Here is a 72089-nt window from a genome sequence, read left to right on the forward strand (position 1 = left end):
TACTTTCCCATTAGACTCTAAGCTCTGTTTTTAAAATCTAGAGTTTAGCACAATAACACATTGTAGTTTTCCAATAAGTATTTTTGAACAGATGAATGTTTTTAAATTTAATTTCCTACCACACCACTAACACAGGCCATTTTGTATACATTACTAAAGAGTTGGTGATAAAAGAAATTTTAATGTAGTGGGAAAACTGAAAAATCGATATTAATATGACTTTCTTAAAAAGTCCAAAGGAAAAAGGTAATGGGTAAGGTTAGGACTCCTTTTAGGCTTGCAGATCATAAGTGTTAATGCTAAAAGCTATAAACTGAACAAAAAGTTGTTAAATAAATTATACTCTATAGCTCTATCTTGATAAATATATCTTTATTATGACATGAACGATACATTCCAAATCAGAATTCTTGAAATGCTTATATCCCATGAATGAATATGATAACTCAGAGAGAACAAGCCTTGTACAAACCCAGCCCATAGTTCATCCCTGCCTCTCCCCCACTCCTGGCTCTGCCCCATATCATAAAGGTCCTCGTATGTAACCTTCATCCACACCTCATGCTAAAAGCTACTTTCCAGGCCACCTCTCCAGCCTGGGTTGCACATCCTTGCAATTGTCTCAGTGCTCAAGAGGGTGGACCCAGGGAAAAGGTAATGCAGGGTCTACAAGAAGTGTCTGAGAGCCATTTGGGAAGATGATTGGGACCCCAGGAAATAAGGTTGTGGTCTAGTGGGGAGGGCACACACCGCCAGGCATATCAACAAGGCTCTGTAGACTTCCATTCCTGTCAGAAAGACAGCAGCAGATCAGGGGCAGAGCAGGGCTATATAAAACATGAGGCCTTGGGCTAGAGTTCCTGTTGCCTGGGTCTTAGGGCTGTATAGCATCGGCTTCCTCCCATGGCTATAACACCATTCTTAGTGTCCATAGTCCTTTTGCATTTTGTACTTTAGAGCAATCCTATCCCCTTCCAAAAGATTAACTTTGCCTTAGATTGTACTTGCATCTAGAAAATTCATAGAACACTATAGTTAACCACAGCACATTTACCAAAGTCTGAAATATTGAGTCCATAATAATGTATTGGAAAGGAAGGAAGAATTGACTTCAGCTGACAAGGAAAGGGGGTGACTCTTGGCTTCATGGGTTCCATCACCATTCTTGTCTCTTTCTTCCCAAATCTGACTATTACCTCCTTCAGTAGTAGTCTTCTTCATTTCAGATTTCTACTCCAAATCTCCTGTTCGTGTCCCTTGGACATAACTCAAGCTCTTACTTGCTGTTCTTTACCAACTTGCTACATCACAAGCTATAAGTATCAGCTTGTTTTCTTGTTTTACTATCTCTCAATCTCTACTAGATTATATATCCATAGAGAGCAAGGACCAAGCCTATGGTACACACAGTTATTTTCCTTGCAACTAGTCCAAGTGTGCCAATAATATGAACTAAATTAATATTGTAGGTATGCATTCATAGAAGTAATTCTTTCATAGATCGTATGACTAATCCATGTTGAGAGAGGAGAAGACTTTCCTACAGGCAAGGTGATCTACAAATGTATTCCTGGATCCAAAGCTAGCTCTTTACTTTAATACGTTTACAGAAGCTATGTTTTCCTTTTTTCTTCTCCCTACTTTGCAATATTGTCGAGGAACTTTCCTGTGCACATTAAATGGACCCATTATAATATATTTAAAAAGAAAATATGACACCTATTTAGAATATACACCCTCGTCTATACAAATAACAAGTCAAAACTTAAAATGGTTTTCTTTAGGTGTAGCCACATCAAATGCTTGGCAAAATACTTATTATTTTCCCTACCCTATTCAAACAACATTTATAGAGATTGTGATACTCATTTTATTCCATATCTATCCTCTCCTCATTCTGCTTGAGATTGGAGTAGCTATGGAAACACACCTCTTATATCCATGACTGAGAGTCATAAACTGACCATAACTGATGGATGGTCCCAGCTGCTGAGCTCTGAAATACATCACATGTTTGCATCGAGACCAACTTTCCATGGACTGTTCCAAGTCAATGGCTGAGTGTGGGCAGAGAAGCTAAGGAATGCCTGTCCCTGGGAGATGTGAAGCTCTTCTGACAGTCAATGTTGACTCCCCATAAACCCTGAGAAATTCCCTAAAAGTTGAATTAAAGTTCATAACTCCTACAAAATTATTAAAGATCTCATTGCTGGTGACCTGTGGAAATATTCTAGTAGGTACAACTGCTGTCGCAGATGTAATCATTCAGACATTTGAAAGATATAGAGGAGACAATGTTGTCTTAGTTATCTAGTGCTGCTGTAACAGTGCTGTCCAGCCAAGCTGACACACAACCTTAATTATCACAAATCTCTACAAAGGCAGCAGGTTTGGCCAGTTCCTTGTAAGTTGTATTGTTGCGTATAAGGAGATAATAAGAGACTTGGAGTCATTATAAGCATTTAAAGCTAAATGTTAGAGGACTTTTGTGGTAGCTTACAAAGAGATCTTTATCTCCTTTAGGGGAAAGACAGACATATGAAACCATCAACCAGTTAATGTTAGACTCAGGGATTCTTCTAATATTCTCTTCTGAATTTCCACTTAAGGAGAGAGAACACGGAGGAACTACTTTCTGTGTGGTGAAAGGTGTAGATCGTGGTGGCCATGAAGATATGCCAACCTTGATTAGCATAATTGACTAACAGCCTAAGGTGCTGAGCTCTGAAGTCATATTTTCCATGAACTGCCCCAAGCCAATAATTGAGCATGGCAAGATGCTAAGGCGGGTCTGTTCTTAGAAGGTGTGGGACTTCTGTGATTGGCAATTTGTTTCAAGGACTCCACGCTGACCTTGTTGAACTCTCTTAGGACTTCACTCTAGACTAATACTCTTTCACCCAATCTTCCTTCTTTACCTTTGTCTTTCACAGAGTCATATTAGTGATATGCTCTCACAGCTCTCCCACCTTCTCCTGGCTTCCTTCCCATTTCCTCTCTTGCAGGTCCCATCTCATCTTGGTGTCAGCTTTTCAGAGGCTCCAGACTAACACAGAGACTCACTTTGGACTGGCCCTCCTTTTCACACCTGGAATAAAGAGTGAGTAACTGCTCGATGTGCCAATATATAAGGCATAAAAGTTTCACTGGAGTAAATTAAAAATTATTATTATTTCAGGTATTCAGATACAGCTTCATACATAACTCAAGGAATGTACGGTGGTCTTGCTTCCATTTTGTGCATGTGCCCAGTAGCCATGGAGTCACTGTCTGCTCATGATAACACACGTGCTGCAGAGTAAAACTGTGCTCCACAGAGGTTTCCAGGCCGTGGCTATTTGGAAGCAGATCACCAGACCTTTCCTCCGAAGTGTCTCTTGGTGGATTGAAACTGCCAACCTTTCAATTAGTAGTCAAGCACTTAACTGTTTGTACCACCCAGGACTCCTTTTATACATGTAATAAATCCATATTTTGAATTTGAGAATAAGATGGAAATATTTTCACTATGAATATTTGAATTTGTATACGTAATTTGAATTTTTCTTTCTTTGAATGTGACTCGAGATTCTTTTTTTCTGAGTGCAAGAGATATTTTCATCTTCCCTATACTGCTTTTGACATATTAGACAATTATATCAAATGATGGATGTGTGCATACAAGGTAAAAGATTTAAATGGGCAGAAAAAGACAAAAGAATTGAGAAACCCCAGAGGAGGTGAGATTCAAGAAGAAGTGAGGAGTTCAGAACACTGAGTACTAGAGGGGGAAAAAGAGAACCCAGAAGCTTAATGGCTGGAGACTGAGATCAGTGATTAAAGGGATTGCTTAAAAAGAAAAAAAAAAAAAAATTTGTTAGCAAATTCTCTCTTCCATTTCCCGTATAGAACACTATGTAAGAAAAAAAATTTTTAAACTGCTCCTGTTCTTGTAAAGTGGAGCTTTGTTTGGGGGGAACTAGAAGAGTGTGAGGAGACAGTTTGTGAATAGGTTATAACCAAATAAAGAGGATTTTAACTTTCGTAGAGAGAAAATCAATTGCTCCCAACTCCCATACAGAAATACTCAGAAAATATACACAGTCCATTTGTTTGAAGAAGCTCTAAAATTATTACTTTGCTTGGATGTCCTCTTGTCTTTGTCTAAACCTGTTCCCTCCCCTGGTACCCTGGGGAAAGTGAAAGGTAGAAGAAAAAGGAAAGTGGGAAGAGGCAAGGACAGGGAGAGGAGAGGAAGAGTAAGAAACGGAGAATAGATGAATGAGATCAATGCTCCGACACTACATTGGGAATAAGTTTAAAAGGCAAAAGTTAAAGCCAACAGAACCCATTGTTCACAAAGTCAGTATGAAGCATTTATTTTAAAACTTAGATTAACCTTTTAAGTCAGGCGTCACTCCCAATACATATCCATGGCCAAGCATTCTCATTATTAGGAGGATACAGTCCTGATGATTTGCAAAAGGTGGCTGTGGAGGTTTTGTGCTTGACTGGCCGTTGCAGATTGGATGTCTGCAGTAATACCATCCCTCAGCAAAAGACATCTAGCAGCTGTACCTCCTCATTCCAGCTGTTCCATTAGCGTCACCGGCTTCCCTAGGGTATTGTCTCTTCTTACCTTGTGTGTTTATGGATAAAATTTAAATTCTACTATTACACTTTTAGAACCAACTAGCCACCTTCTTTTTTTTTTTTTTCTTCGTTGCTTTTTCCTAGTCTCTTTCCCTCCCTGAATCCTCTCAGAAAGGTTTGATAATTAATTCTAAGGCATATATATAGTTATATATTACTGAATTTGTTTAACTAAATATTAAAAGCATTTAGAATAGTATCCTAAAAAGACAACAATTCATCTCCATATGGCCTAGTTTTCTTTAAATTTAAAACTAGTTTAGGTACATATTTTTATTGATAATTTGAAGTAACATCTTCATTTCAAATCTCTCGTTTTTTCATCCTTTTATAATTAACAGCAAACAATTCTGTTACCTTTTTAAAAGGATGCAGTGAAATAATTATTGGACATTAAATTATGTACTGTTGGACTAGTATTAATAAAAACATCAGCATGTTTAAATTGCATAAGACACAAAATATTAAATCATCCACTGCATATATTTTAAAGAGAATCCTAGGTTTCCTAAGAAAAACTCTGAATCTTATTTTTATATAAAATTTGCTATAATTCTGAGTTATGTGTAGGGGACACAACATAATATACAGGAAAAAAAAAAAAGCTTGCCTGAATTCTGAAGGCATAAATTGTGGTGCTGCCAACAGTTCACAACTTCAGTCAAGTAACTTTATTCATTTTGGTTTTTGCAGGGTTACTAAGAAACTTGAGTAAGAAAAAACTCTAACACATCACTAAGCACATATTAGGTCCTAAATAAATAATAGTTGAATCTGTTTATCTTGTAGAAATTTAGCAAACAATGTAAGGAAAACCTTAGCATAATGGAATCTGCAATCTTATAAAGCAAATCTGGAGAGAGATTAGCCACTGGAATCTAGAGTTAATAGGATGTATTATGACATTTAGACAAGCTACTTAACCACGCCATGTCTCATTTTCTAACCGGTGCAGTGAGGAAAAAACTAGTGCCTACAAGGTTATTATAAGGGAGAAAGATGGTCACATTCATAAAATATGTGGAATAGGACCTGTCATATAGTAAGCATTGTATAAGGATTTGTTAGACAAACAGATAAATTATAGAGGGTAGAGGTTTACTACTCTTTTAATAAACACATGATATAATGAATTGTTCATCAGAGTAAGCTCTGAATGTTATGGATTTCTAGATTAAGAACTTACTCTGCAAATCATTTGTCTCAATTACATATACTCATGACGTGACAGGTGAAGTAGATCTGGGTTAGGTGACATTTTCTATGCTCTCGACTACAGACTTGTTACTTAAAGTATAATTCTTGGGCCAACAACATCAGCATCACACAAAATATCAGGTGCCACCTCAGCAGGCCTGGATCAGAGTCTGCATTTCAACAGGTTTTCCAGGTTGCAGTATTCTAAAGTATACCGAGTCATTGATATCTTGCTCTTGAAAAAAAGGAATACGGAATTAGAAAAAACTCAATACACAGTGGCATATATTTTTTATTTGTAAGAACATTTCTGCTAAACAACAAACCCATTGCTATCTGGTCGATTGCGACTCATAGAAATATTTAGGACAGAGTAGAACTGCCCTGTAGGGTTTCCAAGGAGCGGTTGGTGGATTGGAACTGCCAAACTTTTGGTTAACAGCCAAGCTCTTAACCACCAGGGCTCCTTAACAACAAAGTATATACAAAAATAAAATCTTATAATACGTAATTCATTCTAACTATAGATGTAACTATTCAATTTTTTCTTTCTCTGGCTTTCTCTGATTTGTGTAACAAAATTAATACCTTTTATTGTCAGTTCAAGCCCACCTAGTGGTGCCTCAGAGGAAAGGCCTGAACATCTACTTCAGAAAGATCACAACCTTGAAAACCCTGGGAAGCACAGTTCTACCCTGCCACACATGGGCTTACCATGAGTCAGAATTGACTTGATGGCAATTGGTTTATTATTAATAGAAATCATCCTTTTTAGTGTTTTATCTGTTTGCTTTTTACCTTTTTTGTTTTGTTTTGTGTTGTACTTTGTTTTCAAAGAAAGCATTGGGGAAATATCTTTGGGACAGATAAACTCGATTTCACATGTTGAGGTACCTCATAATTGTAGGGATTGTAAGATCGAAGACCTCTGGGGGAATAGAGCTGTCCAAAGGTGAATGAGCATTCTGTAAATTGTAGCTTCTTAAAAGGAGGAAAAAAAAAAAAAAGATGGCAATATGTTAATAGTTTGACAACACACTTGCCAATTTTGACCTAGAGGTCACTGGATCTCTGAGTGATGGAGTCTACTTGCTTGAGAGTTGAAAGAGAGAAGCATTTATGTAATTTGTCCATGTGAATCACATTATCCACTGGAATGTTTGGATTCTGAGCCTGTCAAAGCCTAGATACGTAAAGTCAGTCAATGACTCAACTATTCAAACACTTCTGGCATAATATTATGACACAACGTGCATACATGTAACATATATGTTCGTTAGCGAATATTGTTATGTGGTTTACCTGCACACGACATTACATCAGCCCTAGGCAATCCTGTGTTGCCCTTCTGACAATTCAGCGAAGGCACTTGTCTTGCTTTTAGGAAATCAGATTTCAGAAGAAATTCTACTGTAATACACTTTGTCTAAAACCAGATCAGGTATAAAAAAAGATCAATGCTTGATGCTAGAAGCTTATAGCATAGTACAAAAATTTTTAGGCAGAGGCTTTCAGCTATTAACATGAATTTCTGCATATGTAATTAGATTTTGGACAGATTGTCCGAGGGACAGAAATAAAGATTAACAATAAGCCACTGTGTGTCATTCTACAAGTTCTATCCTCTTCCCTCTCCAGGGAAGAGGATAGAACTTGTAGCCCCTATTTCTTGGCACCTTCTCCATATCCCATATCACCTAGCTGCAGATGAGCACACACAGGCAAGGATACACACACACATACACTCAATGAAACACTAAGAAAAATCAGGGGAGAACAAAATAACCAATGATGCCTAAATTTTCAGTAATGTTATAATAATGCTCCGTATCTAGTGTTATATGTATATATGTGATATATATCTTTGTTGTATGTATGTATGATATATTTAATTTTATACATTTTCTAATGCAGAAAAAATAAGCAGAGGCATTGGACTCACAGAGGCTTGACTTAGAATCTTAGCCCTCACATGTAACTGTGAACCTACAGTTCACTTATAGTTTTCTGAGTAGTCGAGTGCAAATCGTTTTCACCATCCAAGGGTCCATCGTTCTCTGTGAATTATCTCATATTGAATGAGTCTGTTGAAAAGATAAAATTGGATAATGCATGTTTTGATCAGATTTGCAGAACAGAAATATTTGTTATGCACACTTAGGTGGTGGTGGTGTTGTTAGGTGGTGTTGAGTTAATTGTTGACTTAAAACGACGCTATAGGACAGAGTAGAACTGCCCATGAGGTTTCTTAGGCTGTAATCTTTACAAACGCAGATTGTCAGGTCTTTCTTCTGTGGAGCTGCTGGGTTGTTTTGTACCACCAACCTGCTGGTTAGCAGCTGAGTGGCTAGGCGATACTCTTTCCTAAAGCGGCACCCTCCTTCTAGCCCAGACCAAGCATTCATTTATTTTTTATGGTTGACATGGGGGCTCGGAATATTTTCATGCTTGTCAGGAAACAAAAATGGTATTCATTCTTGAGGTTGAATAAGATACACATACATATGTTTGATGGATGGGAGTGGGGATAAAAGTTGGTAAAAAAAAAAAAAAAAAAGTTTTGAGATGATATGGAATATCCCCAAGCTTCAGTCACAAGAAATAATTCTCTCGTAACGAGCTAGACTTAGCTAGAAGGTCAGTAGGTCAGAAGGAAGCAGAGTTGCAGTTGCAGCTACAAGGTTTACTCACAGTTGGATGTTGTCTGACCCATCCTGATGTCACTATATGTCATTTGGGTAGACAGGGGCATGTGTAAATCAGAAGTTGCTCCAATAAACCCTTTAGCTCTCAAACCCAAGAAATCTGGCATAAGAGACCTCTTTCTCCTCCTTTGTTGTGAGGATTGAACTCAATATTGGCCCGGGCACTAATGAAGTGAGATTTCCACCTCACTGGCATTGGAAAATCTATGGCTTGAATTGCAGTCATGATTGTAGATTTTCAGGTGTGCAGAGCCTATACTCACCAAAACCTTAGCTCAGGACAGATGGTAATTGCTGTTCCCAAGATAGGCCCATTGCTGATTTATAAGTGTAGCAAAGGTACTCCTTGGAAATTTCTGAAATACTTGGTACCTGAAAGGAAATTTTTAAAATGGATTCTATTTTTTTAGGGCAAGTTTAGGCTTACAGAAAAACTGTGCAGAGAGTACAGAGTTCCTACAAACCCCGCTTCTCCCTGTGTACTGATTCTTCTAATATTAACATTTTCCATTCTTGTCACAATTGATGGACCTGTACTGATGCATTAGTAACTAAAGTTTATCATTTACATTAGGGTTCATTCCTTGTGCTGTTCAGTCCAGTGACAAATGCATAATGTCATGTGTCCACCATCACAAGATCATACAGAATAGTTTCACTGCCCTGAACCCCTAGCAACTATGTCTCTATAGTTTTGCCTTTTCAACAATAATTTACAGTTAGAATAATACAGTATGTAGAATTTTTGGCCTGGCTGCTTTCTCTTAGCAATATGCACTCAAGATTCCTCCAAGTCTTTTCATCGCTTCTTAGCTCATTTCTCTTTATTGCTGAATGATACTCCACTCACCTATTGAGGGACTTATTGGCTGTTTCCAGTTGTTAGCAATTATGAACAAAGATGTTATAAACATTCTTGTGCAGGTTTTTATGTGAAGATACATTTTCATCTCATTTGAGTAAAAAAAAAAAAGGTAACATTTTAATGGGACTTGTCTTAGCCATTTAGAGCTGCTTTTTTTTTTTTTTTTTTTTTTTTAATAACAGAATTACCACAAGTGGATGGTTTTAACAAAGAGAAGTTTATTCTCTCACAGGCCAGTAGGCGAGAAGTCCGAGTTCAGGGTGTCAGCTCCAGGGGAAGGCTTTCTCTCTCTGTTGACTGTGAAGGGAGATCCTTGTGATGCATCAGTCCTCTCTTGGTCTGAGAGTATCTCAGCGCAGGAACCTCAGGTTCAGGGGACACCCTCTGCTCCTGGCACTGCTTTCTTAGTGGTGTGAGGTTCCCAACTCTCTGCTTGCTTCCCCTTTCCTTTTATCTCTTGAGAGACAAAAGGTGGTGCAGGCCACACCCCAGGGAAACTCGCTTTACGTTGGATCAGGGATGTGACCTGGTAAGGGTGTTACAATCCCAGCCTAATCCTCTCTAACATAAAATTACAACCACAAAATTGAGGACAACCACAGAATGCTGGAAATCATGGCCTAACCAAGTTGATACACACATTTTTGGGGGGACATAATTCAATTCATGACAGGACTAAAATCCCTAAGAAGATAGGGGCTTGCAGCTTGTAGCATTAGGCTTAATGATTATGGTGGCCTTAATCATATGGTCATAAGCTAATAAGAATTGTATTAGCTAACATTTCTTGCATAGAAAACATTTAGTAAGTTTATATTTTCTTTCTGACATAATAACAGGAAAACCTTTCTTCAAGTAAAAACAATAGCAATTAGAATTTAACAATGGCTGTGTTGTAAATACTTGATGTAACAATGGGCATAATGTGGTGATCATAAAAATAAAATTGTAGCTTTTCTTCTTGCTTTGTAAATACTTGATGTAACAATGGGCATAATGTGGTGATCATAAAAATAAAATTGTAGCTTTTCTTCTTGCTTTGTAGTTGATATAATGCTCTTATGTAACAATGCTTTTAATACTTTCAACAACTTTGAGTTAATTACTTCCTACATTTTGTATATCAGACTCAGAATTACAGCTAGGGAAATGGAATAACAAATACCTAAAAACAGTTAACAAATAATGTATTTAGCATATTAATTATCATTTACACAACAGCAAATATATGCACTCATGTATTTTCCAAAGAAGGTAAAAAGTATTACACTTGTAATTTTAAAAATATAAATGAATCTGATATTTTCATGTTGTCAATTTTTGTTTCTGAAAGAATTGTCACTGGTGAATTATCATGATTGAACAGTGTTTTAGACTATTTCACTGGTATTATTTCAATTAACAGTACAAAAAAAAAAAAAGAAGCTGCTAAATAGATGGAAATTAGTTGCATAGTAATGATACCCAGTAAAACCCAGTGCCAGGTATCTATAATGCTTATAATTATGTAGCAAATTTTCATTGGCATTAAAGTTGTCTTATCTTTCTTAAGATCTTCATAAGTAAAAAAACTTATATAATCAGTAGTTATTCTTCAGCCAGGAGATGGTACTAAATGTAGACAGGTACTAAAGAAATACAGATGGGTAGGAAAATACAGATGGGTATGAAATTCCACTTATACAAAATACACCTTAGTCTGTTTGAAAAACGAAATGAAGACCAACACATATTCAGTGGTGTAGTCTATGCAAGTTTTCACATGTAAAACGACATAAATATGTGTTTGTAATTCACCGTAGAAACAAATGAGGGGTGGTATAACTATGTTTCAACAAATAAGACCCATTTCGGGCATGCCCACGTTCTTCATGTGAGTCAATAGACACTGACTGATTCTTACTGGCTTATTAAGTTTTTATTATTTTGAGGCTATACCTGAAAACATATCTTATTTGAATCTGCACGGCAGGGAAAAGGGATGTGAATCAAGGAGAAAAAACTACATCATTTACCTAGAGAATTAACTGAGGACATTTGAATTCTTCTTCAATAAGTCAATATGCATTAAGCTAACCACACACTTATTTAGAGCAGGAAATGGTCACAGATGCTTTTGAAAACATTTGTATTAACAGAGAAGGATAATCATGATGCAAAATACTAAATCAAGTGACAGATTTTAATTCTCTTTGTAGCTTGATTTTGATTGATGTCACACTATTTAACTTTTACTTTCTTTTATATATAATTCAAGTATTTTAAGAATGCTATTCCAGTAAAATCTATTCACAGTCAATAATCCAATGCTTTCTTAAACAAAAGTACAATTTACAATCCAGCTGCTTAATGACTTTTCCTAATGAAACCTTTCCCCTCATTATTCACTTAGCTCTCTCTGTTGATCTAAATTGATTAATGTGCATTGGAAAGGAACTTGTACAATCTTTACGTGTATTTTGTACCCTTTTCAGAAAACTTTTTCTGTGAAGGGCCAGATGGTAAATATTTTAGGCTTTGCAAGTTATACAGTTTCTGTCGCAACTATTCAACTCTATCATCATAGTGCAAAAGCAGCCATGGACAAAATGGAAGTGAATGAGTGTGGCTGTGTTCCAATTAAAGGTTTTCATGGTTGAATCTGGCCTACAGGCCACACCTTGCTGACTCCTGACCTAGACTACTAGTAGTTTTTAAACAACAAATGAAAAAAAAATAAAAAACTTAGATCCAAATAGTATTAGACAATAGATATAATATGTATTTAAACCTATAATGTAATGATGAAATAACTGTCAAGATTGTGTATAAAAATTCAGACTATTGTTTTTTACACTGGTTTACATAAGAGACCCAAATAGAAGAGGTAAGTCAAACATCAAAGGAATGTCAATTGAGCACCTATTTATTTAATTTTTACTGAAGTTATGTTTTTGTGTGATGTGGGGAAAAAAAAAAAAAAACAAACCTGGTTTCTGGGTTTTTTTTTGGAGGGTGAAAAGGAAACATAAAACAATTTCCTTGGCCACAAGCAGATTTCAGTCTAGTTTGAAGGCAGAGTTTCAAAATTGAACAAATATGGAGATAATTGCTAAAACTTTTAACCTCAGCAATCTTTTTTTTAAAGATGCACTTAAGAGTTGTATGTGCTTAAAAATGCTACATTATTTTTCTCATTAATTGGCATACTTTTTTATCGATCAAACGACCAAACCAAAGGGTGAATATAAATTTCACCCTTTAATACACTGTTGAATAAATACACAGCAAAATTTGCATTTGTCTCCCAAAAATATAATAAAATTTCAAGACTTGAATAGATTCAGGAATGCAGCAAATAGCTGTGAAGGCAGAGGAAATCAAAGAAAATTCTAAGAGCACTCATTCAATGTATCTAAATCCTGTCCATCTTACAAAGACAGTCAAATTCTATATGTTCAGGAAATTATCTACTAACCATCCTAGATATGATGGGTTGAACTAGAAAATAGCTGATTTAAGAAATAAACAAACCCATCTTTGTATGAAAAAACACTTGTAAAAATACACAAATTGTATTGAAAGGAGAAAAGGACTCAACATTTTTGCTGTTTCTTCCTTTTTTCCCATCTCCTTTAATGAGAGTAGCACTATTAAGGTCTTTAATTAAGGTAAAGGGAAGCACCAGAGAAACCAAAAAAAAGGGAACAGAAACTAGTTGACATGTCTGTTCCCAGTCTAAGATTTAAGCTACCAGGGTAAACACGGTATTGCAATTCGATCTGTTTAAACCTATAAGGACAGCAGAACAAATCACGCATCACCATAGTAAGCCCGAAATCCTCAGCATGATCTTCCGGTCTTCTAGTCTGGAATCCCCCTAAGCCAGACTGCCCAACTCCTCTTCAACACACCCAGTACATACAACAGAGGCAGAAACTGTTGAAGATTCTCCTATTAGACAATTTGGTACTCAGGAATATCTGGTGAAAAGGCACTTTTCTGTGAGGAATAGTCTTCATAATGTAGTGTAAACAATTAAATATGCACCATACATTTGTTTTCTTTTAGGATGAAAATTATACATAAAATCTTTACCAGGATGCCTGTGTTTGTAGAGTACAACCTTCAGCAATATGGCATACGCTGAAGATGCCTATGGGGGAAGCCTCATGTTTTATGCATCCCACAAGGTCAGCTCATGTCTTGGCATGCCTTACCAATGTTGCTGTGAAGCCAAAGAAATCTTTTCTAGTGATTTTAAGAAAATGTGATCAACTTTCATAGAGGAAAGAATGAACTTTTTTTTTTTATTCCGTCTATAGAAACAGACATTACAGAAATCTTTGCCATAGGAAGAAGAAACCAAGGACAATGAAGCCCAAGAATGTAAAAAAAAAAGCACTATTTTCTACATAGAAAGCTGTCTGAGAAAATTAATTATTCAGAAAAAATGCTATTTTTAGAATTTATGTTGGTTGTAATATTTACAATGTTTTACATTTTGTATTTTGTAGTGAAGTTTTTGCATTTTACTTGTATATCTACTTATGAACCTAATGAATAAAAATTTGATTTGAAATCTAAACTGTCTTGAGTTTTCTCATTACATATGGCTACCTGCTTCCTTTTTTTCCTGTTACTCCATTTTTAACAAGAACATTTCAATGTCTTTCTCTCTTTTCTTCAGTTTGATAGTGATATCTTTGACTAAAAATAAATTCAGTGCTTAAGACAAATGCCCCCACTGTCCTTTTTTGTTAATATATAATATTTGGTGAGTTTGCCAAAGGGATCCACGGTTTGTCACTGTTTCCGCTGTAGGAACATTTGACATTCTGTGAGCTTTAACATCTTCTGTAGACTTTTCTGTGACCTCTGCGCAGACAGGCAAACATTTTTGCCACCTCGTCAGATAAAAACAGCCTTGTATGATCACTACAGACTAGGAATTTGACTTGTGAAATTCTGACGTTGCACCCTATCACTTCTTCCCATCAGTAAATTATGACCGACCATCTAACACAGTTACTTGCATTTAATATGCTGACCTTACAATCAGTTCATCCACCTCAGGCAGCACATGGCAGCATCATGAAAAGTACAAGCTTCCTGCAGATCAGAGATGTCCAAAGGGACAGATAAAGAAAAAATATCTGTACACATAGAGCAAGACAAAAACACACCACTTACATAGGAATTGCTTTGGGGAAATTGTACCTGGGATGCAGGCATGGTTCTTCTCTATCCAGCTTGTGTGTGCACAAAAAAAGAAAGAAAAAAAAAGGGTGTGAGTGGGTTGGTGGGGTGGTGGAGGGGAAGTCAAGATAGGGAAAGTTAAATTTCTGTTTTTCCCTTCCCTAACCTGACACAGGCCACTGATCAGGTTAATAGCCTGGAGAAAAAGCTATCTTGTCAAGGTAAACTGAACTTTCATCACAATTAGATCCCACCATCAATGAGTTGTCTAAAAAATGGAAAGAAAAAGAAGAAAAAAATCTCTAATGATCTTTCAATTTAGCTTGTGGAGCACCTGCTGCCCCCACGTGATGCCAAACAGACTGGCAGCAGGTAGTTTTTAAGAAAATACAAGCACTTTTCTCCGCCAGGCTCCTGTGCCTTTCCTGAGCCCTTGGCATGGGATTGTTCAGCGGAAAAAGTCAAGAGCGCCTGCTGTCAGCACAATGTGCCTATGTGCATTTTTAAAGGCTCTGCCTACTTGAAGTTTCCTTGTCAGGACTCTGGCTTTTAAGTGGATTTCAGTGTCAATATGTGCTGCTTCCTACTAATGTTAAGAAATGGCCCCAAAGAGCAGGATCAGATGCTCTGTCAGGATGTTGGCAAGCGCGAATACTTACTGGCTGCCCACCCATCAGGAAACATCTTTAGAAACCGAGAAGCTCGGATAAAAAGGACACCATTTCAGCTTCCTTCTTGAAGTTTTCTCATTATCACCAGGATACACACACACACACACACACACACACACTCAAAGTGTATTCACTGGCCTAGATAGGGAGTGTCTACAGTATTGAACAAATGTGATGGCAGACTAAGGGTCCCACATAATAGCTTCAACATTTTCTGACTCACATGAATTATTACAGAGACAGACACAGCAGGCTGTCAATTTCTGCAGATAGTACGTTTTTTTTTTCCTGTTTAAAGCAGTCACCATTCAGTCTGTAGTCATGCTTGCCCCAAATTCATGTATGGACAGACTTTTTGAGGGAAAGATACAATTTTGCAGGTTTATTTCTTATTCTACACAAGCTAATCAACTTAAATTGGCTTAATGTTTTTGTACAATAGCTTAAATTAATTAAATAGAATTTGAGATGATTTTGGCATCAGCCTCTGTGAGCCTTAGTATTATTAAGGACATTTACTTGAAAGCATTAAATTAGCCTCACTCTTCCTTTTTTTCCTACAACAATATACTTTAAGTACCTTAAACATACAGTGCATTGTTTTGGGTAGCTGGTGACACTGAAAGGTAAATGAAATTAATGTCCTTGCTAACCAATGATTTAAATTCTAGTATCTATTTAGGGAAAAAAGTACCAAAAAAAAAAAAAAAAAGGCCCTATAGTGAGTAACAACTATAATAAAAAGAAAACCCAGTGCCGTCGAGTCGATTCCAACTCATAGCAACCCTACAGGACAGAGTATAACTGCCCCGTAGAGTTTCCAAGGAGTGCCTGGCGGCTTCCAACTGGTGACCGTTTGGTTTGCAGCCACAGAACTTAACCAGTACGCTACCAGGGTTTCCACAACAACTATAATAGGAGTATAAATAAATGGCTGTGGAGTTTAGAGAGGAAAGGATTGCTCAGTTGCGACTGGGAAAATAAGGAGAGCTTGTGAAGAAAAATGTCTCTTAACTTGAACTTTAAAGATGTGTAGGAGGTCTGTGGCGCCCTGGTAGCGTAGTGGTTAAGAGTTACGTCTGTAACCAAAAGTTCAGCAGTTCAAATCCATCATCTGCTCCTTGGAAGCCCTATGGGGCAATTCTACTCTGTCCTACAGGGTCACCATGAGTCAGAATTGACTCAACAGCAACAGATGAGGATGCCTATAGTTGGGCCTGGGGTGGGAAATGGTATGAAAAGTATTCCATATTAGTAAGTTGGTATGAATAATGAGATTATACCTAGTGGGTAAATTAGAAAAATTAGGAGCAATTGATGGTTATATACGGATATGTACAGAGCGAAATGGGCCATGCAGTCGGGTTAGTAACTAAAATAAATCCAGTAAGTTACCCCATGAGTGGTCCTTATTAAACATGGTACATACTATTAGTTCTTCTCAAAACTATTCATTCATTTATCCATTCATTAACGAATGTCTGTTGAAGTCTTATTATTTTCCAGGCTTTGTTTTAGGCCTGGGGATATAGCAGTGAAAAAAGAAAAAGAAAAGGCAAATTGTCTTTTTTCTTTTTTTGGAGGGAGACAGAAATTGAATGAATAAACAAATGGGTACATAAATATCAAGTGGGATAACTTCAAAAAAGACAATACAGCATGGTAATAGGATAGTCAAAATTGAGGAGATGGACAGGGAGTGGTCATGTTTTACACTAATGTCAGAGAAGGTCTGTCTGATAGATCACATCTGAGCCAAGATCTAAAATCACACACAGAGGTGAAGTAGAGAATATTGTGGCCAAGGTCCTGAGACAGGAGAAACCGGTCGCACTTTCAGTTTTCTTACCAGATGAGGAGGCATTGTTACACAATCGCTGACTTTTGTGGTGTGGCGTTTAGTTTCTATAAGTTAGTTTTCATGAGAAGCCACGTGATATAATGAGAACAACTGAGATACCTTGGTTCCAGAAAGAAGGAAGGTTTATTTTGCATGTAATGATCATTTTGTTCTGACAGTTCTCCAAGTGGGGTGGAATTTGTGTTGGAGCACAAGAAACCATACAATTTTTTAATTTCTTAGCTGTACTTGAACATACATTATTTAGGGCTAGAAGATCCAAAATTGTAATTTCATATCCTCAGCCTTCCAAGCTCTATTTCAGTTAACTCTCCAGATGGTGTTGTTATTATATGAGATCATTTAAAAAGAAAAAAAAAAGAATGTAGCTATGATCTCAAGGAGAATAAAAAATGAATAAATCCCAATCATTGGCAAAAATGCTACCTTTTGCCAGTTTTTTTCCTTCCTTTTAAAGAACGGGAAAACTTTATAATCAACCCATCGTTTTGAATGCTTGTCAAAGCATGCCAAATCCTAAGTAGGAGTATTGTGGAACAACGGCACCTTGGAAGGCTCAACAGCTTGCCGACATATGCAAAATGAGAAAACAAGTGGTAATTGTTCGATTAAGATTCCCAGTGCAGCTAGAGCAAAGACAGCTCATGCTTTAATAAAGAGAAATCTCAATATCCACAAATGAAGTCAAATTAACAGTTCTTTCTTTTACAAAATATTAAACTGGAATTTTTTTATATATTCTTTTTAATATGTGACAGATTACAAGTAGATATTCAAAAATGATACAGTTTGCTGTCTTTGAAAGTCTCGTTTGGCCAAAACCTAATGGCTCATGTTTTTGAGTAATTGGGAGTATCTGATGAGACATTTCCAAATTGAGTATATTGTAGTATCTTTCATGAGAGTCACCATCATTAGCTGGCAAATGTCTCCTGTAAGTTAACTAGCAGGAAACTGATGTTCCTAGTAGAATATCAGCAAGTGGCAGGGCTGAATAGCAGAACAAATATTGTATCCTTATACGGTTTGATGTCCTCCAGTTGAGGAAACTTTTACGTGATTTATGTTTTCCTAGTGTAGCCAAAATAAGTGTGGGTATTACATCACTCCAAGTCCGTCCATTAGAAGGGAAGTGGTGTGTTGACGGATACCCATACTTCTCCCCAGTGAATGGAAATTCATTTGATGTTTTGATCAGAATCAGAGAGTGGCTTTTCAACCCAAGGAAGCAGAGTATCTCCACAACATGACAGAGAAGGCAGCACAGCAGAGGGAGAAAAGCACACAGATGCAACTTGGAGGACTCAGGTTAGAGAGGGGAGCCATCTGTGCTTAATAGCAGCAGTCAGGTTGCAGTGTATCAGCAGAAGCAAATTTCAAAAGGAGACATTGTTAAAGCCTTGATACTGGAAGCAAATTTTGAGCAATTAGATTAGCCAAATCTGAGACTAACCTCCAAGGACTAAGAAAGCTTCCTGATTAAGATATTGATCAAGTTGAGCAAAAGTAAGAGGGAAAGATAGCGTGGGACAGAATGCAGAACCTGCCCAAACTGGAAGACGAAGCCAGACTGGACCTTAATAACCAAGTACAGTTCCTAGACCTTTAGGAGGCGTGGTATGACTGATATACCACGTTGTTGTTGTTAGGTGCCGTTGAGTTGATTCCAATGCACAGTGACCTTAGTGTTGACATAATGAAACATTGGCTGTCCTGGGCCATCCTTGCAATCGTTGCTGTGTTAGAGTCCATTGTTGCAGCTGCCTTCTCAATCCACCTTATGGAAAGTTTGATTTCTTGATGACTGCTTCCATGAGTGTTGATTGTTGATCTAAGAAGATATCATATTACATGACATATAATCTGTATCTTTGCCCATGAGTAATGGATTTATCATTAAAATAAGAATGTATAACTTGTATTTATCAAATAATACCTTATGAGTAGTTATTTAGGCCATTATAAATTAATCATTTCACACAATGAAGTTTTCCTTCTTATGATTTCTGTTTGTGGGGTATAAAAAATTTTATAAATCCAAATGTCACAAAGAAATGGTTTTACATTATCCAACTAATTTACTGTGGCGGGTAATGAAGTTTACATTTTAAAAAGTAATTTGAAGGGCAAGGATACAGAATAAGTACTTGATAGTTTGAGCTCTCTAATTAGAATGCATTTCAGGATATAAACAAAATTAACTACCGAATAAGTTCTTTAGCATTTAATAAAAAAGATCAATATAAAATAAAAACAAAAAGAGGTGTGGCTTTTCCCAGAAACATAACCTAAATTTAAGCCCTTCTTTTTTTTTTTTTTTTTGCATAGCTATGTCTATTTACTGTTATAAATGTGGGGACAGAATGAGAATATACTCCTGCAATATCACAAATGCAATATGAAGAGTATACATTAATAATTCACAAAACGATACCTCTCAGATATTTTCGACTACCTCAATAATGGGAATATGCTGAAGAGATTCAGAGGATGAGTGTATTAGAGACTCTGTAACATGAAATTAAGAAGTGGCATAAATCAAAAAAGAGGAAACTGTTTCCCCATAGGAGGATTTGAAAAAATGATGAAACAATGTGCTGCCTATTTTTAACATAACCTTAGCAAAAAATATGGCATTTATGTTGTTGTTCATTAGGTTAAAACCCCCCTGGTGAGATTTCTGATAGGAAGAGCCTTGTTTCAGAAAATCCGTGCTTCAGAGGCCAGAAGCGGATTATCGATCTAGGTCTATTTACATGGAACTTGTGATAAAGACATTTTGAAGTTGCATTTGTTTCATTCACACAATCGAGAACCACAGAAACTACACTCGAGAATGACTAAACAGAGTGCAAATTGTAGTCACTATCTCAAGTAAGTAGAGATAGAGATGATAATAGCAACTTCTGAACATTACTTTTAATGTCAAGAGATGGCTAAAACTCGAATGGGGCCCTGGGGGCACAGTGGTTAAGAAAGAGCTCAGCTGCTAACCGAAAGGAATATGGGCACAGTATAACACAATTTGGATTTGAATTGGTTTTAAAAAAACTGAGATAATTTTGAAAGGAAACTACCTTACATTTAAAATAATGTTTTAATCTCATGAATACTTATATAGTATGAACTGTGTGTATTGAGCCCTTTACATAATTCCTGGAATCCTCATAGCAACTCTGTGGGAGAAGTACTATTTTATCACTATGTTTAAGGGGAGGAGTCTGAGGCATAAAGATATCACTTATCTTGTTCCAAACCACACAGCTGGTGATTGCGGAGTTTTGACACTGGTATTACACTCACTGTGTTTTATAGGTAACTTGCCCAACAAGGTTAATGCTCTACCATCATTATCATAATCAGTAATAGATTACATCTGCCAAGCGCTTTAATGTTACTAAATGCTTTTGCAATCCAACAGCTAGTTATATGTTGGATTTTTATAGAAAATTCTCAGATGGACAGGGTAAGTACAATAGAATCTTTGAAAACCAGAACCTGTGTAAGACAGAAACTCGTCAGAGAAGGAAAATTCAATTTTTTTCCACTAATAGAGAGCGATACAAAAGTGGTAAGATGGCACCCTGTCAAAGTGGAAAACTTGTGAGACCTGGAAAAACAAGGCCGTTCTGTTGAGTTCCAGCTCTCATGGGTTTCACTGTATTATTAGTCCCATATTACAGGTGACAAAACAGTGACTATGGTCAGGTAAGTAACGTGTCACACAAAGGAAACAGCAGAACCAGAAGAGGTAGCAGGGGCATTCTGATTTCCTGGAGCAAGGTGATTTACGGAATACAAATACCTGTACTACAAGATCAAAATTAGTTATTTAAAAGATTCCATTAAATCTTACACAAACACACACACACATACACACACGGACACGCATAGGCGCGCACACACACACCTATACACATGCACATCTTAAGACACTATAAATGAAAATAGGTTAAAATAACTACTTAGTGTGTGTCTTAGTTATCTAGTGCTGTTTAACCAAAATATCACAAGTGGCCGTTAATTTCTTTAACAAACAGAACTTTATTTTCTCATAGTTTAGGAGGCTGGAAGCCCAAAATCAGGGCACTGTCTCTAGGAAAAGACTTTCTCTCTCTCCGTCAGCTCTGGGGAAAGGTCCTAGTCTTTTTTCAGTTTCCGTTCTCCAACTCCGTGGTGATTCTCATGTAGTATGTGTCTTAAGCTTTGTTTGTGCTTCCTTCTCTGTCCCTAATCTGACTTTATGTATCAAAGTGTTTGGGCTGAACACATACTCTACACTGATATGGTTTCACTAACATAACGAAGTCCTATTCCCAAGTGGGAGTACATCCATAGGGAAGGGAGTTTATGATTTACAACACACGTTTTTGTGGGACACAATTTAATTCATATGGTATGGAATATTTACTGAACACGCATTTAAGTAATAATGCAGTGTAGCTCCCTGGATGTTATGACTATGACTAAAATCGAGCTTCTAATCTCTTTTTCAGAAGTAAACAGAGAAAGGTCTGGGCTCTCAAAATAAGGGTAAAATAAAACAAACAAATAAACTAACAAACACTCTAGTTAGGTGTTCTTTCATTTCTTACCCATTGGACACACCTGAGCTCAGTCAGCTTCAGGAAATTATAATATTTTGATTCCAGTTGTTCAAAAGATATTACATTGTTAGATTTGCTTTAAAAATACTGTATAGATAATAATAGGTATTTTTTGTCAGTGTGTATTACCTTTCCAGGGTATTGTCATTTGATTTATATGGTAGAGAGAGATAACTGGCCACTAAATATTTGTTTTCTTCTCACATACAATGGGAAAACCTGGTGGCGTAGTGGTTAAGTACTACAGCTGCTAACCAAAAGGTCGGCAGTTCGAATACACCAGGCGCTCCTTGGAAACTGTATGGGGCAGTTCTACTCTATCCTGTAGGGTCGCTATGAGTTGTAATCGACTCTATGGCAGTGGGTTTGGTTGGTGGGTTACATACAGTGAAGCTGTCATTGGGAGGTTGCTGCCAAGCCAGGAAATGTATTTTCTAGCCCCAGAGGCTAACTTATTGTAACACTAATGATGCTTCAGCTTTAAGATTCCTCACTGACAAAGGTCACTTCTAGAGTCTTATACTTATTTTTTTTTTAATTTCTACTTTTTTAACCTTAAAAAGGGCTTCTAATATTATATAAGCTTCAGAATCCACAATATTTGGAGTTTGTAGCTCCGCTTGAGTATTAAGACACAGCTACCTGACTGTTGTTGTTGTTGTTGTTAGGTGCCTTCAAGCCTGTTCCTACTCATAGTGACCCCATGTACAATAGAATAAGACACCGCCCAGTCCTGCACCATCCTCACAATCCTTGCTATGTTTGAGCCCATTGTTGCAGCCACTGTGTCAATCTATCTCATTGAGGGTCTTCCTCTTTTTCATTTATCCTCTGCCTTACCAAGCATGATGTCCTCCAGGGACTGATCTTTCCCGACAACACGTCCAAAGCACCTGAGACAAAGTCTCGCCACCCTTACTTCCAAGGAGCACTCTGGCTGTAGTTCTTCCAACAGATTTGTTCATTCTTTTCCCAGTCCCTGATATATTCAAAATGCTTTGTCAACACCATAATTCAAAGGCATCAATTATTCTTCTGCCTTTCTTATTCATTGTCCAGCTTTAGCATGCATGTGGGTAAAAAAAAAAAAAAAAATGCACATGAGGCAATTGAAAATTTCATGGCTTAGGTCAGGCACACCTTATTCCGCAAAGTGATATCTTTGCTTTTCAAGACTTTAAAGGGGTCTTTTGCAGCAGATTTGCCCAATCTAATACTTCATTTGATTTCTTAACTGCTGCTTCCATGGGTGTTGATTGTGGATCCAAATAAAATCAAATCCTTGACAACCTCAATCTTTTCTCCATTTATCATGATGTTACTTATTGGTCCAGTTGTGAGGTTTTTTTTTTTTCTTTACTTTGAAGTGTAATCCATTAAAGGTTGTAGTCTTTGATCTTCATCAGTAAGTGCTTCAAGTCTTCCTCACTTTCAGCAAGCAAGGTTGTGTCACCTGCATAACGCAGGTTAACCGTTGAGTCTTCCACTAATCCTGATGCCACATTCTTCTTTATATAGTTCAGATTCTCATATTATTTGCTCAGCATACAGATTGAATAGGTATGGTGAAAGGATACGACCCTGACACATACCTTTTATGACTTTGAACCATGAAGCACTCCCCTGTTCTGTTCGAATGACTGCCTCTTGAGGTATGCACAGGTTCCTCAGGAGTACAGTTAAGTGTTCTGGAATTCCCATTCTTCACAATGTCACCCATAATTTGTTGTGATCCACACAGTCGAATGCCTTTGCATAGTCAATATAACACAGGTAAACATCCTTCTGGTATTCTCTGCTTTCAGCCAGGATCCATCTGACATCACCTATGATATCCCTGGTTCCACGTCCTCTTCTGAATCTGGCTTGAATATCTGACAGTCGATATATTGCCGCAGCCACTTTTGAATGATCTCAGCAAAATTTTACTTGCATGTGATGTTAAGGATATTGCTTGATAACTTTTGCATTTGGTAGGATCACTTTTCCTGGGAATAGGCATAACTTTGGATTTCTTCTAGGTGTTTGGCCAGGCAGCTGTCTTCCGAATTTCTTGGCATAGACGATCGAGCACTTTCAGTGCTGCACCCATTTGTTGAAACATCTCAATGGGCATTCCATCAATTCCTGCAGCCTTGTTTTTTACCAATGCTTTTAGTGCAGTTTGGACTTCTTCCTTCAGTACGATTGGTTCCTGCTCATATGGTACCTCCTGAATAGTTGAACGTTTACCAATTCTTTTTGTATAGTGACTCTTTGTATTCCTTCCATCTTCTTTTGATGCTTCTTGCATTGTTTAATATTTTCCCTGTAGAATCCTTCAATATTGCAGCTCTAGGCTTGAGTTTTTTTCTTCAGTTCTTTCAGCTAGAGAAATGCAGAGCATGTTCTTCCCTTTTGGTTTTCCATGTCCAAGTCTTTGCACATGTCATTATAATTCTCTACATTGTCTTCTCAAGCCTCACTTTGAAATCTTCTGTTCAGCTCTTTCACTTTATCATTTCTTCCTTTCACTTTAGCTACTCTGTGTTCAAGAGCAAGTTTCAGAGTCTCTTTTGACACCCATTTAAGTCTTTTCTTTCTTTCCTGTCTTTTCAATGACCTCTTGCGTTCTTCATGTATGATACCCTTGATGTCATTCCAGTACTTGTCTGATTTTTGGTCATTAGCATTCAACACATCAAATCTATTCTTGAGATGGTCTCTAAATTCAGGTGGGATATACTCAAGGTTGTCCTTTGGCTCTCATGGAGTTGTTCTAATTTTCTTCCATTTCAACTTGAACTTGCATATGAGCAATTGATGGTCTGTTTTACAGTCGGCCCCTGGCCTTGTTCCGGCTGATGATATTGAGCTTTTCCATCATCTTTTCCCACAGATGTAGTGCTTCATCCTTTTGTTGAAATGTCTCAATTGATATTCCATCAATTCTTGGATCCTTGTTTTTTGCCAATGTCTTCAGTACAGTTTGGACTTCTTCTAGTACCACTGGCTCTTGTTTATATGCTACCTCCCAAAATGTTTGCATAAAGACCAATTCTTTTTGGTACAGTGACTCTGTGTGTATTCCTTTGATTGTCTTTTGATGGTTTCTGCATCATTCAATATTTTACTCATAGAACGCTTTAAAATTGTAACTGAAAGATTGAATTTTGGTGGGAATTGACTAGTTCTCATCAATAGATGGTGTGTGAAAATGGTATTTGCAGATCTGATCTGAGGTGTTTCTCCCTGCTTTTCTTTCTCTTTCTTCTGAATAGTTGCTGATGCCTAGGGTGCAGAGGGTCACCTCTCCCCACATACTAGGAAGACTCAAGATATACTGCTGTGTGAACAAGAAATAAATCTATATTCTGTTAAGCACTTGAAATTTGAGGTTTACTTGTTACAGCAGCTAGTGTAACCCAAACTAACAATGAACATAATCATTTGGATTGGGACCAATATTGCCTTCCAAGGGAACACTGTTTTTAGTTGCTGTTGAGTCTATTGCAATTCATGGCAACCTCATGTGTGCAGAGCTGACTGCTGTGTATGCTTTCAAGTCTGTGATCTTGCAGGATCAGATTGCCAGGCCTGTCTTCTGAGACACTTCTGGGTGGATTTGAACCACCAACCTTTGGCTTATCAGTAGAGCACAAACCATTGGGCCTAGGGACCTAACTTAAAAAAAAAAACCTAACTTAGGTAGATTAAAATATATCCTATACAATATTTGAAATAGGACACTTCAAATATTCAGAAATTCCACAAGAAAAAAGATTTGATCATAAGATGATATGTTTCATCACGAAGCTGAAGAACACAAATAGTCTTCCCTCTCCCTTTTTATAATATAGGAAGTATGTGTTATTAATTGAATTGTTTCCCTCAAAAATGTGTGTCAATTTGGCTAGGTTATGAGTCCCAGTATAGCGCGGTTGTCTCCATTTTGTGATCTGATAATCCTATGTGTTGTACATCCTAATCTCTATGATGTTAATGAGGCAGGATTAGATGCAGTTATGTTGATGAGGCAGGACACAATCTACAGGATTAGGTTATATCTTGAGTCAATCTCTTTTGAGACATTAAAGAGGAAACCTAGCAGAGAGGGGAGAGACTTCATTACCACCAAGCAAAAAGAGCCAGGAATGGAGCACACCCTTTGGACCCAGGGTCCCTGTGCTGAGAAGCTCCTAGATCAGGGGAAGATTGATAACAAGGAAATTCCCCTAGAGCTGACAGAGACAGAAAGACTTCCCCTGGAGCTGGCACCCTGAATTTGGACTTCCAGTCTCCTAAATTGTGAAAGAATACATTTTTGTTTGTTAAAGTCATACACTTGTGGTATTTCTGCTATAGCAGCACTAACTAAGACAGTATTGAGGAATCACTGTCTATAGTAATGAAGGTTGGATGTTTTTTAATGTAAGGAAAGTAATATAATAAGATTACCAAATGCATAAAAATACAATACTAATAAAAAATTTTAAGTTATTGTGTGCTATGAGGCAATGGTAAAGGTCTTGGGGAGTGAATTGACAGAGCTGGGTTTGCGCATTGGTTTTATCACTTACAAGCTGTGTATTCTTAGGGGAGTGTCTTAGTTTCTTAGGGCTGCCATAGAAAAATACACCCACAAAGTGGGTGGCTTTAATGAACACAAATTTTATTTTCTCCCAGTTCTGAAGGCTAGAAGTCCAGGCTGGAGGCATTGGCAGGGCAATGCGCTCACTATCTCTCTATCTCTCTGTGGGCTCTAGGGAAAGGTCCTTATCTCCCTCAGTTTCTGCAGTCCTAGGCATTTAGTGGTGTTCCTTGGCTTGTAGACAGATTCTTGCAGGCTGTCTTCCCCCTGCGTGACTCTCTTTTTGTATCTGTCCTTCTCTTGTATAAAATACCACTCAGAAGGGAATAGGATTAGGATCCACCCTAATCCAGTATGACCTTGCTAATTTAACTGATAACCTCTGCAAAGAAAATCCCTATTTCCCCCAAACAAGGTCGCATTCACAGATACTGGGGTCAGAACTTCAGCATATCTTTTTGGGGGACACAAGTCAATACGTAACAGAGATGGTTGTTAATCTGTAAATCTTTTACCTTTTGCCTTAGCCATAGAGTAACGCTCTCATAGAGTTTGTCTTTGTTGTAGTGGTGCTGGTGGTGCTGGGGGGTGGGCGGTGGTGTGTGTATATGTGTATGAAAAAGAGAGAAAAAAAATTGGAGGTGTCATGAAAATCTATTGACAAGTGCCTGGAATATAGTAGTCTTCAGTGAAAATCAGGTAATTTTTTCCTTCTAAACTCATACTGAGTTTAGATAGTATCTAAATCTCTATTACCCCATACTGTTAATAGAAAAAATAAATATCATTGAATTGGCTTTTCTGAGCAGATTCTGCAAAAGTGGGTATTAGTTTTTTTTTTTTTTGTGAGCAAGACAACACATGAAAGGGCAATGGAACATACACTCAAGGCGCTTGAAGGAAATATTCCTAGGAGCTATAAAATGGCAATAGCTATATCAAAAGCATAAACAACTTACATAGAATCACAGAGGTGGAATCAACTAATTCTGCTTTGTGACATCCACCAAAGAAACTGCGTAGAAGTAACTAGATGAAAAACCAGGGCGAGGGCATGCCATTCAGGTGGAATAGCATGCAAAAACCACTGGGACACGCAAAAACCATTGGGACATATGTTCGACCAGTGGGTGGAGGAGAGTTTGAAAAGGTCCATGAGACCAGAGCAGAAAGTAATTAAATTTAATCTCTATAAAAAGCCCTCTGGTAGCAATGTGGTAACTGTAATGGAATCAAGGAGGCTGTTGAAGGAATTGAGATGAATGACAGTTCCTTAGCAAGACAATGGTACTGGATGCAGAGAAAATCTGAGTCCAGCAGCGCATGCTGTTCACCTAGAAAGCCTTTTCTTCCTCCCCCCACCACCTTACTAATACCATACTCTTCCTTTAGTTTCTCAAGGGCCAACTCCTTCAGAAAGCCTTCCTTGACCCTGCAGGCTGAGTTAGTTGACCCTTACTTGGCACCTATTACCCCTGGGCTGCCTCTATTATAGTGCTTCTCACACCATTGTTGTTGCTTGGCCCTTGACTCATGCGACCCCATGTATTACAAAGCAGAACTGCTCCGTGGGGCTTTCTTGGCTGTAATCTTTAGAGAAGCAGTTCACCAGGCCTTTCTTCCATGATGCCACTGGGTGGCTTCAAACTACCAAGCTTGAGGTTAGCAGTCAACAGCAAGCTGCTTGTATACCAAAGTTTCTCATGCTACATGATAAATATTAGATTACTTGAATTCGTTTCCTCACATAAGAACCTTATTCTTTACTTTTGCATCGTCAGTGTCTGTTACCATGGAGATAGAGACTTTATCCAATAGGAATCTGAGGAATAGAGGAAACTGGAGAAAAAACATTAAAAAGGAAAATAATTTGGGTTCTGAGCAATGGGGAGAGGAATCCATGTACATGAAAACAGCACGTGGAAAGCACGGAGGATGGAATGCCCAGAGCGAGCACAGCAAGCTTTTCAGCCTATCTCAGTTATGAAGTGATGGTTACTAACTGCAAAACTCTTTGGGGAAATAGACTTCGGTCCTACAGTTCAGAACCTTTAGTTCTAGGATTAGGAATTCAGATATTTTAAAAGACACTGTCAGCTAAAGAAGTTTTTTTCAGTATATAAGTGACACCGTCAGAACTATGCTTCTGAAAAATGACTCTGGCAGTGGTGGCTAGAATGAATTGCAGAAAGCATGCTTTGCAGGCTGGGGACCTAGTTGGAAAACTTTTGCCTTGGGCAAAATGGAGCAGTAATACTGTTAAGCTAAGACACTAAGAGGCTTTTACTTGTGGGGCGCTGGCACAGAGAATTATGCTTACTGTGAGGTGGGGTGAAGCAGTGTTTACTACAAATAAGTGGTATGGATAGAAGGACAGAGGAAGGATAAACTTTGCTTCTTGGAGATATGGTCTATTAAGTTGATTCAGTCTTGTTTTCAGTCAGTGAAAGGCAAACAAAGTCTGTTTATGCTGACTGTAGTGCTGAGGGTATGTGTTCACAGCCTCTTGTTGATATAGTGGAAAGTGTGTACTCTGGAGTGCAGATAAAATTGTGAAGCTGGACTATGTTAAAAAACAAAGAATGTCAAAAAGTCTAACTTCTTGATTCTCTGCTCCTCTCCCCAAGCACTTCCACTTCCAGTGAATCTTTATAGGAAAGGGTGAATGGATCTCTTCCTCCAAGGTCAATAAAACTTTAACAGATTTTTTTAAAATGCTCACTTAGGTAAAGTCAGAAAGATGACAATGGGTAATGGTAATTGTGATGGCAATTATTCTGATCTGACGTTTTTGGATTATAATTAAGCAATATGGCACAAGCCAAGGGTGTGTTACTTCAAGATAACATACTTCTTGGAAAGTGCTGTGAGGCATAAGAGGGGAACTGGAGGCTCCAATGATCTGGGAAATGTGTTATCTCTGTAGCACAGCTCTCAGCGTGTATTAGTGCCCTATACATAGTGTTAGATGCACTAGTTGCGTATGGATTGATTGCACCATGTAAAACATATGTTTAAAACATGTTTGCCCTTGTGGGCTGGCGGTAGCTGCTGATTCGGAAACATCAGCCTTGCCATTATCAGCTGATAGGCAAGTGGGCTGTGACTTCAGAACTATGAGCCTTTATGAAAGATGTGTGCCCAGGGGGCTGGAGACCAATCCCTCATAACACTTCTGTTCATTTCAGTTGAGCTGTTTTAATGACTTCTTCCCTTTGGCATTTCTATATTTATGTAAATGAATGGGGTAAGGTAGTTTAAAACTGAATTTTTAATGTGGGCCTTTTTTTTTTTTTCTTTCTATATCATTTTGTCTGGTTTTCATAGCTAGGCTGCCAGTTACTGGGTTTGTATTTGATTTCTAGTTCAGCCGACATCAAACACCTCAGTACTTCATCCTGGATGATGTTTCGGTAGTTAAAGAGACCATGTTGGACAAAGAATCCTTTAAAGCTGGCTCTTTCTTTCTCTTAGTGAGCAACACAGTGAGACGCACCAGGCGGAAAGAACGACCATCTTTAATCTGTGCTGCTGAAGGAAATCAAAGGGAGTGAATTAAAACGAAGAGTAGCTTCTTATGCTCATTGGAGAGCCTTTTTTTCTGCTCCATTTGATATAACAAATAAGATCATCAAAGTAAGTCAAGCACGGGTTCGGAACCCTCTGCTCCTTGACCTCGGCTTCCTCCCTGCCTCCACAGCCTCCTCCGGAATTTCTTGTGATGTCAGATCACAAAGCCACATGAAGTGCTCACACCCCAGAAGCAGAGAGGAGATTTTATTTTTAGATTTCTTTTCTGTGACTCTAGTAAAATAATACAAAGTTCTTTTGTTGCTTTATCTAAGAGTTTCAATAAATCTGCTGCATTTCAAAGCATGAAAGAAGTGATAACAAAAAAAGTTCTTCCCTGATTGCTTCGAGCCATAGGGTCTTCTTGGGAATATCTGCGGGGGCCAGTGGTGTTCCCTCTGGAAGCTATAGGCAATTTCACCCCACCCAGTAGACCTGTATCTCCAGATGCAACATTTCACACAACAGGATTTTTTTTTTCCTGATAAATTTATATACCTTATAATTTTGGGTTCCTATTTTTTTTTTTTTTATAGTATCTAAGGGAGCCCTGGTGGTGCAGTGGTTAAGAGCTCAGCTGCTAACCAAAAGATTGGCAGTTCGAATCCACCAACTGCTCCTTGGAAACCCTCTGGGCAGTTCTCTCTGTCCTATAAGGGTGGCTATGAGTTGAAATTGACTCCACAGCAAAGGGGTTTATAGTATCTACCTAGTGCTCTCAAGTCAATGGGATTAAAAACAGAACAAAACAAAACAAAAACCCTTCTCCACATGTTCCTTGAAATTAGCATTCTTTTCTGAACATACTTATATACCTATTCAATTAAGTAATTAAAATTAGGAATGATGATAGTATAATATAATCAAAATCATCATCAATATCATTAGTGATTTTAATTAATCAATGGTCCACATGGTAATGAAAGCACTTTTTCCCTAAACTTCCCAAGCTCCTGTTTTTCCACGCTATCTAGAGTTTATCTGTAAAAAAGCTCACCTATATTCTTAGATTTCCAATCAGACTGGCCAGGATTATATATGTTATATATTTAGAAATAAAAAGTGCAAAATGTAAGATAATAAAAGAGTGTGACATGTTGGAAGCTAAGTGTATTTTAATCATACATTCATTCATCCTTTCATTTAATAAATGTTAGTACAGTACATAATAGATCATTTTTACATAAATTTGGTAAATGATTTTCTTATATTTAGACTATTTAAAACTTTTAAAGTGCATGTAAAAGACTCAAGATATCTCTCCTGAGTGTCTACCACTTACCAAGATCTGTGCTAAAAATTACAGAGAATATTGAGACTTGGGATACGTTTTTGCCTTCTATAAACATAGAATCCAACAGGAAGGATAAAGCAGTTAACCCCAAACATATACTACAATGGAGCATATGCCTTGAAATGAGAGTAAAATTTGAGAGCTAAGAGATTCAAGAGAGGTGTTATCCGGGTCAAGGGCACGAAAAAGCTTTGGACAATGCAAGCAAAAGGAAGAGCACTGGCCAAGGCTCAAAATCAGGAAAACCACGAGCACTTTTGCAGGCACAGTCTGCTTTGTCTGAAGCACAAGATATGTATAGATGATGGTGGAAAAATCCAGTTACAAAGGCTAGAGAGGGTCCCGTTATGAAATGACTCAAAAACCAAGCTAATGAGTTTATCCTATGTTGTTAGTAAATGGTGAGTAATAAAAGGTTTCTGAGCAAGAAAATGTTGATTGAAGTATCATTAAAAAAATAAGCCTAGAAGTGTATTGGGGTAGAAAGAAAATGAAGGTAGAGATGACTATTTGGGAAATTCTTGTAATTATAATTCAAAACCATCATGTCAGAGTAATTGCCAAACCAGATTGTCAGGGGAGGGAAAACAACATATGCCACACACCTGACTTTCTCTGAATAACAAACAGCCACATCACGGATGACTCTATTTGGACAATTATACATTCCTATTTCAGTGAGGAAAAGTAACAAGAACAAAAGAGCAGGGGCTAAATGCAGAGAAAAAAAAATGAGTATCTTCTTGCTGCAAGAAGGATGAGAAAGAAAAAAGGACAAAAGATGAAAATCAGTGAAGATGGTGAGTGAGAAAAGGGCCCTGAATTTGGCAAAACATCACCCATCGACACATTATACCACTCCATTCTGGAAGCATCGTTTTTTTTGAGTTTTGCTCCTTTAGTCATCTATATCTTTTAGTGCCTGCCCCTCTCTGCCTCCTTTAAAAAAACCAAACCAAACCAAACCATTGCTGTTGAGTGGAGTCAATTCGAACTCATAGTGACTCTACAGGACAGAGTAGAACTGTCCCATAGGATGGCTGGTGGATTCGAACTGCCAACATTTTGGTTAGTAACCGAGCTCTTAACCACAGCACCACCAAGGCTCCGCCTCCTTCAATAGCTGTCTTTAATGGGTTGTTGTTAGTTACCATCAGTTGGTTCCAACTTATGGTGACCCCTAGCACAACAGAATGAAACATTACCTTGTCCTGTGTCATCTTCATTATTGTTGGGATGCTTGAGTCCACTGAGGCCACTGTGTATTTGTTTATTGTTTTGGCCACTGTGCCCTCTAACCTACATGAGATAATATTCTGTTGTGATTCATAGGGTTTTCATTGGCTAATTTTTGGAAGTAAATCAACAGGTTTTTCTTCCTAGTCTGCCTTAGTCTGAAAGCTCTACTGAAACCTGTCCACCATGGGTGATCCTATTAGCATTTGAAATACTGGTGGCATAGCTTCCAGCATCATAGCAACACACCAACCACGAGAGTAAGACAAACTGACAGACAGGTGAGGGCTTTAATGGATACTCTCCCTCAATATTTTATTTTATGGCTTCTTTTGCACTCAGAAAACCATCTTTAGTGAAGTAACAATACTGTGTAGTCAAGCTAAATGAAAGTTATGCCACTTTATCCTACAACCTTAAGTAGTTGGCACTGAATTCCATTTTCAAGACCCACTAATCCTCAAAGTAATGAATTAACTTCTTTTTATTTATTAAACAAGAGAGTTAAGGGGACAAATATTTTCAATGTTCTTGAAGTAGCAGGTTTTTTTTTTTTTTTTTTTTTCTGATCATATAATCATGTAGAGTAATATTAACTTCCGCCTTCATGCTATTTCTCTTGAGTGACTCCTGTGAGTCTTTACATTGTCATCTGGGTCACAAAGGAAGAAAAATTCTCTTTTGTCTTAATGCAACTCTACAAAAATAGCCCCAGAGATGTCAATTAAAATAATGACAACGCTAGTGGATCATCAGCACTTTCATACATCTCTGCCTTTTCCTTTTCAAAGAGAAGCCTTAAAATTCTTCTTTTAATCATTATATTCCACTGTACTCAGCCTGGGTCGAGCTGTTTTCTTGACAAAATTTTACAGTTGAGACAAAACGGATTCTCAAAGTGGCATTTCAAGAAGCTGAACTCATCCTATTTAATAGAACAGGTCATTGGGGCTGTAGCTCACATGTTTAGGAATAAAGGCTGCTGGTTCTTTATTTTAATTTGTACTTGAGATGCTTTGTGAAACACAAGGTCATTTAAAATTAGGGATAAGGCATTTTTTTCATCATTTCCATTTCATCATATGTAATTTTCAATCACAATGTAGCGGGCTTAAAGCTGCAAATCCTCCAAATTATGGGGTTTGTTTCCAGCCTGGTGAGAGGGAAATTAGATATAGAACTTCTGTCTCAGTTAATGTTAATGGCCGTTACATGCCTAATTCCCTTAGAAGCCTAGAATAAATGCATGCTTATGAGTCAGCATGACTGAGTTTTCTGGCCTTTATTCTTTAAAAGTGTCATTAGTCTGAATAATAGCCAATCCTTCTGGTTACTGCAAACCAAACTCCAGCTACTGCAGGTGGAAACTCAGATTTCAGCTTTCACGCATAGCCTGAACTCTCCTCTAATTGAAACTTTCCCATACTCTATGGCCTTTGGTCCCTTTGGGATAAAATTCAAACTCCTAAACTGCTTATTTTTGTATTTTTACCTTAAATTTCCTTATTTGGGAGTAATACTCATCAGGCATTGAGAAATTTTTAGGATTCATTAAAAATCAGTACTAATCTTCATTTGAATCCCCAAAATGTACTAATGTATTTTCCCTATGCATTTTCTCTGTGTTTACACTATTGAAACCAAAAAACCAAACCCATTGCTGGCAAACCGATTCCGACCCGTAATGATCCTATAGGACACGGTAGAACTGCCCTATAGGGTTTCCAAGGCTGTAAATCTTTACAAAGCAGACTGCCATATCTTTCTCCCACGGAGCAGCTGGTGAATCCCAAAGCCACATTTTGGTTAACAGCAGAGAACTTAACCACTGTGCCACCAGTGTTTCCATTTATACTGTCCCAAAAGTATTATTCCTTCCAGAAAAACATTGCTTAAAATAATTCTGTGCTCTGTGCTTTCCTTCCGGAAATATTTATAATGATACTCATTTCAGGGAAAATAAATTATATGGCATTAGGACTTTATTTCATAGAGACATCTTTTTGTAGAAGATGATGTTTTTAGTGAGATTTTCAAAATCAAGGATCATTTCAAAGATATCAAACCTGTGGTTTTCTTTTTTTTTTTTTCTTTTAGCCAATAATTTCTTTTTTTTTGAATCATGCCAATGGAAAGAATTGCAAAATATTTTTTTAAAAGAAAGGACGATGTTATGGAAATATTGTTGAGTATTATTTCTATAACCGTGAGTTAGCTGCTCTCTATAAGCTTGTTATTCAAAGTGTGGCCTCACCCAATGACTTGTCAGAAATGCAGAATCTCTGCCCTTTTCCCATTCTTTTAAATCGTCGTTTTGCCAAGCTCCACATGAAGGTTAGGAAGCACTGCTCTACATCCACTGGAAGCTTTGTACCCACTGGAAGCACTCAGAATGAAGCCACTTTTGATGCTAGGATATTTCTATAATATTAAATCTTATAAGATTTCACATAAGCTACAGAAATCTACTGTTCCAGATAAATGAACAGGTTTTCTCATGACAACATAGGAAGAAACCCTATAAAGCAATTAAGGTCTTGAAGAGTAGTATGTTCTGGAAACATCAGCTAGCACAGTTATCCAGCCATGTAATAATTTAGTTATTATATAGTGGTTCTCAAATTAAAGATGTACAAGAATGATTGTGGCATTAATAAAATAGCCTTTGACTCCTATTACCAGTTTTTTTTTAAACCTTAGTTCAGATTAAAATCCAGGGATCTGCATTTTTTTAATTACCCCAGATGATTCAAGTTTTCCCAGGGCAACAACTTGAGGAAAATGATCTAATGACTAGTTTATATGTCAACTTTGTTCCTTTTCTTCTTGAGTTGTGTGGCGTAATTCAAAGGAACCACAATTTTGCAGTTTGTAGTTCAGGCAAAATACGTGGGAACATAGTTAGAAATAGTACCATTGGGTCTTGGAGGTTTTCATTTGCCTCTTGGTAAAAATATCAAAGACCACATTTATGTAATGGAGTTCCTGGGTAGCTCAAATAAATGATTAATGTGCTCATCTGCTAATCAACAGGTTGGCAGGCCGAGTTCATCCATAGGCAACTCAGGAAAGAGGCCTGGTGGCCTGCTTTCGAAAATCCAGCCGCTGAAACACAGTTCTACTCTGACACACGTGGTGTGTCCTTGATTTGGAGTTGGCTCGATGGCAACTGGTTTGGTTTGGTTTTTTAATTGTACGCAACTATTTTGAAAAGTCAGAGCTTAAACTATTCTCATCAACATTTTTGTTGAATGTAGACATTAACCTTGCCAATTTATTTAGGGTTACATATGTTGAAAATTGAAGGAAATTCTGCGTTTTATAAGTGTGACATCAAAGTAAGGATTAAAAATAATGTCATTGTTAAATATCTGAACTTTTGAATAAATAAAAGCTCAGCAACTAAAATGCTAAGTTGTCACTCTGTCTGTGTTTAATCATCTAAATATTGAATGTTTTAAGACTCAGTCATTCGCAAATATTTCTTGGAGCCATTGAAAGGAGTAAGTTGTTCAGGGTAAGTCTACGGACTGACAAGACCATGCCTAGGAGCAAACTTTGCAAAGAGAGAGTGTCCAAAATCAGGAGATGAAGAAGGTATGAATGCACTTGGAAAGAAGTGACCAGAGAAACAGGAAAAAAAAAATTAAGTTAGATGTCAGCCACAAAGATAAAAATAGTCATTCTTGTCATATATTTAAAAAAAAAAAAAAATTAGGGAATATAAAATCATCCTCATAATTAACTCTTGAACTAAACAGAAAATAACACTTTGAAAATAATGAATATTAGTATAAAATGTCAGGAAATATGTTGTTGTTGTTGTTACGTGCCCTCGAGTCAGTTCTGATTCATAGTGACCCTACGTACAATGGAACGAAACATTGCCCAGTGCTGTGGCATTCCCACAATTGTTTTTATGCTTGAGCCTATTGTTGTAGCCACTGTGTCAATACATCCCTTCGAGGGTTTTTCTCTTCTTCATTAACCCTCTACTTTACCAAGCATGACAATGCCCTTCCCTGGGAACTGATCCCTCCTGATAGCATGTCTAAAGTATGTGAGACATAGTCTTGCCATTTTGCTTCTAAGGAGCGTTCTAGTTGTACTTCTTTCAAGACAGATTTGTTCATTGTTTTGACAGTCCATGGTATATTCAGTTTTCTTTGCATCAACTCTTCTTCTGTCTTCTTATTCATTGCCCAGCTTTCGCATGCATATGAGGTGATTGAAAACACCAAGGCTTGGGTCAGGTGTACCGTAGTCCTTAAAAGTGACATTTTTGCTTTTTAATACTTTAAATATATTTCCATTGAAACTTACCATATAACCTGTGTGATGCCTCTGAAGGGGCTCTCTTAGAGAAAACAGAGCCTTAAAGTGCAAAAGAAAAGATTGAAAATACTTGAGTGTTAAACACAAGAAACTAGAATTAAGTACAACAAATTAAATTTAAAAAAAGATAGTTCAGAAAAAATAGATATGAAATAATAATAAACAATAACATAAATAGGTAAATATTTATCAAACAAAATTTTGACTTGATACCCTGTAGTAAATGAGGGAAAATTTTTGCAAAGCTAACTAACTACTAAAAAAACAAGGAAGGCACCCTAGGACAGTAACTTGTCATGGTTCTCAAAGAAAATGACTGTGATCAGAAATAATAGCCAAGTGTTGCTCAGAGAAAAGTAAATTAAGGCCTAAGAAGCCTCCACTTGACTGTGGGACAAGAAAAACAGGTGAATTTGGAGACGACCATTTTTTAGTTTTTAAAATTTTATTTATTTTGCTGTTGTTGACAATATACATAGCAAAACATACAATGATTCAACAGTTCCTACAAGTACAATTCAGTGACATTGATTACATTCTCTGAATTTTCAGTATTGCAGGGAAGAATAAGGTTGCCACGATTTAGGAATAAATATATCAAGAATTGCAGGTAGTACTTTTTTTGCAATCTAGGGTAAGGGAGAGAGAGAGAGTATTATGCTAGTGAGAAATGTGAGATAGAAGGAGACTTTTTCATGTTTTAGTAAAAAGGATCAAAGATACAGGAGAAAAGATAGTTACATGTCTCAATATCATAGAACAGGTAGGAGGGGAAGGAATCCAGAGCCCAGGTGGAAGACAGCCATAGGGATTTAAGTGCAATAGAAACAAGAGAGAAAGGTAGACGCAGATGCAGGTAAGGTTGTAATTTTGTCTGTTCTTGTCTGTTGTGTTTTACTCTGTATTTGAAGAAGAAAGCAAAGTCACATGCTGAAATAAAGAAGTTGATGGAGTTGGTGGTTTGAGCAAAGAGGGGAATTTGGAATATTCACACTGGAAAGAGAGGAAGCGAGCTGATCAGAGAAAGATCACAGAATAGCCAGACAGTGTTGAGTCTGGAGACTATAAATCTATAGTGACCCTAATCTCACAGGTGTAAAGATTTTCTCCATTTCTGCTCAGCAAGCTGGATAAAGTTGATTTTACCCAGGGCTAGGATTTTCCAGACAGGTTTGACAGAAAGACAATGAGTCAAAGAAATTGTGAGCATAGACAAAAGAATGGCTGACATTATGGACTGTGGGATTCAAGTTGAATGAAGAAAGAAGTGGGTCTTAGAAAGGTTAATAGTTAGAGGGTAGTGATAAAAGGCAGTTGAATTGAGATAATTAAAAATGTTAGAAGCTAGAGTGCCAAATCTATCACCCACATGGACATTAAATAATCCATGATGATTGCAGGATTTGGGGTGAGGAAATCTGGGAGCAAAGTGCCACAGAAGCTGTTATCTGAAGGGATCTCACTAGAAGTCATCAGATTTCAGCTACTAAGAGACACTGGGCTTGTATTTGACGGCAGAGGAATTTGGATTTGTCCATTTTAGTACAAATCAAGAAGTGTGTTGATACCACCCAGCGGTGAGGCACTAGAGAGTGACAGTTTGTTTGGGAGGGTGAAATTATGTTCTCTGGGGAGAGCCAGATTTTATTTCAGGCCAGTGTGCAGAGAGAATGCTCTGAGAGGATGGTGAGCTGGGAGCTTGTGCACCACTCTGGGCATGCATGTGTCTGTGAATGAGCCCGTAGTATTGATTTCAGGGTTATCAAAATGCCTTAGGGAGTAGGCAAATTCATAAATATGGAATCCATAAATAGTTAGGATTGACGTTACGTGTTAGAGATTCCTTAGGTGTCATGCTATCCAAATCAAAGCCAAACCAAACCCATTGTCCTTGAGTAGATTCCGACTCATAAAAATCCTGTATCCGGGAGGCAGTAAAAAATATAGCTGTGGAAGATGATCATGGGGCAAGACATTTAGTTTTAGTAGAAATGATCTTACTTCATATCATTTTTCCTGTTGATTCACAAATTTTGACTACATGGTTCTTTCAACTTCTCAATCAAGTCAAATTCTTTCCACACCCAGGGACATTGCTCACATCATCCCATTTGTTGGGAATGTTTTTGCTCCTCATTATTCTGGGGCTCCTACTCATTACCGTAATCTCAGTTTAAATGCCTTTTCCCCTATTACTTATTCTGTTAATACTATGTACCTTTGCCTTATAGAAAATTCAATAAAATCGTATTTTTTGCATTAACCAATCATTCAATGTCCTTCTTACCTCTAAACCTCATGAGGACAGGGGACACGAGGGTTTAATCCCGGCACAAAGTAGGTGCTCAAAAAGTAATTTTGAATGGCTTAAATGAATCGACACAAAAATGCTAAGTGTTTTTAAATGTATAATTATGAAAACTCAACTTCATGTAACAATTGTTCATTGTTTATTATTTTACAAATATTTCAATTGGGCGAAAAGATGTTGTTGTTAGGCGCTGTCAAGTTCATTTCTACTGACAGCTAGCCCACGTGACACAGTAGAACTGCTGCATAGGGTTTTCTTTGCAGTAATCTTTATGGGAGCAGATCACCAAGTCTTTTCTCTCCTGGAGTCACTGGGTGAGTTCAAGCTGCCAAATTTTGGTTAACAGCCAAGTGCTTAACCTTTGAGCCACCAGGGCCACCAGGACACTATATATTAATAAATGAAAAGTTATTTCAAATAATGTTCTCTATGTCAGTAAGCTAGTTTGCTATTTGATATCACCAAGAACACCAGAATTAATATCCTTACTATGTAGAATCAAATAGCTTCTCTAAAATTAAGATTTGAGCCTGCTTGTTATATGGTCGGAGCACTAGTAGCACAGTAGTTAAGAGATTGGCGCTAACCCAAAGGTTGGCAGTTTGAATCCACCAGCAGCTCCTTGGAAACTCTATGGGGGTAGTTCTATTCAGTCCTAAAGCTTTGCTATGAGCCGGAATGGACTCCACGGTAACGGGTTTGGTTTTTTGTGTTCGGTATTATATAAATGAAGGAATGCATGTCAATGTCATGGCTTTCCCCTGGGGAGAAACCTTTGTTCCTTCCAAGGAGAAGGGATGGGGCACCTATGAGCTACAAACTATACCTAGTTCTCAACAGAATAGGTTAGCGTTATTGTTCTAAATGAAATTAAATATGAATCTTAAAGAGCTTCTCCTTGATGGACTGGTCAAGGGAAACAGGTTCCATAGAGATCTAAATATGAGAAAAAAGTTATATAACTAAAATCCCTAAAATAGTATGTTTAAGTCAGAATTATATAAAAAGAACTCATTAACTGATGGAGTCCCTGACTATTTTTCTTGCAGCTGAAAGGCATTAGAAAAAGAAGTCAGTGGGGAAATGGACTGTTTGGCTTACAAAAGAGGTAAACACTGCAGGAGGTTTGTATATTACAGAATTAGTTTCAGCACAGTTAGTGCTGAAATTTTTCCAAATCAGCAATACAAAAAAAAGAGCATAAAACCTGCAGTTTCAGGACAAAAACAAGGAAGAACATGGAATCAAGACATTTAAAGATGGATAGAACCTCAGGCTATTGAATCCATTGATTCTCAACTTTGGTCAATGGGCTACAGAAAAAACTGAGAAGAATCTTCAGATATCAAGCATTTGTCCAGAGACAAAGAGGCAGGAAAAACTCAGAGTTTGCTGTCATTATTGTTTTTTAATGTTTTTTCCGGGGGAAGTCTTAGAGACTAAACAGCTTTAGAACCACACATATCCCAAACTCAGTAGAAGAGAATGCATGCAAACTAAGAATACTCTATCACTGAACATTTCAAAATGATTTTAATATATAGACTGTCATAGATTGAATTGTGTCCCCCCAAAATATGTGTCAACTTGGTTAAGCCATGATTCCCAGTATTGTGTGGTTGTCCTCCATTTCCTGATTGTAATTTTATATTAAAGAGGATTAGGGTGGGATTGTAACACCCTTACTAAGGTCACATCCCTTATCCAATGTAAAGGGAGTCTCCCTGGAGTGTGGCCTGCACTGCCTTTTATCTTATAAGAGATAAAAGGAAAGGGAAACAAGCGGGGGGGGGGGGGGGACCTAATACCACCAAAAAAGGAGCACCAGGAGCAGAACGCATCCTTTAGACTTGGGGTTCCTGCTCAGAGAAGCTCCTAGTCCAGGGGAAGAGTGAAGAGAAGGACCTTCCTCCAGAGTCGACAGACAGAGAAAGTCTTCCCCTGGAGCTGATGCCCTAAATTTGGGCTTGTAGCCTAGTAGACTGTGAGAAAATAAATTTCTCTTTGATAAAGCCATCCACTTGTGGTACTTCTGTTATAACAGCACTAGATGACTAAGACATATACTTAAATGTGTTCTAAAATAATATTGTGTTCTGGTTACAGAGTCATATACAGTTGTAAAAAAGTTAAGAGTCAAGAGATTGAAGAAGGTAGAAAAAAAACCATAAAAAATAAAATGTTTTCTTTTGCTTGATCACCGATTGCTTTAGTATTTTATAACTGCATGTCAATATAATTAGTTTCCTTTGTGATCTTGTATGCTTTGATTCAAAACATTATTCTGAAATAGGTCCAAGAATTTCATCAGACTGCCAAGGGGTCCAAGGTACAAAAAGGTGAGTAGCTCCTGGTTTAGGAAAACCTTGGAAGGACTCAGTCCCCTAGGCTTATCCGTATTGGCTCTACAGAGCTAGATTCTGTCTAGTAGTTTTCCTTCTTTCAACACCTTGCCTGAGCCTTCCTGACACCTTGGCAACCTCTGAATTCTTCCAAAGCAGCAGGCATCATCTGTGGTCCATAGAAACGCACAAGTTCTATTTTTCTAAGTTTAAATCAATCTTTTATTTCTTGACATCGCCTTGACTTCCTCTCCATATGAAAAATTTATGACTACATTATTTAATCCTTCTTTTTTGTTTTAATATTGTCATCTTTTACACATTGACATCTCTGTTTCCCTATTTTCAGTGTTTTAGCTTTGATTTATTTTTGTGACTTCCCTATCTGGGTTGATATCTAGTTGTTCTGTCCTGTGTTCGAGTCTTGGGTTGTTGTTTGATGTTATTGATTTTCTAACTGGAGAACTCTCTTCAGTATTTCTTGTAATTTTACAAATTCCCTAAACTTCTGTGTATCTGGAAAGGCTGTAATTTTGCCATCATATTTGAGAGACAGTTTTGCTGGAGTATGTAATTCTTGGCTGGCAATTTTTTTTTCCTTCAAGGCTTTATATGTGTCATCCAATTGCCTTCTTGCCTGCATGGTTCCTGCTGAGTAGTCTGAGCTTTGTCTTACTGACTTTCCTTTGTAGATGACTTTTCGTTTATCCCTAGCCACTCTTAAAATTCTCTCTTTATCTTTGGTTTTGGCAAGTTTGATTATAATATGTCTCGGTGACTTTCTTTTGGGATCTACTTTGTGTGGGGTTCGACGAGCTTCTTAGATAGATATCTTCTCATCTCACAATATCAGGGAAGTTTCTGCCAAAAAATCTTCAACAATCCTCTCTGTATTTTCTGCTATCTCCCCTCACCCCCCCCATTCTGGTACTCCAATCACTCCTCGGTTATTCCTCTTGATAGAGTCCCACATAGTTCTTAGGGTTTCTTCATTTTTTTTTTTAATTATTTTATCTAATTTTTCCCCAAATAAGTTGGTGTCAAGTGCTTTATCTTTAATCTCACTAATTCTGACTTCCACTGCCTCAATTCTGCTCCTACGATTTTCTATTGAGTTGTCTAATTCTGAAATTTTATTGTTAATCTTTTGGATTTCTGTTTGCTGTCTCTCTATGGATACTTGCAGCCTATTAAATTTGTCATTAAAGTCTCTGATAACCTTCTTAAGTTCCTGTATTGTTTTGTCTGTGTGTTCCTTGGCTTGCTCTGTGTTTTGCCTGATCTTTTTCCTAATCTCTTGAAGAATACTCTATATTAATCTTTTGAATTCTACCTCCAGTAACACCAAGAAATTATCTTCCTCCAGAAGGTTTCTTGAATCTTTATTTTGGTTATTTGCTGAAGCCATCATGGTCTGCCCCTTTATGTGATTTGATATTGACTGTTGTCTCAGAACCATCAATAAGTTATTATATTTATTTTATGTTTGCTTATTGTGTCCAGCTTCTTGCTTTTTTTTTTTTTTTATCTTGATATGGCCAAATAGACTGGTTGTATATGTTAGTTTGATTAATGGGATCTTTGAAGCTCTCATGTCCTGTCACCAGGTGGTTAGAGCTGTTATTAGGTATGCGAGCCAAGGAATCCATTTACTTTTCTTGTGTGGATTCAGCTGAGGTGTCCAGGTCATTGCTCACTGAACGTGTGGTGCAGGCTCTCAACTACAGCCCTAGATAGGCTGGGGTGATTGGAATAGGCACAGGTATCTGGCTGCAGTAGGGTGTCATGCACTGAACAAGGCAGGAGGCTGAGGGCTGCCCCTGAGTGTCTGGGTAGAAGGCATGTCCCTGTTCCCTAGAACACATAGGTGGGTGAGTTTTGCAGCCAGACTATGGGCACCTAATGCTGTTGGCTGTGAGGACTGGGAGGAACCACTTATTCTTGCACCCCTGTCATGGGTGGCTAGTTGGTGTGGGAGGAGCCACCAGTCCTCAGGCCTGTGATGTGGGTAGTTGAGGACCCTGTTTAATGGACAAGGTGGTGTCAAATGTCATGAATCTGCCACTCCCCCTTATAGCTGATAAAGATGAAAATAAGCTTCAGGTATGTACCCTGTTGTACTGTGCTACTGAAGGTCTACACTGTTAAAATGGGCCCACACAGGTCTATGCAGGGGTGAAAGGCATTCAAAGTGTGTGGCCCCCTCATGCCTGTGCCTAGGCATAGGGGCTGTGCCTGCCCTGAGTTCTTGGGTTAGGGGTGCTGGCAGATTATTTTTTCCTGTTTGTTAATTTGTTCCCTCTCCAAAGCAGAGAATGGCTCAGTGCCCTTGATGGGTCCTCTTTCCAGCCCAGAGGCTGCAGCAATCACTGAAGCCAGACTGGGACTGGAGCAGAAAGGGGAGGGGGCAGATAAATGGGAGAGAAGTACTTCCCAAAGGGTGTTTTTTCTTTGATCTGTGTGGTAGGTTAGAGGCATGTACTTATCTTTCACTGATTGAGCACTCTTTCTTGCTGGTTCTGGAGGGTTGAGCAGACTCTCTACTGCTTGGTCTTTCCTGATGTGGAAAACCCATCCTGAGTGCCACAGCTTGCCTCACTTCATGCCAGCTGATCCAGCCTGTAAGGTGCCGGTGCCGGCGGGGGTCAGGTCTGGCAACTCCTTACTGCTTCTGGACCGTCTCTTCCTCCCTCTGCTGCTCAGTCCGATTCCTGAATATCGTCTTTGATGTTCAGGGTTCCTAGACTGTCATATATGATCGATTCATTTGATTTTTCAAGTCTTTGTTGTAAAAGGGACCACAGGAAGCATCTGACTACTCCGTCTTCTTGGCCCCACCTCATAATAAAATAATTTAATTGCACACAAAAATAACTACTCTGCAGCAAATCCAGGATTGGCCATGGCAGTCTCTGTGGCAGTTCAGAATAGAGAGTAAAGCAGAAAGACCACATCTAATTTTGGAATGACACAGAAAGCATGGGGAAAATAATTATATGACGCTGCATGGCAGTAAAAGTCCTTAAATTCTTCCCTAATTCCTGCCACAATTACAGGCAACAACAGGTCTAACTATAAACAAAACCCATAAGATCTCAATAGAAGGATCTGATGACTAATAGGTTAAGAGACCCTGGTATTAGAACAACTAAAAAAAAAAAAGTAACTCAGTCAGAGCTCTGTTCTTAGTGGCTAGCCATAGCATTCAATCCCATGATTAACCAGTTAAAGACCACTTCTCAAGTAAAATGGGAACCGAGAAACTGAGGATGTTCCCAGGCCCTGTGTCACTTTTATTAGGCCTCTCTCTGTTCTACCCTTACATGTGACTGGGAAACCCACCAGCTGTGCATTGCCACCTATTGACCACATCAATGGTAAAATGAAACAGTAATACTTCTCAAATTTTAATTAATTGGAATAAGAATCTCATGAAAACAATAAAATGTATAGTCATTGAAGTGGCTTGCAATTGTTTTGAAAAGATTCTTGGAAAAAAATAACAGATGCAAAAATGAAATAAAACTTGGAACAAAAACTCAGATCATTTTAACAAAATCTGGAAAGTGAGGTGGGTTTTATCTTGGAAGAAATAAAACACACTCAGGGTTTAATATTGTCAGGTAAGGAGAATGGATGTCAGAAAAGACTCTGACTCTTACTTTTGATCATAGAGTAGCTAAAGTGAATGGAAGAATGATGAAGTAAAAGAGCTTAATAGAAGATTTTGAGGGATGGCTTGAGAACAAAAAGTAAAGTGTTATAATGAAATATGCAAAGATATGAAGTCAGAAAACCAAAAGAATAGTGTACACTCGGCATTCCTTAAGACAAAAGAACTGAAGAAAAAAATTCAAGCCTCAAGTTGCAATATTGAAGGGTTCTATGGGAAAAATATTGAACAACAGAGGAAGTATCAAAAGAAGATGGAAGGAATACAAAGAGTTACTGTACCAAAAATAATTGGTCAACGTGCAAGCATTTCAGAAGACAGCATACGATCGAGAACCTATGGTGCTAAAGAAAGAAGTTCAAGCTGCATTGAAGGCATTGGTGAAAAACAAGTCTTCAGGAATCGATGGAATACCAATTGAGGTGTTTCAACAAATAGGGTGCAGTGCTGGAAGTGCTCACTCACCTATGCCAGAAATTTGGAAGACAGCAAACCAACTTGAAGACATACATAATAGTGCCCATTCCAAAGAAATGTAATCCAACAGAATGAGGAAATTATTGAACAATATCATACACAAGTAAAATTTTGCTGAAGATAATTCAAAAATGGTTGCAGCAGGACATGGAGAAGGGTGTACCAGGCATTCAAGTCAAATTCAGAAGAGGAAATGGAATGAGGGATATCATTGCTGATGTCAGGTGCATCCTGGCTTAAAGCAGAGCATATCAGAAAGATGTTTACCTGCATTTTACTGATTCTGCAAAGACATTTTACCGTGTGAATCATGACAAATTATGGACAACAATGTGAAGAATGAGAATTCCACAACACTTAATTGTGCTTATTCAGAACCTGTACATAGACCAAGAGGCAGTCATTTGAACAGAACAAGGAGATACTACATGGATTAAAATCAGGAAAAGTTTGTGTCATGGTTGTATCTTTCACTACACTTATTCAGCCTGTATGCTTAGCAAATAATTCAAGGAGCTGGACTATGTGAAGAAGATCACAGCATCAGGATTGGAGAATGACTCATTAACAACCTGCAATATGCAGATTACACAACTTTGCCTGCTGAAAGTAAAGAGCACTTGAAGCACTTACAGATAAACATCAAAGACTACAGCCTTCAGTATGGATTATATCTTATCATAAATAAAGCAAAATTCTTCACGTCTGGACCAATAAACAACTTCATAATAAACGGAGAAGAGAGAGAAGTTGCCAAAGATTTCATTTTACTTGGATCCACAATCAACGCTGGTGGAAGCAGCAGTCAATAAATGAAATGGCATATTTCATTGGGTAAACCTGCTGGAAAAGAACTCTTTAAAGTTTTAAAAACAAAGATGTCACTTTGAGGACTAAGTTGCACTTGACCCAAACCATGGTATTTTCAATCATCTCATATGCATGTGAAAATTGGACAATGAATAAGGAAGACCAAAGAAAAATTGACATCTCTGAACTATGGTGTTGGCGAACCATATGGAATATACTATGGACTGCCAGAAGAATGAACAAGTCTGTCCTGGAAGAAGTAGAGTCAGACTGCTCCTGAGAAGGGAGAATGGTGAGACTGTGTCTTATATACTTTGGACATGTTATGAAGAGGAACCAATCCCTGGAGAAGAACATCTTGCTTGGTAAAGTAGAAAGTTAACCAAAAAGAGGAATACCCTCAACAAGATGGATTCAACAATGGGCTCAAACATAGCAACAATTATGAGGATGGTGCAGGACCATGCAGTGTTTCATTCTGCTGTACATAGGGTTGCTATGAGTCAGAACAGAATGAAAGCCACGTAACAACAAGGAGGAGGTCACAGATTTAAAAAAACAAAATAAACTCTGGATCTAGAAACACTCATATAAATATCTCTTTAAAAAGATTAATTTCTAGTAATATAGAAATGGTATACAGTTCTTTTTAATACCTGATAAAAGAAAAAAATAATTTACTCAGCAGGAGACAGGGAAGGGGGGGACAAGAAATATAATCAATTAGAAACAAAATAACATACCAGAAACAAGACCATACTCATAAAAGCTTGAGTGTTTTAGATATAATGATTAGTTATGGATGTGAGCAATGGTGGTTTGGTGGTAGATTTGTTGTCTTCCAGAAGTGTCTTAGTTATCTAATGCTGTTATAACAGATACATCACAAGTGGATGGCTTTAACACACAGAAACTTATTTTCTCACACTTTAGGAGACTAGAAGTCCGAATTCAGGGTGCTGGCTCTAGGGGAAGGCTTTCTATCTCTGTGGACTGTGAAGGAATGTCTTTATGTCTTCTGAGCTGCTCCTGGGCAATCTTCTAGTGGCTTGGCACTCTCTCCCCCCATGTCTGCTGTGCTGGATTGTTTAATCTCTTTTATATCTTAAAAGAATTTGACCCAAGATACACCGTATACTAGTCCCGCCTCATTAACATAACAAAGACAACTCATTCCCAAATGGGATTATAACCAAGGGCATAGAGGTTAGGATTTACAGCACATATTTTGGGAGGACATAATTCAATTCACAGAAATGAGGGGTACAAGTGTTCTATTCTGAGCCAAAGTGCCTCAGGCACAGCCACCACCTCTATGTCAATGGAAACTTGAGTATTGCAGTGATGCTGAACAGGTTTCGGTGGATCTTCCGGACTAAGATGGACTAGGAAGAAATGCCTGGAGATCTACTTTTGAAAATGAACTAATGACAACTGTTTGCATCACAAAGGTTTGATCTGAAACCAAACATGGAGATGGCGAAGGACGGGACAGTCTTTTGTTCCGTTATGCATGGTTTTGCCAAGAGAAGGGGCTGACTTGAGGGCAGCTAACAACAATAAAAACAACATTAAGATGTAAACTTTTAGACTGGGTGCAAAGAAATCCTGGATTAATTTATTAAAAAAAAAAAAAAGCACTTAAAATGACCATGATGGAAGAGAGGTAGACAACAAAATATAGAGCAAAGTAAAAGAAAACAGAAGTTGCAGATATTAATATGTCGAAGTAGGATTTACATGAAAATTATTAAAGATATTTTACACTGACAAAACTAGAGTCAATCAAGAAGATAGAAGCAACTTGAAATGTCCGACTGAACACAATTATATATTTGTTCAAGTGCTGATGAAACATTTATGAAATAATTCCTCTATTAGACCACCACAGCAAAAATATTAAAAAAAAAAAAAAACAGAAATTAGAATAGCCACATTCTTTCTTCATAGTGATAAAAATCTAGACTTTATCACATCAAAATATAAAACCACTTGGAAACTTAAATAAAATCACTCTTCTAAATAGCTCTCACATGAAAAATAAATAACAAGGAAAATTATAGATTATGTAAAATTATCATTAATCAGAATGCTAACAATTAAAATTCATTGGATACATGTAAACCAGGATCCAGACAAAATACAAATAAAAGATCACTTAAATTATTTTACTAATGTATAATGGTTATAATCAATACATTTATATAAAAATAAAATATGAAAATATAATATGATATAATAAATATAATAAAATACGAAAAAAGAAAATGGAAGAAATTAATAAAACAGAAACTGAGAATATTAAAAATAAAGAAAAGGGGAATAAATCAAGCACGTTAGTCTTGATTTTTTCAAAACTGTTATAAAATATATAGACTTTAATAATTTTGGGCAAGAATAAAAAGAGAAAACTCCAAATACACAATATTGTGATTGAGAAACGAATATAACCATAGACATAAAGGACTTTCAAAACTGTTAGTAAGGTGGAGCAGACATTTGCTTCCTTTTCCCAGTCGTGCATCTATTCCTTCAGTTTTCTTCTGAAGAAATACCTATTGCCCACACTTCATCTTTTTGGTTCGGGTGAGACTAATTCTCTCACCAGCTCCAGGTTTTCATATCTGACCTAAGACAATAAGCCATTTCAACCTATCTGCACCTCTGTCCCTAACCCCAATAATTGCTACAGGAATTAGGAATTTGAACTGATTTAGGTCAGTGGGAGTCAGGCTGGGACTTTATGGAGACCATTGGGAAATAATGCTCTTTTCCTCTGAACTTGAATTCAAAATCATTTGCCATTTAGTTGATTCAGATTCATAGCAACCCTGAGTGTATCAAAGTAGAACTGTGCTGCATAGGGTTTTCAGGGTCTGATATTTCTGAAGTATATCACCACATCTTCCTCCCAATATGCCTCTGGGTTGATTTCAACTACAAATCTTTAGTTAACAGCTGAGCACATTAACCAGTGCACCACCAGGGACTCTGAACTTGAACCAAGTAGACATGTATCTAGCCACAAAAAGAGAGTCTACCTTACTCAAAGTTAAGTCAACATAGATGATAATACAGTGAGTCCTTGGAACTTACCTTTTCTGCATCTAACACTACCCGTGGGCTTTATAATTACGTGAGCCAATACACATTTTTTTCTTTCCTAAGTCAGTTGGACCTGGCTTTTCAGTTACTTTCAACATAAAAGCTCTGATAAACCTTTAACTTAAATCCAAGTTCATGCCAATAAGTTTTTAGCTATATAGACAGAAAGAGTGTGATCTTGAATATATCCCACCTGAATACAAAGACCACCTCCAAAGTAGATTTGACACATTGGATATTAATGACTGAAGACCAGACGAGTTATGGAATGACATCGAAGACATCATACACGAAGAAAGCAAGAGGTCATTAAAAAGACAGGAGAGAAAGAAAAGACCTAAATGGATGTTAGAAGAGACATTGAAACTTGCTACTGAATGTCTAGTAGCTAAAGCAAAAGGAAAAAAATGATGAAGTAAAAGAGCTGAACAGATTTCAAACGACAACTTGAGAAGACAAAGTAAAGTATTATGATGCAATGTGCAAAGACCTGGAGATAGAAAATCAAAAGGGAAGAACGCGCTCAGCATTTCTCAAGCTGAAAGAGCTGAAGAAAAAATTCAAGCCTCGAGTTGTAATACTGAAGGATTCTACAGCGAAAATATTAAAAGAAGATGGAAGGAATACACAGAGTCACTATACCAAAAAGAATTGGTTGATGTTCAACCATTTCAGTACCGATGGTACTGAAGGAAGAAGTTAAAGCTGCACTGAAGGTGTTGGCAGAAAACAAGGCTCTGGGAATTGAAGGAATACCAACTGAGATGTTTCAACAAACTGAGGCAGCACTGGAAGTGCTCACTCATCTGTGCCAAGGAATTTGGAAGACAGCTGCCTGGCCAACCGACTGGAAGAGATCCATATTTAAGCCTATTCTCAAATAAGGTGATCCAACTGAATAAGGAAATTACTGAACAATATCATTAATATCACATGATAGCAAACTTTTGCTGAAGATCATTAAAAAGCAGCTGCAGCAGTATATCCACAGGGAACTTCCAGAAATTCAAGCCAAATTTAGAAGAGGATGTGCAACCACGGATATCATTACTGATGTCAGAGGAATCCTGGCTGAAAGCAGAGAATACCAGAAAGATGTTTACCTGTGTTTTATTGACTATGCTAAGGAATTCGACTCTGTGGATCATAACAAATTATGAATAACATTGTGAAGAATGGAAATTCTAGAACACCTAATTGTGCTCATGAGGAACCTGTACATAGATCAAGAGGCAATCCTTCGAACAGAGCAGGGGAATCCCATGTGGTTTAAAGTGGTGAAAAGTGTGCACCAGGGTTGTATCCTTTCACCATACCTATTCAATCTGTATTCTGAGCAAGTAATACGATAGTCACTGGCCACATGTGACTTTTGAAATGTGGCTAGTCCAAATTGATCTGGAAGGTAAGTATCAAGTAAATACTGGATTTCAAAGCTGTAGAATGAAAATAAGAATGTAACATGTCTTTAGTATTTTTACATTGATTATATGTTGAAATAATAATATTTTGGCATGTGAGGCTTAAAAATGCATTATTAAACTAATTTTATGTATTCCTTTTTACCATTTTAAATATGGCTAGTGAGAAAATTTAAAATCAAATATGTGGCTCACATTTGTTGCTTGCATTATATTTATGCTGGACAGTGTTTACCTAGAGTATATGAAAAAAAGAGAATTTTAAAACTTTAGTAAAACATATAGGGCATTTTTTCTTTATGTAAATGTTTTGATTTTGAAAATGTGGTATCATCTTAATATGTAAATCTGGGTGAGAAGTTTATATAAACAAACATATACACAGCGACTTAGTAAAAAAAAAGATCCTTATCTTGTATATATTGACCCAAGCAGAAATTTGAATATGCTGACAAAAATTGACTTGTCATTGTGAAAACTAATTTATGTCTCACATGGGTGGTACTGGCTTGAGGTGCTGGCTTGAGTCAAGGCTCAAATCACATCACCAAGTCCATATCTTGGCTCTTGGTTGACCCTCAGTCTCTGATTGGAGTCCTCATTGCTATCAGGTTCAGAGCATGACAACACCAAGTCCAGCAGAAATGCAAGTTCTCATCTGGTATATCGCACTCAAATTCTGGGAGTCAGTTCTCTGCCATTGGCTTTAATTGGATGACTTACATCCTTTGTGGAGGAAAGCATAAGACTGATTTATGCTCAAATATAAAACCTATAATTATTATCCTTGTAGCAGTGACTGATGCCTTTGAATTGTGATGTTGGCAAAGAATATAGAACATACCATGGACTGCCAAAAGAACGAACAAATCTGTCTTAGAAGTACAACCAGAGTGCTCCTTAGAGGCAAGGGTGGCAAGACTGCGTCTTACATACTTCGGACATGTTGTCAGGAGGGATCAATCCCTGGAGAAGTACATCACACTTGGCAGATCACAGGGTCAGCGGAAAAGAGGAAGACCCTCAAGGAGGTGGAATGACACGGTGGCTGCAACAATGAGCTCAAGCATAACAACGATCATAAGGATGGCTCAGGACCGGGCACTGTTTCGTTCTGTTGTGCATAGGGTCGCTATGAGTCGGAACCGACTCAACGGCACCTAACAACAACAAGAAGAAGCAGTGACTGCTAGTTGTCCTCCAATATTCACATTCAGTTTCATTCTTAGTCATGAAACCCTGATTTTTATTGACACATGGTTTCCTGAAATAAAAAAAAATGACATTTTCCAGAGCCTGTTGAAGCTATGTGAATACAGATGACTTAACTGTGACTCCTGTCAAGTATCCTTAAGATGAATGAACATCCTTTTTCTTCCTTGTCTCCTTCACTAGTGTGAAATGTATATGCCATGTCCGGAGCACATGTAGCTTCTTTTGATCCAAAGTGTAACCATGTGTATAGGATCACAGAACAATATTATCAAAAGAACCTGAAAACCTGACGATCACGAAACTTTCTGATTAGACTTAGACTGGTTTGTATTCTATGAGAGTTGTAGACTTCTATCTTAAAACACTCTTTTTTTTTTTTTTTAACCACTCAAAAATGGACCTCATCTTTATTGATATGATTCCCAACTATTGATACATGTAATTCGCATCTTGGTTTTGGATAGCTGAAAAAACTCAACAACACTATGAATCAAATTTTACTTACACTTAAGTTTTTTTTTTTTTTTCTCCATTGGTGGTTTGATTATTTCCCACCATTTTAATGTATATATCTTTAGACATCTTTTTCTTCTTCACATTAATGGTTTGGCTGTGGTTATAGTCGAACATTAAAAAAAATCCTAATCTTCAGTTATTAAGATGACTTAAAAACTATTTCGTGGGCTGTAATTATCCAGTTTTTTTTTTTCATAGCTTATCGTTATGTAATTTAGGAAATGTCAACTTGATTTTAAAACTTTACAGACATTTTTATTCTAATATTTATTACTGACATCATTGCCGTTAATAAATAAATGCCAAGATTTCTCTACGGACATAAGAATTCACTGGTTCTGTGAAGATATAGATGGACATAATCCATAATCTTCCTCACCTTAATGCTTTGGACAATATCAGAGTTACCTACAAAAATATTGTGAAATAAAGATGTGTGTGTGAGTGTATGTGTGAGTTTATAAATAAAATTTTAAAAATACAGAAACTTAAATTCATCTGAAGGGAAGAATAGATTCAACTATTTGAAGAGACTGGGCTAAAGAGAAATTCTTTTTTTTTTTTTCTTCCACATAGAAAATAATTCAGAAATAAGGCAGGATTAAAGTAGTTGTTTCAGTAAGCTAGTGTTAAATAGGCTTAGAGAAATAGATTTTTCAGGAAAGAAAGAATAGCGAATCCTGGAGGACTGAATACAACCACATAGATGAATTACTCCCAGTACATGGAGAGGGAGTCACAGTCAAAGTATCTTACAAAGACAATGTTGGCACTGATACAAAAAGCCTCTGGAAGGGGAACGTGAGGCTTAAGAGGAGAGAAAAGCATGTTAAAACAGTTGGGTCAGGGGAGGCTGCAGCAGCCCACATGTAACTGATGGGTGGGAGGGGAGAGCAGATTGGAAAGAGATTAGGAGCTATTTAACAGCAGGATTTGATAACAGTAGAGGTCTGTATTCACAGCCAGTGCAGGGTTAAAAATTCCATCAATGGGATTTACTGAGGTGGAACAGGTCACTGGAATGAGGAATTTAAAAAGAAAAGGAGTAGAATAGAAAGAAGCAGTTTTGTTTTTATCAAATGGGTAACGGGATGGTCACAAATACCCTTAACTAAATCAATAAGGGAAGTTCAGAGGTGGATAAACATTTTGGATTGAATGCATCAATTCAGAGCAGCATTGTTTCATGATATTTAAATGTTTTAGAACTCCAGCAAATACTCCATGTCAAATGCTGTGACTCTTCTAACCTTTGAAGATAATTAAATGATTTCAAATTACTGAATGATTTCACAACCTATTTTGAGTGACAGCATAACTAATAATACCGAATATGGGCATGCTTTGAAACTTTTTTCTTTTCCTCTAGTAAATGTGTCCTAATTTTAATTTGTCTTGCATTGTGGAAAAATATAGTTCCTTTATCAATCTACTAACTGAAAGGCTGGTGATTCAAATCCACATGCACTTTGAAAGAAAGGCCTGGTGATCTGTTTCTGAAAGATCAGAGTCATTAAACACTCTGTGAGCACAATTCTATTCTACTGTGATGCACATGGAATCGCTTGAGTCAGGATAGACTCAGTGGCAATGGGTTTCGTTGTATAAGATACGACAGGAAAAAAGTCTCAAGCTATACATTTGTGGAACGGATGATTTCATATGAAAAGAACGATTTTGAGTTAGACGAAGCCACAGCAGCCATACCAGCCCAGGACAAGGACCAAAACCCACTGCCATCAAATCAATTCCGACTCATAGCGACCCTATAGGACAGAGTAGAACTGCCCCCATAGGGCTTCCAAGGAGCGCCTGGTGGATTCGAGGCACCTACCTTTTGGTTAGCAGCCATATTCCTTAACCACTGCACCACCAGGGTTCCAAAGGGCACACGTTAGCATTTTGTCAGTGTTTGAGGCACAAAAAAGAAGAGTCACTGCCATGTGGCTTACAGTTTCTAACCCAGAAAACACCTTCCAGCTCTGTCAAGGAGGGACCCATGAATGCTCACTTATGAAAATGTTATTTTGTTACTCACCGGAATTCTGTTCGATTCCCTGGTATGTTGAGGTATTAGAGATATGTGCATGTTTTTTCTTTTCCAGATGGTACCATTTTATTTCAACTCTGGCATGGCCCAGGTGTTTCTCTTGCATGCCTGTGCACACACATAAGGGGTCAGTGAACCCAGGCTTATGATGGAGTAGAAATAATTTTTGAATTATTTCTTCAAATGTTTTCTGTTAGGAGGAATGTAAAATATGATTTTTAATACTTTTGTTTTTTTATACCCATGCATTATGGTAAATTTCATAGATTTGGATTAGAATATATATGTATATATACTAGTGTGTATGTATATATACATATGTATTATTATATACATGTTAAGTTTTATAGATTTCTAACATAAATCTATTAAATTTCTCATATATATACACTCATATATTTAATTAGAGCTATTTAGTAGTTGGAAAGCTTTTGGAACATCTTTAAGAAAGTGAAAGAAATAAAAAGCAATGAATGTAGCTCCATTTTCCAAGTAATTCAGATTTATGAAGGCCTGAGTTCTCATTGGATCTGAGCCATCCAGGCTGACAGAAATTAAGTTCATTCATTTTCTTATCTGCTTTGAGGAGTAGCAACCAAAGAAGCCTCCGCAGCCTGTGGATATCGATCCTAGATGGGTTGAGAAGGAGGATGAAATAATGGATTTATTTAAGAAGTCTGAATTATTCGCTATGAGTTGAAATCTACTCTATGGCAATGGGAAATTATTTTATTAAAAACAAAGCAGTAATTCTCTAGTGCTAATAGGAAATGTAAAAAACTTTTTTGCATATTGTCTCATTTGAATTCTCATGAAAATCAATTATAATTGTCCTCAAATTTTGTCCTTGATTTAGCTAGTGTTTATAGCTACTTATGGAGCCCTGGTGGTGCAGTGGTTATGAGCTAAACCTGTTAACCAAAATGTCAGCAGTTCAAATCCACCAGCCACTCATTGGAAACCTTATGGACAGTTCTACTCTATCCTCTAGGGTTGCTATGAGTTAGAATCGACTCGACAGCAATGGGTCTGGTGATTTATTTATTTTATGACAGGCATATTGATTTGATCTTGTTCCTGGTTTACTTGTATGTATTTATTCATATATTCTCCATACTTTTCTCCCTTTCAATTGTGTGTTATCTTCCATAATTTTGTGTTCTTAGAAGTTTCCTTAATAATTTTGAAAATAAATATAGGAAAAAAAGCAGTCATGCTATTTAAAAAGTAAACAAAACAAACAAACAAAAAACCTACCAAGGTTTAAGGAGATTTGGTATACTTATCTAATATCATACAACTAACCCCCTTATGGTACAGTGGTTAAAATCTTGGCTGCCAATCAAAAGGTCGGCAGTTCAAATCTACCAGCAGCTCCTTGGAAATCCTATGGGACAGTCATACTCTGCCCTGTAGGGTTGATATGAGATGAATCTGGCTCAATGGCAATGGGTTTCCCCCACGCATCTTTCAGTTTGTTATATTGTGGGGGCTTGCATGTTGCTGTGATGCTGGAAGGTATGCCACCAGTGTTCAAATACTAGCAGGGTCACCCATGGAGGGCAGGTTTCAGCTGGACTTCCAGACTAAGACAGACTAGGAAGAAGGGCCCAGCAGTGTACTCCTGGAAAGAATTAGCCAGTGAAAACCTTATGAATAGCAATGCAATACTGTCTAATACAGTGCCGGAAGATGGAAGGCACTCAAAATATGACTGGGGAAGAACTGTCTCCTCAAGGTAGAGTCAACATTAATGTCATGGATGAAGTGAAGCTTTCAGGACCTTCATTTGCTGATGTGGCAAAACTCAAAGTGAGAAGGAACAGCTGCAAATATCCATTAGTAATCAGAACGTGGAATGTACAATTATGAATCTAAGAAAATTAGAAGTCATCAGAAATGAAATGGAACGCATAAATATCGATATCCTAGGCATTAGTGAGTTGAAACGGACTGGTATTGGCCATTTTGAAATGCACAATCATATGGTCTACTATGCCAGGAATGACAACTTGAAGAGGAAAGGTGTTGCATTCATCATCAAAAAGAACATTTCCTGATCTATCCTGAAGTGCAATGCTGTCAGTGATAGGATAATATCTGTACACCTACAGGGAAGCTATGAATCAGAATCGACTGGATGGCAACGGGTTTGGTTTTTGTTGGTTTACAGGGAAGACCAGTTAATAGGACTATTATTCAAATATAGGCACCAACCACCTACTGAGGCTAAAGATGAAGACGTGGAAGATTTTTACCAAATCCTGCAGTCTGAAATTGATTGAACATGCAATCAAAATGCATTGATAATTACTGGATCTGTAGTTGACAAATAAGGCCTTGGTGACAGAAACAGTGTCGGAGACTGCAGGATAAAATTTTGCATTACCAATGACTTCCTCACTACAAATACCTTTTTTTCACCAACATAAACGGTGACTATACACGTGGACCTCACCAGAAGGAATACACAGGAATCAAGTCGACTGCATCTTGGAAAGAGATGATGGAAAAACTCAATATCATCAGTCAGAACAAGGCCAGGGGCCGACTGTAGAACAGACCATCAATTGCTCATATGCAAGTTCAAGTTGAAATTGAAGAGAATTAGAATGAGTCCACAGGAGCTGAAGTACGACCTTGAGTATATCCCACCTGAATTTAGAGATCAACTTAAGAATAGATTTGAGGCATTAAACACAGATGACCAATGATCAGACAAGTTGTGGAATGGCATCAAAGACATCATACATGAAGAAAGCAAGAGACTATTAAAAAGAGAGGAAAGAAAGAAAAAAACAAAACGGATGTCAGAAGAGACTCTGAAACTTTCTTGAAAGTCAAGTAGCTAAAGCAAAAGGAAGACATGATGAAGTAAAAAAGCTAAACTGAAGATTTCCAAGGGCAGTTGGAGAAGCAAAGTATTATAAGTGCAAAGACTTTAACACAGAAAACCAAAAGGGAAGAACATGCTCGGCATTTCTCAAACTGAAAGAACTGAAGAAAAAATTCAAGCCTTGAGTTGCAATATTGAAGGATTCTACTGGGACAATACTAAACTACGCAGGAAGCATCGCAAGAAGATGGAAGGAATACACAGAGTCACTATACCAAAAAGAGTTGGTCAATGTTCAAACATTTCAGGAGGTAGCATTTGATCAGGAACCGATGGTACCGAAGGAAGAAGTCCAAGGTGAACTGAAGGCACTGGAGAAAAAACAAGGCTCCGGGAATCAATAGAATACCAATTGATGTGTTTTAACAAATGAATGCAGCACTGGAAGCGCTCATTTGTCTATGCAAAGAAATTTGGAAGACAGCTACCTGGCCAACTGACTGGAACAGATGCATATTTTCCTATTCCCAAGAAAGGTGATCCAACTGAATGCAGAAATTATCAAACAATATCATTAATATCACATGAAGTAAAATTTTTGCTGAAGGTCATTCAAAAGAAGCTGCAGCAGTATATCTACAGGGGGCCACCAGAAATTCAAGCCAGATTCAGAAAAGGACATATCAGGACTATCATGGGTGATTTAAAAAAAAAAAAAAAAAAGATGTGAGATGGATCCTGGCTGAAAGCAGAGAATACCAGAAGGATGTTTACCTGTGTTTTATTGACTATGCAAAGGCATTTAATTGTCTGGGTTGTAACAAATTATGGATAGCACAGCAGAGAATGGGAATTCCAGAACACTTAAATGTGCTCATGGGGAATCTGTACCTGGATCAAGAGGCAGCTGTTCAGACAGAACAAGTGGACACTCCACGGCTCAAAGTCAGGAAAGGTGTGCGTCAGGGTTGTATCATTTCACCACACATAGTCAATCTATATGCTGAGCAAATAATCTGAGAAGCTGAGTTATATGAAGAAGAACGAGGCATCAGGATTGGAAGAAGACTCATTAGCAAGGTTTTGTGATCTGTTTTATGCAGATCACACAACCTTGCTTGCTGTAAGTGAAGAGGACTTGAAGCACTTACTGATGAAGATCAAAGACCACAGCTTTCAGTATGGATGACACCTCAACATAAAGAAAACAAAAATCCTCACAACTGGACCAATAAGCAACATCACGATAAACGGAGAAAAGGTTGAAGTTGTCAAGCTTTTCATTTTACTTGGATTTACAATCAACAGCCATGGAAGCAGGAGTCGAGAAATCAAATGACGCATTGCACTAGGCAAATCTGCTGCAAAAGACCTCTTTAAAGTGTTAAAAAGCAAGAATGTCACCTTGAAGACTAAGGTGTGCCCAACCCAAGCTATGGTGTTTTCTGTTGCCTCATATGCATGTGAAAGCTGGATGATGAATAAGGAAGTCTGAAGAAGAATCAGCGCTGTTGAATTGTGGCGTTGACGAAGGAACAAACCTGTCTTGGAGGAAGTACAACCAGAATGCTCCTTAGAAGCAAAAATGGCAGACTGTGTCTCACATACTTCGGACATGTTATCAGGAGGGATCAGTCCCTGGAGAAGGACATCATGCTTGGTAAAGTAGAGGGTCGGTGAAAACGATGAAGACCTTCAAGAAGATGGTTTGACACAGTGGCTGCAACAACGGGCTTAAGCATAACAATTGTGGAGATGGCACAGGTCCAGGCAGTGTTTCATTCTTTCGTGCCTAGGGTTGCTATGAGTCAGAATTGACTGGATGGCCCCTAACCATAACAATAAACCCTAATATCATATAACTTGTTTTTTACTACCATTTCCCACAGCTCTTTGTTCCCCTTGGTTATCTTTGCTTTGTCATTCTCTGTACAAATTAATGCATTTACAAAGGTAGTTTAGAGAATGAAAATGGCTGCATGAAAGCTTTTAATAATAATATCACTGGGCTTTTAAGAGGCCAATGGCTCATGGGTTCTTACTACTACAGAGCTCCCAGATCCTGGCTATGTGGAAAAAGCCAATCCAAATATAAGGGTAACCACAAAAACAAAAACAAAATCAGACTCCAGCCCCTCTTTGTTCACTTTTCTAACTTAGTGCCACCAGTTCTCCACACTCTCCTGGCTCATTCAGACTGTCTTCTCTCTATATTCTTTTCCTAATGCCTGCTCCAAGAGAAGGCTATGCCATAATTCATATATCTTTTTGTTACACCTTAAGAAAAACTGTGTAATGAAGGCTCTTTTTAAAATTTATTTATTTAAATAATTCTAGGCAGCAGTATGAGCTTACGGTTTTAGGCAAAAGCCCTTTTCTAGTATCTCAGAAGTCATGTTTTTGTTATTGCTTCTTTTGTATGGAAGCAATTAAATTAATTCATTCCCTCCCCCAGGCTTGTAAAATCCCAGTCCTCCACACCATAAAGGATCATCGTGATGGTTAAGATTGTGTGTTAACTTGGCTGGCTCATGATTCTCAGTGTTTTGGCAGTTGTACAATGTTGTGATCATCTCCTTGTTGAAATTTGATATGTGATCACCCCCGTGATGGAATCTGCTGAGTGGTACCTGTAGTGGAGAGAGGGCCCATGGTGGCTAACGACCCCCTCAGCCTCCACTTCTCTGTCCTTCGCTGCCTACTTCCTTCTTGCTCGCCTTGCCAAGGTTCTCCTTGTTCTGGATTCTGCAGCTGTCTCTTGTTCATCTGACCACCAGTTCTTGGAACTTGAGCTAGCAGCTTACATGCCAATCTTGGATTTGCCAACCCTGCAGATACCTGAGTCAGGAAAAGATTTGAGGTCTTGTCTGCTGATCTTGGGATTCGTTGATCTTCACAACCTGTGAGCAAGAGTCCTGCTCTCTGACTTGCTGATCTTGAGTTTACTGGCCCCTGCGGCTATATGAATCAGGAGAAGCCCTATCCTGACCCGTGGACTTGGGACATTCCAGCCTCTAAATTGAGTGAATTGTTTCCCTGATATAAATCCTTCTCTCTCTCTGTATATATATGTAAGCTTTACTGGTTTTGCTTCTCTAGATAACCCAGCCTAAGACAATCATGTGAACAAAAACCCAAAAGACAGACCAGATTTCTGGAATGATGGAGAGCCCAGGGTTATCACTACACCTATTCCTCACTTATCAACTACCTTGTTTTTCAATATTTTGAATTTACAATAATAATAAAAAATCTTCTATCTGACTCTCTTGACATTAATGACAAGGGTGTATGCCTGGCAGTAAAAAATGCCAAGGTGTGACGCGAGAGTAATGCTGGCTGTGATGGTTAAGGTTATGTGTTAACTTGGCTGGGCCATGACTCTCCGTAGTTTGGCAGTTATGTAATGATGTAATTTGGCAGTTGTGTAATGTTGTAATCTTACGGTATGTAATGATTTTATGATCTGATGTGGCCATCCTCCATTTTCACTAATGCCTATTTTTACATAACAACCTGGTCTTCAGAACATAATCATGTCAATAAGTAAGGAGTGGGTGTATTCATTAGTGGAAGTCATTGTTCCTTGAAATGCCCATTTAAGAATCCAAAGTAATATAACCACTGCTAATAGTAGTAGTAGTTGTAGTAGTAGTAGTAGTTGTAGTAGCTAACATTCTTGAATGCTGTCAGACATTGCTTCTATTATATAATTATTACTAAATCCCATGATTTGGAAATATTATTGTCTCCATTTTTAGAGGAGATAGCTGATGTAAACACGTTGTTGTTAGTTGTTGTCGAGTTGATTACAAAACATAGGAACAAGAAAAAGTTATTTTTGAATCATTTTCTTTCAGGATATATAGAAATTTGAATTATCTCTCAAATAGAGATATATGGATGGATGGATGGATGGATGGATGGATGGATGGATGGATGGATGGATGGATGGATGGATGGATGGATGGATGGATGGATGGACAAATATATATATATATATATATATTTCAACTGAAGGGTTTGTATATAGCTTTAGAATTTGATCCCATCACCTGTAGCAGAGTATCTTTGAGAAAAAGAAAATACTTTTCTTGCTGTTTAGTTTTAAAAAGTAGCTCTTTTTGAAACTTCATAAAGAAACTGGCAAACCAAATATTGTAAATCTTTAAATGGTTTTGTGTTCAAATATTTATGAAAATAGCAGAGGATATTCTGAGAAAGCAAGAAACCAAACCTCAAGCAATGACTGGAGATTTTAGATTCTGAGGGATTTGAAAGTTCTGAAAGGCAGCAGCTTGGTCCTCTGTCATTTACAAATACTCAGGAGAGCAGAGAGAGGATTTGAAGGGCCTTAGAACTCAAAGAGAAAACAACCAAAGGGAAAAAAGTAAGAGGATTTTGAAAATAATTCGCATAAGTTTAAGGCGAGTATAAGAACCAGCAAATAGGAATTTGCACTGCATTTTATAAATTTTATTCTTTTGTGATATTCTCCGAAAATGTCATTTGGTTTAATAAAAGGATGATTACTTACAGAAGGGCAGACAGAAATAGAAAAATAAAGATTGGTTCTGAATTTCTCCAGTATTTTACCCATTTTAGAATCTAGTTCAAATTCTTACATGAGTGCAACCAAAATAACTATGTGGGGGAGAAAAGCAAGGAGAAGAAGCTCTACTACACCTCAGAGTTTCAATAGCCAATGTACAGTAGTCATTTATATTTATCTTAAGCATATTGGATTTGTTAAAGAAGCAGTTCTTAAAGTGTGGTACCCAGAGTGGCAACAGCAACCATCTGGGAACTGGTTAGAAATGCAAAGACCTGGGTCCCACTGCGGACCTCCTGAACCAGAAATTCTGGCAGTGTGGCCTTTCAGTGTGGTTTAACAAACTCTCCAAATGACTTTGACATATGCTGAAGTTTGAGAGCCACTGGGCTAAGGTAACAATAAGTGCTGTAGCAGACACACTTCCATATCTCAGGGGCTTCAGTGAGAGGTGATTTCTGCTCAAGAGCTGAAGGCTGATGCTCAGATAAGCTCAAGGCAGATGTTCTTCTTTGAGAGGCTGTCCTCCTAGGATGCAGTGTCACATATTATGCCTCTGCCACCTTTGCCATATGGCTTCACATAACTTGGAGATCATTCCCATCGGAGCAGCCTAGAATGGGAAAATAGCATTACTTCAGCTGATGTTCTTTTGGCCACATCTAGCTGCAAAGGAGGCTGGGAAACATAGTTCAGCCTTGCGCCTAGGAGAACGAGGAGGCTAATGGGATAAGCTAGATGACTGGCCAACATATGCACACATACCAATAGTTCCTCTACTTTCTCCATTGAACTATGTATTTTCTATTCTCCTAGCTCCATTCATTTTCAACAGATGGTAACAGCCCATTTACAATTCCAATACTGTACTTGATCTTGGATATTAAGATATCTCGGTAATAATTTCACAGTTAAGGTCAAAAGCAGACTAGTTTTCTGAATTTTTGTCAGAAACATAAATTTCTGACAAAATTTATGTTTGTTTTAACGTATGTTAAAACAATGTTAGCATAAATTCTCCTGTTCATTCATGTGTCCAGATTAGCTTTTATCACCTTTTATACATCAGGAATATAAAACTATGGGCTAGATACTCTTATATGAACTGCGAGAGATGCAAACATATTTTAATAAACATTGGTCTTATTACAAATGTTAGAAGGAAACATCATCTTTAGAAAACCTACCCATTGGATAGGCAAATCTCCGGTTGTGACTCTTCAAAGCACTCTTCCCTTTTCCTTCATTTTTAGATTTCTTCCAGAAGATGAAGAGCATAAGTTACTCACTTTGATCTTTGGAGAGCTACAACCGAATGAGCAGATAATTTAATAATACTGCTTGACCTCTTCGTCATATTGATTTATTTATTTACTTATTGGAGGAGGGGAATATATACACTGGAATGTTCCATTAAAAGTAGTTAAAGAACCATCCTGGGAGCGTGAGTGTGTGTGTATGTATGTATATATATATATACACACACACATATGAGCCCTGGTGGCACAGTGATTAAGAGCTCTTAACTAAAAGGTCAGCAGTTCAAATCCACCAGCCACTCCCTATGGGGTAGTTCTGCTCTATCCTATAGGATCACTATGAGTCAGAAATGGTTTTTGGAGTAGTAAAAGATTATTGCCCTAATGTTGCCCTTTAGTGATTTGTGTTAGGCATGGTTTGGCTGCTCAAGGGCAAAATTATATGATATAAATTAATATTTAGAATAAATAAATGATTTATGTTTATCATGTTCAGAGTAGATTTGGCACCGCTTGAAGAATGAATCTGTGGTCAGCTAGCACAATACATGTGTGACGTCTACCACCGTCCTATAGGATCTCACTTTCAGGGCTAGCTCTCCAGACACGGTCTGTTACTTTCTGAGTATTTTCCTTCCAATTTAAGTAAGCTGCCACCAGCAGAGCAGTGGGTATTAGCTTAGAATTTTGAGCTATAACAATCAGATTTTTTATGTATTTTGTCAGCTGTACTGAAAAATTCAAACCGAAACTGCATTTGAAGGCAACTCTGATTGTCTTTATGCTTTCTTCCTTCTTTTTCTTCATGTAATTACTTATTGTGCAAAGAAAATCATAGCTTACTATTGTAACCTTGACTTCCTTTAAGTGAGAAATATCTTTTATGTGTTGTATACTTAGGTTATTTTCTCCAGTCATTGCTACTTAATTAATTAAAACTCCAAAGCATGACCTATTGGTCCCATCTAAAATGAAATTTGAAACCAGCAATTTGTATAACTTGCTAATGCTACTTTATGTTTTTCTGCTTGACTTTGTCTGACTCTACATAGATACTAATAACTCCTGCAGGTTTTTTACCTTTCCCTCTTTTGAGGATTTCACAGACTAGGACATTTAAGAACAGAGATATCAAGTAATACGTCCCTGGAAAGTACAGGTGATTGGTGGCAGGAAATCAATACCCCAAATTCTCTAGCTGGAGTTTATTTTAGCTATATAATGTGGCTTCTTTGATAAGGTTATGTCTCATATTTTCACTCCCATTATTTTTTTATATTGTGATAAGGATACACAAAAAAAAATGTTATACATAGATGTTAACAAAACATTTATCATTTCAACATTTTTCATGTGTACAGTTCAGTGACATTGCGTTCATCATGCTGTGTAACGATCGCCATTATCCATTTCCAAATTTTTCCATCACCCTTAACGAACCAAAAACAAACAGACAAACCACTGCCATGGATTCTGGCTCGTAGTGACTGCTCCACAGGGTTTCCAAGGCTGTAATCCTCATAGAAGCAGACTTCCACATCTTTCTCCTGCGAAGCTGCTGATGGTTTCCAACCTCCAATATTTCAGTTAGCGGCCATAGGCTTAACTACGGGGCCACCAGGGCTCCTTCCATCACCCTTAAATTATCCTAACTTTCCACTTTTAAAAATATTCCAAATTTTTATGAGGTTCTGAACATGGAGTTTCAGATAAATGGAAAAATGAGAATAATCCAAACTTTGACAAACAGAAGAGTCTCAGAAAAGACAGTTACATTTGTAAAGCCTGATACTAAAAAGAGAAGAATTAGAAACATCTTCAGCTGTGGAAAATATGAGTGGAAAGTACTGTATTGAATGACCCAACATCTCCTCAATACAGTTTTGAATACTTTGGAACTATTGGACATTTGAAGCAAAATCTTTAAATGTTCCTCAAAATCTATGATATTAAAGGATACTCCAAACTCTGTGGTGAACTTTTCTCCCTAACTTGTTACATTACCAGTGTAAGTAGCTAAAAACTGGGCCACTGGCAATAGGTATATTTTTAGAAACTTAAGAATTCATTCTAACTTTATTTATGACTTTTAAGTACTGAATTGTACACATTTGAAAATTTCATACTGCTTTGCACACGTTGAATGAGCCTCAATTTTACAAGGCAGAAATAAAAACCGTCTTACTTTTCGACTAGTTTCTACAAAACGTTAAATCTGGGGTTACCATGAGTGGGAGTTGGCTCAACAGCAGTTGATTTTTGTTTATATGTTTACGAAAACTAAGTATAGGATTTTAGCAGTTTGAAATACTTGGGGGCACAAAATAGAGGATAAATGTGTTCATTAAAAATACATTTAGGGTGCCATAAGCTGAATATATTTACAAGGGATGTGTCTTCATATTCAAATTTGGAATATCAATGCCACGATAGATGAGAAAGTAAGAGATGTTGGCTATGAAGTAGGCTTGAAAGGGAATTATTTTGTGATTGTATTATCATGTTATGCATGTCACCAGAAAGCGTATACCTCCTGCTACGGCCAATATAGATATCTTTGCATCTTGATTGTGTTACCTGAGTTATTTTGAAAGAAAATTTACCAAATATTAAAAAAAGAAACTTTTAGTAGTGATGATGCTTCATTGATACAAATCATTTGTCTTGATATTTTTGTTTAACGAAAAAACTTAACCGTAAAAAATGCTATTAATTTTGAAGTAGGTAAGAATATCAAGCCTCTTTTCCTTGATAGTCTCTTTAGAAGCATCCATTGGAGTATAGTTGCCTCTCTGTTTTCTGATGGCAATGAGCTACATTATAATTAACCAATAATAATTTTTACTTCAAAAATTCTTTTTGAGATAATCAACCCTAGATAATTTAGACATTCATTACGTGACTTCTATTAGTTTCTATTTTTTCACTTGCTGAAAACTCTAGAAACAGAAGCCTTTTGAGCTCTAACACTTAAAAGCTTCTGAATGACAAGTTATATTATAAGACAGAAAAAAAAAACTCAGAAATGCAGTGAACTTTTTGCCACTTTGAAAATTGATGCTCTCTAGTTCCCAGTATGAACTTACACACTAATAAAATTACACATATTCCTAGCACCTAGACATATGTGCTAGAAACTTTGTAAAGTTGTACACACTTGCCTCACTATTTGTCTGAAGTGTTTGACTTCCTTAGAATCAGTAATATCCATATGCAAATATAAATACAAAAATAATTTCAAAGCCAGATTTTTTCAGGCTGATGTCATAGAAATGGCCCATTTACTTCTTTCCATCTGCAAAGTAATTGATAATTGTTGCCATGAATTGTACTTATGGCAAGACTCCAGTGTTTTATAATTACATATATTTTAGGAGAGAGGATTCTCAGAGTTTAATCATTTTGTTGAATTGTTTCAAGCCTTTGCTTACATCACTCAATTAGTCTATCTGTGCAGTGGGACACATAAGACATGTTGTGGCTCTTTCACCTCAAAATGTTATGAAGTGGGTGATTGAATGATCCACTACTAAGTCAATTATTGTTGGAGTAATGACTGCTAACTTATCGGTTGGTGGTTCAAACCCAGCCAGTGATGCCATAGAAGAAAAGACCTTGCAATCTGCTTCTGTTAAGATTACAGCCTAGAAAACCCTATGGAGCACTTCTACTCTTTAAACATGGGGTTGCCATGAGTAAGAATTGACTTAATGGCAACCAGCAACAACAATGCATATACATTCATGTACACCACTAGGGTTTATGCTAATACATGAAGTCATGGAACAATTACATGAGATGATAATTTAATGATTTGAAGAAACTGATTTCTCCTCAAAGGCAAGTTTTCTCTCTCTGGAGATTAAACTCTCCATAGCATTTCAGAATTTATAAATATTTTTTAAGATCCATATTAAGGAACATAATAGTGTTGGCAGAATACTACGAACCTATTAATGACAGGCACACGGAGATAAAGTAGTGTTTAGTCACTGCCACATGTGTTTTTAAATATATATGTACTCTCTGTCACTAACTGTAAATTTATTAAAAAAGTATTCGCTCCTTTAACAACATAATACAAAGAACTCATCAATCTGAGTTAAGGTATACAAAGGTAGAATGCTTGCAGGCATATATTGAATAGTCAGTGTGGAAAAAAGGATAAGCTGTCAAATAGCTGGTTTTTTGGTGGTCTCTAATTTTTATACTGTATAATTCAAAGATTCTTGTGGTCAGGTATGAAATTCAGTAGGAGAGAGGATAGTTTACCAAGTGAGTTTTTTTCTTTTAAATATTTTACAAAGTAATTTCTCCATTCTTTTAATATTACAAATTTGTGGGCATTAGATGATATTGACAGCTCTAATATAAATTAACTTCTAGAATAAAAAAAGAATTTGATGACATTTGAGTGGGTTTCCCTGTTGCTAAAGCAATAAACTTAACTGACACAAATCTGAGTGTAACATATGGTCTCAGCCCTAGGCCAGGGTGTTCCATTTGAATTATTCCAGACTTTTCCTTATAGCGCTGTGCTTCCAACATGAATCCAATTACCAACTGCAGTCAGGCAATTGAAAGGCTGCAGGAGAAATACTCTAATAGATGGGGAGGGGGTAAAGAACTATGATTTGTATGGTACTCAGCAAAAGAAGGTCAATTGTAATAGAATAGACTGGTTTCCAAGACAGAGCTAATGTTGGATGCTTTCCACTCCATTGAGAGATGCTATCAATAGATTTGTTGTTTTCATTATGGAGAATGTCACTTACTGACAAGATGAATAACACAAAGAAGGCCTGTTGATGGATCAAGTGATTAAAACCTAGGTTGTGGTGAGCAATTAGTAAACCGATGACCTGTTTGAGGACTGGGAATGGGAGGTTAAAAGAAAGGTGCAAATGTCTGTCTGAAGAAAATAGTTTTGTGCTCATTAAGATTTATGTTAAAACTGTAAGGATTCATATCAGCAAAGCTGAATAAATACGCATTTCCTCAAGATAGAACACTTCTTTTTTTAATGCTCTAAATTATTGAATTTCTTCTCCACAGAGAAAATAGAAATGCCAAAGAATACCTGTGGATCATCATACATACTATTTTTTAAACAATCTAATTCTTTCAACTTGTGTAAAGGCAGAGTCCTACAAGCTCTGCGTTCAGTTCGTGAAGTGTCAGTCTCACAGAAGATTCTTCTTATGAATTAGAATAAAAGCAAAACAAATGGTACTGTGAATCAAATAGTCTAAAATGCTTTTATCAGAAATATCAAATATCTTTTTTATAAAGATAAACCCTAGGCTCAATGAATAACTTATCCAAGGCTAACCTTATCCAAGTTCCTACTGCTTCTGATAGGTACTAACCCATTAGACTACAATACAAAGCAAACAAACAGACAACCCAAACCCACTGCTGTCCAGTTGATTCCAACTCATAGCAACCCTACAGGACAGAGTAGAACTGCCCCACAGAGGTTCCAAGGAGTGGCTGGTGGATTCATACTGCCAACCTTTTGATTAGCACAATACAATAGTTCCTTATTTTAAGTTTTCTCAAAGGCTCTACTTCCCTTAGAGCCCTGATGGCAAAATGTTTAAGAGCTACTGCTGCCAGACAGTTCGAATCCACCAGCTGATCCTTGAAACCCTACAGAGTTTCTACTCTGTCCTATAGGGTCTCCCTATGAGTCAGAATCAACTTGGTGGCAACGGGTTTGGGTTTTGTTTGTTTATTTATTTTTGGTTTTCTACTTCCCTTGCCCCTCAATCAGCACAAATAGATTAATGAACTTGGCTGCGGGTTCCAGGCAACTAGCAGATCACCTTCAGTTACAACATATAAGTTTCTATGGAAAGTCATAAAGAAAACTTAAAGCCTGACAATTAAGAACGCAGCAGCTTAAAAAGCCTACTTGATTAAAGGTAATACAAAAGATAATAAAAATCCCTTCTGGCGTATTAGGCCTTTGGGACTTTTGTACTTCAAAGGAGCATGCAGATTCTAAAGGTGAATAATACTTTCAAAACAATAGCCTTGTGGAATGTGGCTTGCTTTTCCCATATTGCAAGCAATCACCTACAGGTAACACTCGGCTAAAATGCAAAGTCGTAACAGCAGTGTATTACTGAGAAGGCAAAAGGAATTTGAGATGCAGTAAATTGTAAAGATCTTTTCTTGGGAAGACTGCTAATAGGAAAAAATATGCTTGTGCAAGCTCTCCAAAATTTCAGCTAAATATCAAAAGCTGTTTAACTAATACAACGTTGCCTTAATAGAGCCATCCATGGTTTTTTGGCAGATCTTAAATGACGTCTTTGGTAGTAGCCCTCACAACGTGAGCCTCCATCTGCTTACCATATTTGATAGCTGTTAAATTCTGCAAAAGCGCTCCTGCTTCCAGCACTTAGGAGCGATTAGCTCTTGCCCAAGGATTTTGAAGCTGCACTCTTAGTAGGCAATTAGAGAAGAAGAGAATCCAGTAAAGCTTCAAGAGGCCAAAAGAAAAAAAAAAGTTGCGGTCGAGCGAATCCCGACTAATACCCTGCAGGACAGAGTAGAACTGCCCCATAGGGCTTCCAAGGAGCGCCTGGTGGATTTGAACGGCCAACCTTTTGGTTAGCAGCTGAACTCTTAACCACTATGCCAACAGGATTTCCACAAGAGGCAAAGATATGCCTCATTACCAGCTATGTTTGAGTCAAGATTTAGAATACAAGCCACATAAATGGGTTCCTAAGAAAAAGAGAAAATTTCTCAGGCTGATGATGTCATAGGAAGAAAAATAAAGTTTTCTAGCCCAGTCTTTTCTATTACATTTTCTACAAGGTAAGCAAGTGAGGTCCCACGGTTTTCTGGGGCAGAACATTGCCTGGTTAGAAAAAGAAAAGTTTTTAATTGCTTTTGTCACCTGCTTCCACCAGTAATTTATTTTCTGAATAGTTACAACTGCCTTTTATTGCTTATTTGGTGAGCACAGCCCCTGGCTTAGGAGCAGATTTTAATTTTTAAATATTGGGATGCTGGCCATACTTCATCTGCAGCTGTGAAGGGACAGTGTCTGGGGTCCTTTGACTTCCTCAAGCAATTTTATTTCATATTGTAAATTTAAGAATGTGTTCCCATTAAACATTTTGAATAGATTATGCAGTAAAATCTATGCTCAAAGTGTTTTTTTTTATTTTTAAACAAATGGGTTGAAGAGACCAGACTTACGTGTAACTCTCCTTCCTTGTTGTTACTATTAGGTAGTCATCGAATCAGTTCTGACTTATAGCGACCCTCTATGTACACCAGGATGAAACACTGCCATGTCATGCGCCATCCTCACAATGCTTCAGCATTGTTGCAGCTACTGTGTCAATCTGTCTCATTGAGGGTCTTCCTCTTTTTCGATGACCCTCTGCTTTACCATCATGATGTCCTTCTCCAGGGACTGATCCCTCCTGACATGTCCGAGGTACAGGAGTTGTCGTCTCCCTGTCCTTGTTTCCAGCTCCTAGTTTTTCTTAAAATTGCACACAAGTTTGTCAACTACGTTAAGGTGGAATTAATAAAAATGTTCTAAAACACATTTCTACAAATTTTCAATGAATTCCTGTTTTATTTTTACTGTATTAAACATTTTGCATAGTTGTACTCACCTAGATAATATTTTCTATATGTAAATTTCAATTCAAAGAAAAAATGAGCTGTGTTCATGATTCTTTTCATAAGCACCTTCCAAACTGCTGTATGCCAAGAGGAAATATAAGTATTAATTAAAGAGATCCATCGCCTACTTAAGTAATAAAAGGTAAATAAATAAAAGATACTTTCTTTCTAGAGGACATAAAAGAGAGTTCTTATATTTCCCCTGGGCCATTAATAAATGGTCAATAATCTTGATTCATTTTTTTTTCCCCCTAAGTGATCAAACTGGAAAAGGTAGGTGGCATTTGGAGGGCATTTTAACTGAAGCACACACATGGCTGAGAGGGGTTCATTACCCAGAAATGGCGAGCTGGCAAAGGATGATCTCTCGTGTTGTTGTATCTTAACATCACCAATGGCTGCATCCATTTAGGAAAGTAAACCTGACTTTGTAGGTGGAACCCTTGGGGATCCAAGTCAGTAATGACAGGCATCTGAACTCAACTTTATACAAGAATCTTCAATACTGTAGAACTGGAAATTATTAAAAAAAAAAAAAAAAAGACTGATTAGTTGGAAAGAAAATGTCTTTCATATAGAAATAATGTATGTACAAACCTATCTTGGTATTAATTGTATAATATATTTTTAATACTACTGCAAACAATACAGTGATAATTTCCCCCTTCATTGCATTCTTCCTCCAAATTTAAAATTGATGTCCCTTTACCTTATTTCCAGGTTTGGCATATTTTGTATTATTTAAAGCCAAGTGGCTTAATATTAATCATCAACTGCAATTAATCAATGCCCAGGAGGAAATGCCAAGTAACTGGGTAGTAACCAAAGCGGTTCTTCTTATCTATTGTCCTGGAAGCAGAGCTTGAGAAGGGAGATCACAAAGCTACTAAGCTTTAAAATGAAGACTTGAGAAAGACATAATAAGTTTTGAGTATTGATTACACACTGCAGGGTAAAGACTAACTGGATTAAAATTCTGAAAGAGGGGGCTTAAATTTGAAAAAGGAAGTTACCATGATGATGTTTATTCATGGACATAGGAAGTCAGAGGCCAAATTTTTCAGGATATGAGTGCAGAGATTTGAGAAAGGAGGTGAAAATAGCTCTAACGGCCAGCCCATAATATCAGATGTGTCAATACCACC

The sequence above is a fragment of the Elephas maximus genome, chromosome 18 (assembly GCF_024166365.1).
Source record: "Elephas maximus indicus isolate mEleMax1 chromosome 18, mEleMax1 primary haplotype, whole genome shotgun sequence".
NCBI lineage: Eukaryota > Metazoa > Chordata > Mammalia > Proboscidea > Elephantidae > Elephas > Elephas maximus.